Source organism: Salvelinus alpinus, chromosome 7, assembly GCF_045679555.1.
Source record: "Salvelinus alpinus chromosome 7, SLU_Salpinus.1, whole genome shotgun sequence".
Lineage (NCBI taxonomy): Eukaryota > Metazoa > Chordata > Actinopteri > Salmoniformes > Salmonidae > Salvelinus > Salvelinus alpinus.
In genome coordinates this window covers 26,375,545-26,436,492 of record NC_092092.1, presented here as the reverse complement: position 1 = coordinate 26,436,492, position 60,948 = coordinate 26,375,545, and the positions used below count along the sequence as shown (strand labels likewise).

Genomic DNA, 60,948 nt, shown 5'->3' with positions numbered 1-60,948 from the left:
TGTGGCCGTGGATAGAATAATTACTGTGCTCCTCTGCAAGACTTTTCTTCTGAAGCTCTGAAATGATCGATTTTTGTCTTATTCTGTCACCTACGAGGATGTCTGGACCAGGTACCGAAATGAGGGATTATTAATGCACACACTTCATGTTAAATTCCACCTGTCGCAGGATAGGACAGTTCATTGACTTTATTTAGATTATGAACTCTCACTCTGCATCGTAACAGTCTTTAAACATCCAAGGCTGTGGTCATTATCTGAGGAACAACATGCTGCTCCACTATGAGTGTCCCAGTCGTAGGTGAGTGTCCCAGTCTTAGGGGTGAGTCCCAAATCGCACCATATTCCCTACAAAGTGCACTACATTTGACCAGGCCCTGGTCAAAAGTAGTGCAGTATGTCTGAGCGCTAGATAGCCCTGAGTGTACAAAACATTAAGAACACCTACTCTTCCCATGACATAGACTGACCAGGTGAATCCAGGTGAAAGCTTTGATGTCATTTGTTAAATCTTCTTCAATCAGTCTAGATGAAGGTGAATGTGTACCACTCAGAGGATGAATGGGCAATACAAAAAATTGTAAGTGCATTTGAACAGGGTATGGTAGCCAACTTGACACACCAAGGGGGAGGGGGGTGCAACTCGCTATTAGAAAGGTGATCCTAATGTTCGTATAATAATAATAACCATTTGTATCCAAAGCAACTAACAGTCGTGTGCATACATCTTATCACTCTCACTCATAGCATCTGTACTGAACCTCAAAGGAACACACACGCTGCCAAAGCATCCATACTAACTTCAAAGGCAGAGAAAGACCTATGACCTACTTAATTTATTGTGACAGATGGTCCTTATAGTTGGCTGCTGTGTGACTTTCTACTGGTACCTTCTATATGACACAAACACATTACCATTTGGAGATACAGTATGTCTAATTGCATAAGGAATGTAGGGTCAGTTATATACAGGGATTAACATGAAGGTGTGAAAGGCCAGGAGTATTTTACGATTGCCTGAAGATGGTCAGTTGAATAAGCTATGGAGACCACTTGCAGAGAACTTTCAGGACCTGTTGTAGTTGCCTCAATAAGTTTACATAGAAACCAGACAGACACTGAGGCAGGATGTTAGTGATAGCTCTTTATTTGGACTAATACAATAAATACTGGGAAAAACAAACTAGAAAAGGAACACATTGTCAATTCCCTCCTTTTTACTGCAGCCAATCACCATGCTCAAATTAAAGCCACCTGACTCTTCATAGACCTGATTAGAAGTCTCAGAGGTCAGGTCAGTCTGGTGCATTCTGCGATTGGACCCCTGATCTTGAAGGACCTTCAGGGGTCAGCAAAGGTCATGGGAGTCAAAAACAGCTAAAGGTAGATAGTTGCCTCGTAACCACAGTTCTAGGATCAGATTATCCTGCTCACAGTCCAAACATGAACCATTAGGTGGACAGTAAAATATATGTTCCTGGACCAGTGGTTAGAGGTAAATTCTACCTACTCCTCAACAAGGCCGTTCTTCAGGTCAATGATTCCACACCCAACGGCACCTGCATTCTGACATGACATCACAAACAAAATGGAAGCTTGGACAAACTACTACTTTTTCAGTGAGACAGTGAATCGGATCGTATTCAGTGGGCACTAAATGGGAGAAAATGTTTCGGAACACGAAGATACGAGCTGAATTTATCCAATAAAGAACCCTCATTTTAGTTTGCAAAGCCTTTTACTCCATTGTGCCCTCCTGAACACCATAGATTTCACATAACAGTATTTGGGTAGTGCCATAGCAATGAAACATCATTTGTCTATTTCCTTTCAAACAAGTGCCAAAGCGTTTTGAAGCATTGCATGTGGACAGCAGTAATATTCAAAACATTAGTCTTATGTAACAATATTTCAGGAATGTTAGAACGTTTTGAAGGAACATTGAAGGAAATTAAAAACAAGGTTAATTGTATGATTAGTAATCCATTGTAGCCAGTTACATAGAACAGCATACATTTTTAAAACAGCAGCAATTTAAATGACTTTTTTGTCAAAGAAGCCAAGATCATAGAAATGTGACCTGTAGATATCCAATCAGTCCTCTTAAAAGGTGTACTCACACAGGAAAGGCAACACACCCAGATCTAAACCCAGAAGAATACTGTTGTTTTCAAAAAGTATTTCAGTTCTTAAATGGAAAGACAGATACAGGGAGTCTTATTTCCAGTAAACAGCTGAATAGTTCAAAAGTTATTAACTTGATCAAATATGGTGTCAGATACTTTTAGCCATTTTCCTGCGTGTTGCTACAGTAACCCCTTTAGTTCTCATGTTGGGAAGTCTAATGCATTTCTCTGTGTGAACCTACCTTAAGATCAGTGTAACAATACTACAGTCACTGCAAACAACATTGAAATCAACAAAAATAGGGATCATAACTTATGACCAATGCTGGTAAACAAACCCTTTTATACAAAACAACCCCCAAACAAAGACAACCATGTAACAATGGTTTCCTCCTAAGCCAATGTCACTTGGTAACAGGTACAAAGCTTGAACAGGTGTTAGACAGGTGAGACAGGAGGCTATGTACACATGGAATAGTCTGCATCATTAGGGCACTGCTAGGGTTTGGCATAAGATAAAACATGCACGCATGTGCATAGGTAGAGGGTCCGAGTCCACACACACACACCTTTATTACCAAGTTCACGAAACACCCTTTAGCAGACTGGTGGGTTGAACAGTATCATAACAACAGCTAGGTAGGTTATCTAGGGCTAGGCTACAGTCAGTGGGCAACACAGCCAGGCTCACATGCTAGGCTAGCTATAGGGTTGAGCCAGCACATTTACAGTTGTAGCAGGATTGATTACCAGTACAGAGTTGAGCATCTAACTTTATTCTACCATTCCAAACATGATAAAGACACAAGATTTAAAAAAAATTACAAATAAAAGAGAGCGAGGACCTTATTGGTAGAGCACAAACATACAGCACGTTGTTTGTTCCCATGGGAACATACCCTGTGGCAGCGAGCTAAGAGCTTTGGGATAGGAGAAGTTGGTGCTATTGGGGGAGAGGGCTGGGAAGGGCGGGACTGGTCTAACCCTCCCGGGCACTGACGCGTGGCTCGGCCAATGAGCTATGGATGATGCTACTAATAGACTCCACCCCCTCTCCTTCTAGGAAGCTGCGGTGGTCTCCCTCGATGACGTGGACCGACACCTTACCATCACACACCTGAAGAGGAACAAAGCCTGTTATTATAGCAGTGTGTGCGTGCGCGTGTTCATGCGTGTTGGTGTATACCCACCTCGCTCAGTTTGTAGTCAGCCCCCAGGTTGTCTCCGTAGTCGCTGCTGGCCTTGGCGCGGAGCAGGGTGACGTTGCCGTGGTATTTGGTTGCCGGGACGTAACCGTCGGCAGCCTTGAGTTTGTAGTAGAAGGTGGCGGCAGCGAATCGCAGGGAGTCTTTACTGACGTTCTTATGGCTGGAGGTGATGAGGTCCACCGCCATGTTGACACGGGCCTTCAGATCAGACAGAGGGAGGAGGGTCTCCAACAACTAGACAGAGAGCGAGCGAGAGAGGAGAGGTAAAAGAGGCAGAACAAGAAATGTGAGAATTATACATTGAACCAGACTCAAGTATAATGTTAGTTTAATATTATGCCATAGCCAGTGAGTACAGGCCATTATCTGCGGTTGTGAAGTGTTGTACCTTGTTGTACTCGATGCCAGTGAACTGCTGGATGAAAGCACACAGCGCTTCAGTCTCTGCCTCAGACTCTTTACCAGGGGTCAGCTTGGATTTGTAGCTCTGAAAGGCAAATAGAACACAAACATCAGGTTAACGCTACACATGACCCTACGGTTAGTTCTGAGTTGACTGACTCTTTTCAAGTAGAGTTCACTGTGAAGGAACTGAGTACGAGGATGTGTGTATGTGTCAGAGTACATGTGCATTCCTGCGTAACCTCTCATCTGTGTGTGTGTGTGTGTGTGTGTGTCAGTATGTACAGACACATGCGTATCACCGGTGTGTGTGTGAGTATCAATATGCCTGCATAAGGTCTCACCTGTGTGTAAGCGGCGACGTAGGAGTGTGATCCGTCGAAGAGGAAGAGGTAGTCTACGGTTCTACCCTGGGCCTGCAGCTGAGAACACATCTCAAACGCCACGCAGGCCCCAAAGGAGTAGCCGGCAATCCGGTACGGACCCTCCGATTGCACCTACACAAATAAAACATAAGCACAGACCGTTATTTATAAAATCACTGTAATTATCTATCATGTATGTAAATACAAATGAAGTTGTTAGTATCTTTTTTACCTGACGTATACACTCCACATAGTATGTAGCCAGAGACTGTATACTGTCCAAAGGAGCAGCTAGAGAGATGGGGGGGATAGTTTCAGTCATTAAGATCAAGTTTACAACTTTAGAGAGAGTGTGGGACTGTATCAGTATGATTGCGAGAGAGAGAGAGCGGAGGGAGTTTGTTCCTGTGTGTGTACCTTTAGTGCACTGCAGGCCGTAGCAGGGCACACTGAGCTTGGCGGTGAGTGTGTGGAAGGCAGCGATGGAGCCCTCTATAGGGTGGACCAGAAACAGCGGGCGCTCAGCACTCTGCACCTCATTGAGACGTGAGACCGTGGGACCGTCTGGGTTGACCAGCATCAAACTGAGGTCCGACTCCAACAGAGAACGCACACCTCCCTTCTTCACTGGAGACTGACAGGACTCTGGAGAGAGGGAGAGAAAGCGCGAGAGAGAGAGAGGGAAAGAAAGAAGAGAGGGAAAGAAAGAAGAGAGAGAAAGGAGAGAGGGAAAGAAAGGAGAGGGAAAGAAAGGAGAGAAAGGAGAGAGGGAAAGAAAGCAGAGAGAGAGGGAAAGAAAGCATAGAGAGAGAGAGGGAAAGGAGAGAGAGGGAAAGGAGAGAGAGGGAAAGAAAGAAGAGAGGGAAAGGAGAGAGAGGAGAGAGAGGGAAAGGAGAGAGAAAGAGTACACGTAAGTCCATAACACACATACGCTTCCTAACTATACAAAGTCATTATTGCGTACAATGTTTGTGTATACACACACCTGCTGTTCCCGCTGGTTGGCTGGACAGCTCTCGGAGCTTGTTGATGGTGAGCTGTCGGATCTCCCTCATTGCCATGACGATGTCATAATCGCGCTCCAGTGTCTGACGCACCTCCACGCCCATCAGAGAGTCCAGACCCAGATCAGCCAATGAGGCGTCAGCATTTAGGCTGCTGACATCACGCACACCTGAAAAGGTTAGAGGGGACAGGGAAGAAATAACCAGGGAGTCACACATGGAATGAAAACACCCAAACCAGCTTCAAATCTATTGATATAAACTGTGATGGGGTAACATCAGGAAGAATCTAGAGCGGGTTACATGGTGATGGAGGTATGGGTGATGAGGGACATCTCTCTCTTCCTCTAGTCTTATCCAGTATGTGAGCCACAGCCTCCACTAGGGGGATATACTACAAAGCAGGATCTATCAGTTAGCCAGCTACCTTGGATAAACAACCAGAAAAAACGACATATTTTCTGGTTCATTAACAAAGCTAAACTGACATACAAATGTGTTTTTGTTGTTCAGTCAATTAGATCATGCTCATTTTAAGCTAATCAAGGTTAGCTGGCATACTCCTTGATCCTGCTTTCTAGTACACCCCTCAGGTCTCTGTCTGGGGTTTGTTATAGGGTTAGTTGTATGGAGGTGTATGGGTGATGAGGGGTCTACCTAGTATATGAGCGACAGCCTCCACCAAGTCTCTCTGTCCTGTTCCTTCGCTCTTCACCACGCTCCTCTCTGCCAGCACGAAGCTCGACATCACCGGACGCCGCTCGCACAAGAAGCGGTCCAGCACCTCCAGACAGGAAGTGATGCGCTGCGGGAGAGTCCCGCCCACCACCACGTCGTTGCCGCCCATGGTCTCCAGGACAACGCCCACGTCGCCGATGGCGCCCCACTGGACGGCCAATCCGGGCAGGCCGTCGTGGCGTCGCTGCTCGCACACGCGCTCCATGGCGGAATTGGCGTAACCGTAGTTACTCTGGCCGGCGTTGCCGCGGCCGCAGCTCACAGAGGAGAAGGCTACAAAGTAGCTGAGGTCTGGACACAGCTTTCTGGTCACCCTGAGAAAGAGGAAGGAAAACCTTTGATTACCTCAGACTGCTTTTGGATTTTCTGTTCCTCCAAAACATTGGATATTGACAGATCCTTATAATGGAAAGACTGGTAAATCTCAGCAGAACTACAGAAATCACCAGGAGGAGTGATCTCTAAGCTAACTGCTACACCTGTGTGTATCGTCTTACCTGTCCAGGTGGAGGGTTCCGTTGTATTTGGGTTTGTTGACATCCAGGAACAGCTGAGGAGTCAGATTTTCCAGCATGCCATCCTTCAACACCTGGTACACATACAGACAGGAGAAAAAGACAGGTGAGAGACGCAGGTGAGAAAGAGAAAGCGAGAGAGAGGTGGGAGACGCAGGAGAGAGAGAGAGGTGAAAATAAAAAGCAACAGTGTACAGGTGGGTGGGGGGCATTACCATGGCGAGGTGGAAGACTCCTCCCACAGGCCCCAGCCTGCAGGCCTCGTTGATGAGTCGCTCCGCCCCCTCCTGGGTGCTGACATCACTGGTGGACACCAGCACCTGCACACCCATCCCCTGCCACTCACGCACGCGCTTCGCCTGGTAACCTAGCAACGTGAACCGACATTAACAAAAGTGACTGGACTGTCACAAACAACAAGTGTGCAGCTAATGTAACACCACAATGGCTTTGCTGGTGTGCTACAATACAGCACATGTAAAAATGTGCAAGTACAAGTCAAAGTTCTGAGTTCTTGTCTCTTACCGTTGCGGATGCCCGATCTGGAGGTGAGCACCAGTTTGCGGGCGCCTCGCTCCGTCAGCCAATGAGCGAGTTCCAAGCCGAAGCCGCCCAGTCCCCCGGTGATGATATAAGAGTGGGAAGCAGGGCAGAAGGTACGGCAGATGGCGGGGAGGGAGAGGGGTGAGCCCACCGCCTGAGTACCACCACCCTTCTCCTCTGAACGCACCTAGAGATACACATTTACATTTTAGTGATTTAGCAGACAATTAGAGGTTAAGTGCCTTGCCTAGATTTTTCAACCAGCAAGCTTTCGGTTACTTGCCCAACGCTCTTAACCGCTAGGCTACCTGCCACCACGTCAGACAAAACACACACCGAGTGAATTGTAATAAACCGTCATGTATCAAGAGTATAATAAGTGGCAATAACAGTGTTATAATAAATGATGAACCGGTCTAAAAGAGAGAGTTGAGGAGATAGTAAAAGCTGTGTTTTGTGAGGGAGAAAAAGAAAGCGTGAACGAAGAGGGGGAGTTGTTGAGTAAGTGACCTGTAGCAGGACTTTGCCGATGTGTTTTCCCTGGGCCATGTATCTGAAAGCCTCCTCCACCTGGTCTCTCTCAAACACCGTAGTCCTCAGTGGCTTGACTACACCTCCCACAATGCCCCCCTTCAGCAGCTGGGACACCTCCTCCCACTCCCTGTTCCCCTCCTCAAACAGGGCGTCCAATAGGATCCCATGGAACGCCACATTCTTCAGGAAGACAGCCATACCTAAGGGTAACAGGGACTCATGTCAGACATTAGAACAGCTGCAGTGGCACAGTGAGTCGGACACAAAATGGCTCCCATGGAGAGCAGTTGCAGTGCTGTGTACTGACCCAGAGGGGAGTTGTTGGACAGGTCGTATTTGCCGATCTCCAGGAAGCGTCCGTGTCGAGCCAGACAGCGAAGACTGGCCTGCAGCTTCTCCTCAGCCAGGGAGTTCAACACCATATCCACTCCTACAGACAGGGTACATAAGAACATGTGAGTTAGTGTGAGAGGTGTATCATGCTGTATAGTTATTTCGTGTGTTTGAGTGAGGCAAGTTTGGATAGGAGCTGATATTTAAAGTGTGTCTGACCTTTTCCCTGTGTGTGTAGCAGGACGTGCTGTTCGAAGGTGGCATCTCTAGAGTTGGCAAAGGACTCAGAGGTGAGCTGGGGGAAACGCTCCTGTAGGTAGGCACGCTTCTCTGCTGAACCTGAGACAAAGAACACAAAAGACGGGTTACAGAGAAACATCTACGGCTAAATGCACTGACAATTCTGACATTAACAGGCCGAGTGTGTGTGTACCTACAGGTCTCTGGTACTCACCAACAGTAGTGAAGACCCTACAGCGCTGGCTGAGTGCAATGGCGATGGCAGCCTGGCCGACGCCCCCTGATCCTGAGTGGATGAGAACACTCTCCCCTGGGCGGAGCCTGCCTCGGACCACCAGGGAATAGTAGGCTGTGGCGTAGACCACCGGTACCGACGCTGCCTGCTCCAGGGTCCTAGAGAGAGGGATGGAGAGAGCGAGAGAGAACATAAGTTACTTACAACAATAACTAAGTCATAAAGCTAGACGTCAACAAAGGGGAATACTACAAACCAGGATCTAACTTACAGAAATATATCTTTACTTTTCCCCCCCGAAGTATACACTTGAAATGGGCATGGTCTAATCGACAACAACCAAACACACATAAATAAGTTTAGCTTTAATAGTTATTTCTGGTTGTTTATAAAAGTTAGCCGGCAAACTCATTTATCCTGGTTTGTAGTACGCTCCTCAGTGGACATACCCCTCAGTCTGTTAGTCAAGATCCCAAAACAGTCTCCCTACGAGGTCGTTTGTGGCTCTGGGCCTGTATTCACAAAATATAGGAATGCTGATCTAGGATCAGTTCCCCCCTTTTATTCATTATTATTTTGAAAGGCAAAACTGATCGTAGATAAGTACTTTTACTCAAATGCACTACATAATGTAGGGAATAGGGTGTGATTTGGGGTAGTCGCATTGTTTTACCAGCCATCTGGGATGTCCCAGAGGAAGCGTGTGTCAGCGTCAACGCAGGTGGCCAGGCCTTTAGCAGGCAGCAGCCCCATCACACGCCGACCGCTGGGGTCACGACCCGAGAACTCCATACCCAACATGCACTGCTGTAGGGCCAGGTCACCTACAGAGGGAAATCAGATGTGTGTGTAAAAGAGAGAGAGTGCATGAGTGTTCATTACTGGTATAGCTTCAGAGGCAGTTTCCTAGAGGACATGTCTGTGTGCGTCTCTGTGTGTGTGCGTCTCTGTGTCTCTGTGTGTGTGTGTGTGTGTGTGTGTCTCTGTGTGTGTGTGTGTGTGTGTGTCTCTGTGTGTGTGTGTGTGTGTGTGTGTCTCTGTGTGTGTGTGTGTGTGTCTCTGTGTGTCTCTGTGTGTGTGTCTCTGTGTCTCTGTGTGTGTGTGTGTCTCTGTGTGTGTGTGTGTGTGTGTGTCTCTGTGTGTGTGTGTGTGTGTGTGTGTCTCTGTGTGTGTGTGTGTGTGTCTCTGTGTGTGTGTGTGTGTGTGTCTGTGTATGTCTGTGTGTGTGTATGTCTCTGTGTGTGTGTGTGTGTGTGTGTATGTCTCTGTGTGTGTGTGTGTGTGTGTGTCTGTGTATGTCTGTGTGTGTGTATGTCTCTGTGTGTGTGTGTGTGTGTGTGTGTGTCTGTGTGTGTGTGTGTGTGTGTCTCTGTGTGTGTGTGTGTGTGTGTCTCTGTGTGTGTGTGTGTCTCTGTGTGTGTGTGTGTGTGTGTGTGTGTGTGTGTCTGTGTGTGTGTGTGTGTGTGTGTGTGTGTGTCTCTGTGTGTGTGTGTGTGTCTCTGTGTGTGTGTGTGTGTGTGTGTCTGTGTGTGTGTCTCTGTGTGTGTGTGTGTGTGTCTCTGTGTGTGTGTGTGTGTGTCTCTGTGTGTGTGTGTGTGTCTCTGTGTGTGTGTGTTCTTTACCTGGGATGGCGTCCGGTGGCAGTTTCCCGGTGGCCAGCATGATGTCTCTGAAGTTGAGGGAGCTGTAGTAGACGCGACACAGCTGCACATGGGGGCTGCTCGCCACAAAATGGCGGAGGGGCGAGGCGATCCAACGCAGCGAGGAGAGGTCACCCCGGGTCAACACGTTAACGTAAGCCTGCTCTGTCAACTCCTCACTCAGATCTGAGGAGAGAGCGAGAAAGGAGAGAGAGAGAGAGAGAGGTATTAAGCTTTGCAGCATGATCAACAGAAGATTAGGAATCCATTATTGTCCAAGATGAACGTTTTAAATCAGCATATTCTTGACCCTGGGGCTAGTCTGTGACTATCAGCTATTTTAGTGTTTATCATTAGGGAAGCACTTTCTTTTCACTGCAATTTTATCATCAAACTGAATGTGTGAAAGTTCTCTCAAGATTTCACATTGGGTGTAACTTTTGAGATCTTGCTAAGGCAAGAACAAGAGAGGGAAGATGGTGGTGTGGTTGTCGTACCCTGAGAGATGAGCTGGTGTCTGAACACTCCCCAGTGTCCATCCCTGAACACGTTCATACACAGGTCTCCCTCCAGCACAGACCGCATGGAATTATGGGCAGGCTGCAGGGTGGGCGCCGCAGAAGACTCACACAGGTTGGATACAAATGCACACCTGGAGAGAGAGAATAGAGAAGTACAGCATTAGTCTGATTCACAGCCTATCCGAGAGCAAGATGGAGCGATTACCTTACTAATATATACTACTGTGCTTTTAAAACTGCTAATACCAATCCAATCCTTTCAGATCAAGTGTCAAGGGGAAGAGGAAGGGCCATGGTTTTTTTTTCAGACCAGGCTTTAGTCTCACCGTATGCGGCTGCCCCCGGGCTCCTGGCGTAGACAGTTGACCATGCCCACCACCCCAGAGTGGCCCTGGGTAGCAGTCAGCCAGACCGGAGAGTCGGAGGGCTCGGCCAAAGTCGCCTGGGGGGGGGGGGAGAAAGTTATAAGGGCTTATAAGCACTTATTAAGGAGTTATTAACACAGACAGACGTTTCCCTCACCTTGAGTGTGTCCACCCACTGGTAGTCCATGCTGTCCACAGGCAGGAAGATGGGCAGTTTGCTGGGTAACCGACGGCGACACAAGAATAAGGCAGAGCCATAAAAGGACTTCCTGACAGCCACCAAGTTGAGAGATGCATCAGAGAAGGCTTTCTCCCACTCAGTCTAGAGAAGAGAACAATGACAGGATTAGACATCATAGGTAATAAAATGTTGTCACAAATGAGACTATATGTATGGGCAGTTTATGTATCCTCACTCACTAAACACTGACTGAAGCTAATAGTGTAATGTGTGGCCCTGCTTTAATATCTGAAGGGAAGCTGGGGGCTAAGGATTCATCTGGGTATCAGTTTTCCACTGCAGTGTAACTGACCTGGGAGAGCAGTCTCTGCTGGTTGTTCTGGCTGTCCTTGTAGGTGAGGAATGCCACCATCTCCCCCAGCGTCTCTCCCTTCAGCAGGGTGTGGAGCATCACAAAGCCCCCCTCCTTGGCCCCTGAGGCCAGGTTCCCCACCACCACCTCAGCCCCAGCTCCCAGGGGACCCCAGGCGTGGTTACACACCACCAGGTCGGCTCCACCGACTGCACCCCCGGGCACAGGGCCCTGCTGGGGGTCCCACTGGGCTGAGGTGACCCCCATGGCATCCAGGATGGTCTGGTGGGGGGTCAGGAGGTCGAGGGTAGTGGCAGTGGCGACGTAGTCGAGGCGGAGCATGGGCTGGATGTTAAGGAGGGGCACGGCACGGGAGAAGAGATGGCCGTCGTTGGAGAGGGCCTAAGGTGGGGCGAGACAGAGCAGGGGTTAGAGAGGAGGGCGAGAGAGCGCTCATGACCACTGATGTATCACATCTTTGTTCTCACCTCCAGGACTTTGATCTTCCCGGGGGTAGTGTTCTCCAGGGCTGTGTCCAGGCAGTGTCTGAGGGCTGGGCCATCCAGTAGGCCATGTAGCAGGGGGTCCTGGAGGAGACAACCCCTCTCCTTCTCAACAGTCTGCTCCAGCTCTGACCGCAGGTTACCGTTCAGCTCTAGACCACAAAGCAGGGACAGCAGCCGCAGCAAGCCAGGCTCAGCGGGCTCAGGGCTGGGGACAGCAGGGCTAGACACCCCCCCTAGACCAGGGATGGAGAGCTTAACGCCATGAGGAGCCAGCTTCTTCTGCAGCTTGTGGATCAGACCTGGAGAGATGCATGAACCAAGGGTCAGACAGAGGGTAATCAATTTAGTACTATGGCCTTTTAGACTAACAAAATGTGAAGTAAGATCTGCCTTTCTTTGACATTAGATTTGCAACTTTTCTGTTTACATTGTCCTTACATGTCGTGACACCGTCATTCCTTTGAATGTGTTGTAGAAAGAGAGAATACAAAGAGATTGCTACCTATTATTAAAAAATGTTAACTGATTTTAAACATTGAATCTGAAAGCAAAATTACTTCCCACTGTCTGGATGATAAAGGTAGCCAACAAACATGAACTCTAACCTTTGCAGTTCTTGAGCTGGTCTCCCAGCTTCTCATTGGCTGACAGGCATTCTGTCTCTAGGTAGGGCACAAACAAAAACTCCTCCAGGGTGGGCGGGCTCTGTTGCTGTTGGCGACGCGGTGCCACCGTGGCGTGGAGACCACAGATCTGCACTCCTCCAGCAACAATGTTGTCAAGGCAACGGTTGACATGGACGGCCACGGCTAGGTGATGGAGAAAAGGTAGAAAAACAGTTAAAAAAATTAAACCGCATCCTTAAGTGAGTCAAGTGTGTGTTTGTGGTGGGCCTGTGTACATGTTTTATTTCAATACCTTTCTCACCCTCTCCGTATTCAGTGACCCTCTCCTGGTGGACGGTGGGGTCGACACACACAGAGCGGATCCGCGTTGGCAGGCGAAGGCTGCGTCCTGATAGGCCAACCACGATCATCTGCAGCATGGTGTCCAGGAAGGTCACCCAGTTACCAGTCCACTGCAGCTTCCCACTGTCACCTACAGCCAGAGACAAGGATGGAGCAGGGTCAGAGGGAAACCAGTCAACCAATAACTGAGGAAAATAACTTATAGTACAATCTACAACTAGCCACCTTAGTTGCTACCCAGTATTAAGAGGCTATTTCATAAAGAGGTTCACAATGGTTTAACTTTTTCTCACACACACCTGCATTGTTGGACTCCAGGATGCCCTGGAAAGTCTTGCCGTAGTCGTAACCGCGGAGACGGAGCTCCTTGTAGATGTCATGGGCTGTCAGCCGCAGTTTGGGGTCACCATCATCCCCGGTGACAGGCTTACCAATCTCAGAGTGGAATGAGTCCAGAGCAGCGTCCTCCAGAATGCTCACCTTGCCTGCACAGACAGAGAGAAGTATGGGATAGGTGACTGACTGAGGAGGACCAAGGAGAAAGCATGTAGAGTTTATAGTCTGTATTACTACGTCATAGACCTTGAATGGTTGTATATACTAGTTGCTATTTAAGCATTAAGGCCAGAGGGGGTGTGGTATATGACCAATATACCACGGCTAAGGGCTGTTCTGATGCGCGAAGCAACGCGGAGTGCCTGGACACAGCCCTTAGCCGTGGTATATTGGCAATATACCACAAACGCCCGAGGTGGCTTATTGCGATTATAAACCGGTTACCAACGTAATTAGAGCAGTAAAAAATAAAATAATAATTGTCATACCCATGGTACAGTCTGATATACCACGGCTGTCAGCCAATCAGCACTCAGGGCTCTAACCACCCAGTTTATAATATGTAACAGATTGAATGAGTCTATATACACTAGCTATTACCATGTAACAGAGCACATAGAAACCATCCTTTACATATCAAACATTTATCTCGGATGCTTATAGGAGAGTATACAATATGCGTACCACTGACAGCCAGGCTGCCATTCTCAGAGACCTCAAATCGACTGGTGGCGGGCATGAGACGCACCTCCAACTGGACTGAACCTGACAGCGAGGGGAAGGAGTAAGAGAGAAAAGGGAGCGAGACAAAGCACATTGAAGAAAGGTCATAAATGAACCACAGTAAAAGATTGTCAACCCAAATAGACACCCTTGATGTGACAGACAACCAATGATCAAACTCTTCCCCTCCCTTCACCGTTCGTCCCTCCCTCACCGGTCTTGGGTAAGATGGTGGCCCTGTGGATGGTGACGTCCTCGAAGGTGACAGGGGTGGTTTCCATGACAACGCCGAGGCTCCTCATCAGGGTCCTCCAGGCCAGTACCAGATAACCCGTCGCCGGGTACAGGACACGCCCGTCGATGCAGTGGCCAATCATATAGTAGTCTGGAGAGTCTGGGTTGATGTCTGGGGGGAGAGATCAACTATGTTATTGTCTGTGTGGGTGTGTGTATTCTGTGTCTATACTGTATCAGTGTGCCAAGAGTATGCAAAGCTTTCACCAAGGGAAAGTGTGGCTACATTGAAGAATCTCAAATGTAAAATATATTTTGATTTGTTTAACACTTTTTGGTTACTACATGATTCCATATGCGTTATGTCATAGTTTTGATATCTCCACTATTATTCTACAATGTAGAAAATAGTAAAAATAAAGAAAAACCCTTGAATGAGTAGGTGTGTCCAAACTTTTGACTGGTACTGTATGTCTCTCACCAATGTTATAGATGGTAGCTGAGGTGGACCCTCCAGAACCAGCAGGGAAGTCCTCAGCCTTGGGTACATCCCAGGTCTGGGTGTGGTCCCACTGCACCAGGGGGGAGATCAGAGGGGTGCCCACAGGCACCGGGTACTCCACACATGGGTACAGCTGCTTATTGTCCACGTTGATCCTGGACACAAAGGAGAGATGCTTGGTATTGAGACATCTGACCCAAATATAGCTTTTTGACATGCATGTTTTAGCTTGTACTAGGGGCTAACAAAGATCATAAGAGTAAAAGAATGGCAAAGTAAGGTGTGAAGGCCATTTTGCAGTATTGGGAAAATAATATGCACAACACCAGTTAAAGCTGTGTGTTTAAGCTAAAGTAGGTTGAGAATAGAATCAGTTGCATAATGATGACATCATCAGAGGCGTGGCGTGTCAGCAGCAGGTACTGACCCGTTCATGTAGACCTTGCCAATGTGAGAGAGGAAGAACTCCAGGTTGTTGGCATGGCCTCTCCTCATCAGGGGCAGGATGGAACACGTGGGCTTCAGGCTGCGCTTCAGGATCGCCTGCAGGGGGAGACAGAGCAAGGTTACACACAGTAATGATGACAAGTATGCTGCATTTTTGTCAGAGGTTGGTGTGTGTGTGTTTCTAAGAGGAGAAAATTGTCACAGTGGCACTGTGTGTTTGTGTATTCACAGCAGTAGTGTGTGTGTGTGTGTTTCTTGCGGCTCCCGAGTGGCGCAGCGGTCTCTTAAATAAGAATTTGTTCTTAACTGACTTGCCTAGTAAAATAAAGGTAAAAACAAATAGCCTGTGTGAGCAGTGTGTGGTGCGGTCTTGAACCCCACAGTCTTATCAGGCCATCCTATGTTTGTGTGTGTTTCTACATTCTGTGTATACTAACCTGCAGCAGTGCATGTGGTGCTATCTCTACCACCACAGCGTTATCAGGCACCAGGCTCAGGCCCTCCTGGAAGAGGACAGGGCTGACCAGGTTATTACAATGGTAATCTGCTGAGGAGTACAGAGCCAGCGGGCTGTCCCAGTCCTTCTGGGGGATAGATGTACTGATCCACCTGGCAGATCTCTGCTTAGGCTCCTTGATCACCTACAAAGAGAGTGGAGATGGAGATTCAGTATATTTGGCAGATGACTTGAAATTCAAATTCCCAGGCAGGTGGAAAGCAGTCTGTTTTTTCAATTCATGCATTTAGTTTCAATTCCCTATCTGAATTGAAAAGTTTTTAAAAAGTGTTAGGTTTTGGACTGAGCCACGCAGTCATAAACGTCGTCTTACCCTCTTGAGAGCGGCCAGCAGGGCGGGAGCGATGGAGGCCATGTAGTAAGAATGGAAGGCTACACCAGCACTACGAACCTCCTTGGCAAACACACCACTCTCCTTCAGCTCTGATACAAACTTACTCACTGCCTCCTGCATACAGAAAACAAGTGCACCGTGTCAGGCTTTTACAGGACAAAATGTAGCTTACAGACAGAATTGGTCTCAATAATATAAAAAAAGCGTATTTCAAAATAGCGCATAAAGCTATTGATAGATGCAAGGATTTGAACCAAAATGTGTTACCGCAGGGCCAGAGATGGTGACGGTGTCTTCAGCATTGTGACAGGCTGGAACCACACCCTGAGGACACTGAGCCTTACACTCTGCCCATGTCAGCCCTGAGACAGAGGAGGGTGGGGAGACAGAGGAGGGTGGGGAGACAGAGGGAGAGAGAAAAAAGTGGATCAGCGAGCACAACACAAATGAATCCAAATCAAAGTTTATTGGTGGATACACAGATGTTATCTCAGGTGCAGCAAAATGCTTGAGTTTCTAGCTCCAACAGTGCAGTAATACCTAGCAATAAAAATGAACAGTTATAAATACAAAAAGTTATATAGGCTGAGCCATGACTAGAATACAGTATATACATATAAAGTGTGTGAAATGTAAACATGATTAAAGCAACCAGTGTTCAATGGCTGTATGTACATAGGGTAACAGTCTAAGGTGCAGGGTAGATTACCGGGTGGTAGCTGGCAATTCAAAACAAACACCCTCTCTTTTTGGTCCTTACCGACTGCAGCCATGCCCCCGGGGGGCAGGTTAGCCTCCTTGATGGACCTCCCTCTCCAGTAGGCTGCCAGGATAGCCTCACTGTGACTGAGGGATCCGTCTGCGTAGCCACAGGCCAGCTCTCCCACACTGTGGCCCACAATGCCGTCTGGCTGCAGACCCAGCTTCTGGAGCAGGTCAATCTGGGCGATCTGAGAGGGGGACAGACAGACAGCGGTTACTTTTATGAGCATACTAAAATAATATAAATATTATATGCCTTTTAGCAGATTTTATCCCAAGCGACTTACAGTCATGCGTGCATACATTTTTACACATGCTCTACCAACTGAGCCATACAGGACCATCTTAAATGGTTATCTTCATGATTGCCTTTGATATGGCAGAGGCATTGTGTGCTTAATTGTCTGTGCAAATAACAGACAATACAGTCCTATTTCCAAAGCCTTTTTGGTTTCAGTTCCACCCTCTAAAAATTGTGATTTGCCCTTAGTTAAGATGGCTGCTCTGCTGTACCTGTATGGCGGCAAGGCCTACGAAGGCTTGGACGGTGTCCTCGAAGGTGCTCTCGTCTGCCTCCATGAGCAGACTGGACACACACATCCCCGTGTCCTTCAATGCTATGTCCGAACGCAAGATGGACTCCCTGAACTCTGGCAGCTGCATCAGACTGCGGCCCATCCCACCCCATTGGGTGCCCATACCTGAGAGATACACAAGTGTTAACACACACCTTTCTCCTAAACCACTGCTTTCATCATTCGAGGTAGAAGTTACCCTTAACCACAGATCCTGGATCACATTAACCTGCCCCCAATCCTAACACTAACCATTAGGCTGAGGCTTGAAGAAACTCGTCTCCTGACCCCTGTCCTCTCTCTTACCTGAGCAAATGTACCACAACGGTCTGGGCGTGGCCTCAGTCTTCTGGACCTCTGTGACATCCTCCTTGGAGCCAATCAGAGTGTAGCCCCTGTAGGGCATCCCCGCCGTGGGTACCCCGGACACCTCGTTCAGCAGACACAGGAAGTTGTCGTCGCCCGAGTGTTCCTTCCCCTTGTTGAGGAGGGCGGAGACAGCCTCCTCTGTGCGGCCGCAGGCCTGGAGGAGCCTGGGTACTTGAGAGGACACAGAGGGGGTCTTGGGGGGCACTTTAAAGCTTTTTGGTGTGTTGAAACCAGGGGGGCGGAGGATCACGTGAACGTTAGAGCCGCCAAATCCGAAAGAGTTGATGCCAACAATGCCGCCGCGGACTGGTATGGGCTCGTTGACGACGCGGAGGCGGCCGTCACTAAGGGCAGGGATGTCGGTGTTGGGGCTGTTGTAGTGGATGTTGGGAGCCCACACACCTCGCTCCAGAGACAACACAACCTGGGAGAGAGAGAGAGAGACAGGGAGAAAAATATGGAGGGAGAGGAGCGAGACGGATGGAAAAGTGTGTTAGTGCTGGGCTTGCCTGCACATATTGGGACTTTAGAACACTTTTTTGTCCTGTACAGAGGTTAGCCCAGACCATTCCAGTTCTTACCTTGGCCAGCGCAGCCAGGCCAGAGGCAGGCTCTGGATGGCCCATGTTGGACTTGGTGGAGCCAATGAGCAGTGGGTCACGCTTTGAATGACAGAACACACTGACAATGCCATTCACTTCCTGCGGGTCGCCGACCTGGGAGAAAAGACGGAAGTCACCAGGGGAAAACATACTGAGGGAACCAGATGTATCAGGGGGAGGAATGTGACAAAACACCTTCCACAGAACATTACATTATTGGGTGTGGTGGTGATATGATCCAACAACAATGAATCAAGTGTTGTGTGTGTATATAGATAGATAGGAGTGTGTGTGTGTGTTCACCTTGGTCCCGGTGCCGTGGGCCTCAATGTACTCCACCTGGTCAGGTGTGATGTTGACCTCCTGGTAGAGAGAACGTACCAGCCGCTGCTGCATCTCACCTGAGGGGAACGTCACACCTGGGAAGAACACACCAATCAATACATCACTTTATTTGGTATAACAAATGTCACCGACGTGCAGTACCACGAGTGGCTAAGAGCGGTGAAGGGTAAGGTTGCCCTTGGACGCTGATCTCGAGTCAGTTTAGCATTTTCCACACTAATGGTAAAGGCTAGGGGTGATGGAGGGAAAGCTGATCCTAGACCTGTACCTTGGGAAACGTCACCCCGGAGTGGCTAAGAGCTATGTCACTGTTTACAGGGCCATTAGCTCATGGTGCCCTTGTACCCTAATCATCCAAGAGTCATCCACTTCAAATTGACTGGTAAATACTGCAGGCTGGTATGCTGTGACTGGATCACCAGTCTGGGAGTGTGTTTATTGTTGTGTGTGACAGAAAGACAGACAAACTGGGCAGAGCAGAGGGAGGGGGCATGGGAGCATGGGGGTGAAGTGTGGTATTGAACATCCTAAAATGTTGAGCGTGTGTGTTCCAGTGTTACACTCCAGAGAATGTGTCTCCTCTTCAGCCAGGTCGTATATAAACACATGCCTGCAGTGCTAAGTGTGTGAGGAGTGATTGGGGGAAAGGTTAGTGTGTGTGTGTGTCGATTACACCACATTAATAGGTCTATATTTCAAAAAGAGTTGGAGCTGGCACTGCTCGGGTATTAGCTAGATTACACCACAAAACACAGATTACAGGGGAGCTCCACTGGGGCGTCAGGAAAACACTAGGTTTTTAGCCGCCACACTGGTCGTGGAACTTTTTGCCAGTGTGAGCAAAGCCACTAATTTATCAAGTGTTCTCGGGCGTGAGTCACGCGTCAAATTCTTGAAAATAGAACCAGAGTGTAATTTTACGCTGAGTAACACAAGCCTCTCATGGAGCCATGCTGCATATGCCCAGGTTTCGTTTAAATTAATAGGAGTGTCTCACGTTAGATAAAAGTCACGCATCTAGTGTAGCGGGCCTGTTACATTGAATAGAGACTTCAAACGTGGTGTTATTTCTCCAAGAGGTACGTCATAGTGGGTCAGTGAGGCCTCACAACCTATTGGGCAATAGGCCAAAAGATATTATGGGAAATGCAACTGAATTGTTTCTCCACAAAAATAAAGTTTCTACTGAGCTACTGCTTGGCATTTACAGTACAGGACACTTACGTAAGCCAGGCCACACGTTGGTGTGAGAAATATAGTGGAAACCGTACGTAACCTTCCAGAGGGTTATGCAGAAATATGACCATGTTGCTTACAGTCATCAAATCCTTATAGATCTGGGGAAAGTTAAGGGGTAGGGGCTGGAGATGTATATCAGACCAGGAAACAATCCTAGGTTTGTGAGGTCTGCCTCAGTGCCTTGGGGATAGGGGCTATGCCTAGAGATCCATTCCAGACAGGGCAGGTACCCTCCGTGGTGTGTTATAATTGGGTGTAGGCTCACCCTGCTCCTTGTATCCGTCAGTGTTGTTACCAGCGTTGAGTATCGTGGCATAAACCCTCTTAGCCATGGAACGTCTTGTCAACAGTACCGCCACCGCAGCCTCCGAACGGCAGTACCCGTTCCCTGAGGGAACACAGAGAGGAGCGCACCAGGAAGTAACGTTAATGTGCTTTCAGGGTCAGACCAGGAAATAGTGCTGCTGTATGTGGGTGTGCTTTCAGCATGAGAAGCATTTTATCTTCAACATTTAGTTCTGTACATTGTGATTTTCTGAACACGATCCAGGTCTCTCCCTCTCTTACCCGAGGAGTCAAAGGACTTGCAGGTTCCTTCCGGACTGAGCATGCCCAGCTTCATGAACTGCACAGAGGTGTTTGGCTTGAGCAGCAGGTTGACCCCGCCCACCAGGGCGGCCTCACAGTGGCCGTGGCGAATGGCGTTGAAGGCATTCTCCAGAGCCAGTAGGCTGGAGGAGCAGGCGGTGTCGATGGCTGTGCTGGGGCCTAGAGGGACAGAGAGAGGAGACAAAACACAGGAGACTGTAGAGTTAGGGATAGATTAAGACAATTGATACCATGTGACAAAACTGCTTGAGAGAACCCACTGCCGTGTTAGATGAGATCGTACCGTTGAAGTCAAAGAAATAGGAGAGTCGGTTGGCGAACATGGCACGCTGGCAGCCCGTCATGCTGTATCCTAGCAACTCCTCAGGGTCTCTGCTGAAAGCCTCGCCCGCCTCCGAGCCGCTCACCCCGATGTAGACGCCTGTCCTGCTGCCACGCAGCTCCGTCGGATTCAGACCTGTACACACACACACATTACACCAATGAATCTCACCCACAGGTCTATAAAAGTTAAAACATTAACTTTGTGACATGTGGGTAATCTAATCTAAATGTGTGGACGACAGGAAGAGTAGCTGTTGTGATAGGAAGAGCTAATTGGGATCCAAATAAACAAATACATTTGACTTGGTATCTTTACACAGTTTTCCCAAATAAAATCTACTCATCCATCCAACCCTCATCACCCCTCTCCTCACCTCCGTCTACAATGGCTTCGTAGGCGATCTCCAGCATGAGGCGTAGCTGGGGGTCCATGGTGTGGGCCTGTTTGGGGTGGACCCCGAAGAACGCAGCATCGAACCGACTGATGTCCTTCAGCTTGCCGTTCCTCTTTGGAAGACCGTACAGACCTGGGAATGAATGGGAATGACACGTGGAGCATTGAGGGATAAAGAACCGGATAACTAGGTTTACCCAGACAACGTGTTCTACCTGTAGTCACTGACTGACTGGATAACCTGAATAATTCCCCTATGAATGTAATAGTGAACATATTAATTAATGTAATCATTTTACACACAAGCTAAAGCAGGACTATTCCTTCCTCTCAGTAATTCTATGCAGACAGCAAACAAGGGCCTTTCCTCTCCTCCCTTATTTTCTCCACTCCTTTCCTATCCCCTTGCCCTCTTCTTTTCCTCTCCTCCCTCCCCCTATCCCTGCTTTTCCCACCTCTCCTGTGGTGTGGTCTTAGGGGCGCCGTTCACCCAGAGCCTTTTAGTACATGAATGCGAGCTTTAGCTGGTTGCCAGGCACTGACTGATGAGAGGTGCTATTCACAGAGAGAGGAAACAGAAAAGAGAGAGAAACCAAGCTAATGAGGGAGTAAGAGAGCGAGACAGCTAGGAAGGTGAGACGGCGCTAAGAAGAAAAATATGGGGAGAAAGGCAGAAGAAGAGAGACCGAGCAAGAAAGAAAAACGGAGTGAATTAGGCAGAGCCAGAATGAGTACGAGAAATAAAAAGAGGAAGGAGAAAGAGAAGCTAAGCAAGACAAGCCAAGGAGTAACAGTGCCAACAGCCCAGCTCCTCAGCTAGGTGGTGAAAAGCAACGGCAAGCAGAGCAGCGCAGAGCAGACTGACAAGTCACCTTCAGCGACTACAGAGCACCTCTTACACATCAGAGGCTCATCGTACAGCTAACGGCTACCAGCGCTCGTTTGGGTTCATGTGGGTTACTTCATGTGGGTAGTGATCAATGATGTGTATAGCATCAGGATTGCTGATGCTATGTATGGGCCATTGAGAGGCTTTGAAGCCACCGGTCAGCCATATTGGCACTCCACAGTAGGAGCAGTCCTCCATAGGAATGAATGGAGTTCTACAGTGTTTCAAATAAATTGACAATATTAAATGTATTTAAGTATGTTTTTGTTGTAGTGGGGACAAGAACATTAGTTATAAAAAATATATATACATACATTTTTTGTTTAGCTCACATAATCAAAAATTATACACCGAGTATAGAAAACATTAAGAACACCTGCTCTTTCCATGACAAGATGAATCCATGTGAAAGCTATGATCCCCTATTGATGTCACTTGTTAAATCCACTTCAATATCAGTGTAGATGAAGGGGAGGAGACGAGTTTAAGAAGGATTTTTAAGCCTTGAGACATGGATTGTGTGCTATTCAGAGGGTGAATGGGCAAGAGAAAAGATTTAAGTGCCTTTGAACAGGGTATGGTTCCAGGTGCACCGGTTTATGTCAAGAACTGCAACGCTGCTGGGTTTTTCATGCTCAACAGTTTCCTGTGTGTATCAAGAAAGGTCCACCAACCAAAGGACATCCAGCCAACTTGACAACTGTGGGAAGCATTAGACTCAACATGGGCCAGCATCCCTGTGGTACATGCCCCGATGAACTGAGGCTGTTCGGAGGGCAAAAGGGGGGGTGGGGGGTGCAACTCAATATTAGGAACGGGTTCCTATTGTTTTGATGAATGCCAAGATGGCAGCATGGTGGCTTCAACACAGCGCTCCCATCAACCATCTAGGTGTATATAACTCAGCATAAAAAGACACATCCTCTCACTGTCAACTGCGTTCATTTCCAGCAAACTTAACATGTGTAAATATTTGTATGAACATAACAAGATTCAACAACTGAGACATAAACTGAACAAGTTCCACAGACATGTGACTAACAGAAATTGAATAATGTGTCCCTGAACAAAGGGAGGGGGGGATCAAAATCAAAAGTAACAGTCAGTATCTGGTGTGGCCACCAGCTGCATTAAGTACTGCAGTGCATCTCCTCATGGACTGCACCAGATTTGCCAGTTCTTGCTGTGAGATGTTACTCCACTCTTCCACCAAGGCACCTGCACGTTCCCGGACATTTCTGGGGGAAAGGCCCTATCCCTCACCCTCCGATCCAACAGGTCCCAGATGTGCTCAATGGGATTGAGATCCGGGCTCATCGCTGGCCATGGCAGAACACTGACATTCCTGTCTTGAAGGAAATCACGCACAGAACGAGCAGTATGGCTGGTGGTATTGTCATGCTGGAGGGTCATGTCAGGATGAGCCTGCAGGAAGGGTACCACATGAGGGAGGAGGTCTTCCCTGTAACGCACAGCGTTGAGATTGCCTGCAATGACAACAAGCTCAGTCCGATGATGCTGTGACACACCGCCCCAGACCATGACGGACCCTCCACCTCCAAATCGATCCCGCTCCAGAGTACAGGCCTCAGTGTAACGCTCATTCCTTCGACGATAAACACGAATCCGACCATCACCCCTGGTGAGACAAAACCGCGACTCCTCAAAGAGGAGCACTTTTTGCCAGTCCTGTCTGGTCTAGCGATGGTGGGTTTGTGCCCATAGGCGAACTTGTTACAGGTGAGGCCCTGCCTTACAACACGCCTACAAGCCCTCAGTCCAGCCTCTCTCAGCCAATTGCAGACAGTCTGAGCACTGATGGAGGGATTGTGTGTTCCTGGTAGAACTTGGGCAGTTGTTGTTGCCATCCTGTACCTGTCCCGCAGGTGTGATGTTTGGATGTACCGATCCTGTGCAGGTGTTGTTACACGTGGTCTGCCACTGCGAGGACGATCCACTGTCCGTCCTGTCTCCCTGTAGCGCTGTCTTGGGCGTCTCACATTGCAATTTATTGCCCTGGCCACATCTGCAGTCCTCATGCCTCCTTGCAGCATGCCTAAGGCACGTTTACGCACATGAGCAGGGACCCTGGGCATCTTTCTTTTGGTGTTTAGAGTCAGTAGAAAGGCCTCTTTAGTGTCCTAAGTTTTCATAACTGTGACCTTAATTGCCTACCGTCTGTAAGCTGTTAGTGTCTTAACGACCATTCCACAGGTGCATGTTCTTTAATTGTTTATGGTTCATTGAACAAGCATGGGAAACCGTGTTTAAACCCTTTAGAATGACGATCTGTGAAGTTATTTGGATTTTTACGAATTATCTTTGAAGGACATTGTCCTGAAAAAGGGGCGTTTCTTTTTTTTGCTGAGTGTATATATATATATATGACTGACAAACGGGTCAGTAAAGACTGGAGGAAGCATTCTACTCATTAACCTGCCCACATTGATGGTGATGCAAAAGAAAAGTACAACTAACCAGGTCTTTGGTCAAGGGGAGATATTTCCTATCATGTGGTTGATGTAACATTCTATGACTAGGCAGTACACCCACATCATTTGTGGCAGATGTTCGAATGAAATATTGGTCTACAATGTATGTTTTGGTTCAAATCTGCAACCCAATTTATGATACGAGCTACTCATCAGTTTACGGTGTAGTTTACACTGTGATGCAAGGTAGCTTGTGTGTCAGTCAGATTTTCAAAGCTTGTTGTGAGTCCTTTCAGAGTTCAAAGAAACAAATAAAAACAGCAACAACATGTCTGATGTTTATGGGTCATAATCACATCCAGGTCATGGAAAGGTCACGGGGTCTCACCTGGCTTCCACCTTCGGTCATCTTCTGTTACCATGTCAACCCCATTGAAGAGGTTCTCCCAGAATTCCTCGAGGTTGTTTGACTCAGGAAGCCGTCCCGATATCCCGGCAACAACAATCTCCTCCATCCTGGGAATAAAAGGGCTACTGTGGGAGGAGAGAGGAGACGAGTAAGAGATTGGGTTAGATGTAGGGTTGAGAAGATACCAGTATCACCATACTTAGAAGCAGGGATTGACATAAAGGGTTGTCCTATTGCTTAGTTCACTTGCCCCAGGCAGTCACGCAAGTTGAGCATGCTCTGAGGTTTCCCAATTGGGCAGGTTCATTTTATTTATTTAAATGAAACTACCAAGATTTCCAGTAGTCTATAACTGATATTTCTGGTTCCTCCCCATTGTTTAATGTGAAGACTATGGCAGTCAGGCTAGATGAGCCTTCTATGAGAATGTATTTGACTGACAGCAACAAAAATACAAATTAGTCCAGTGCTGATCTTTCTGATTCCTTGCCTATGTGCAGGCAATATATAACACTTCTGCATGTAAATAGTGAATTTGCATTTTCGGGCAACCAAAAACAATACTGTCACCCAGTCACGTGTTTATTTTCCAAGCTATAGCACACAATATTTGAAAAAGATTTGTCTGCTTCGTGTTTTTTTTGTTGCCATGAAAAAAATAATCGGATATAGGCTACTGGTATTGTCACAATCCTAGTTAGAGGTTAATTTCATTTAACCTTTTTTATGCACATTACTGTAGTTTCTTAAACAATAACTGGTGCACGATGGCAGCAGTGTCACAAATGATCAGAAAACTACAGCCTGAGAAAATTGTGAACTCTAAGTAGGGGAGAGAAAAGGAGACCGAAAGAATTCGGCGAAATTAAGAAAGAGACAGAGAGGAGGCGACATAAAAGTCTAGACAAAACGACCCTATGGGAGAATTCCCATTCCCCACAGAAACATTTCATTGCTTGCAGCCACGCTCTGACAGAGTTGCTTGCGACTGTAAACTCCCTCACCCCCTGCAAGGAGTCTTACACTGACAATAGATTTTGACTGCTTGACCAGGCAGCACTGAGTGGGTCTGTGGAAACGAGCCCTGAAAGCCTCTTTAGCACAAAGTCATGTTCAGCGCAGCATTATAAAAAGGTGCTTTCTAGGTCAACAAGCCAGTTCACCTCAGGCGACAGCAGACTGGGCTGGGAAACAGATATCTGCATCTGCTTAAGAAGAGAAGCAGAGGAGATACTCAGTGTGTGTTCATGTTTGTGTGTAGTCGCAGTGCATGAACAGTAGTGTGAGAGTGAACTCATCATCCAGCCCAGAACCTTCGTTCCTGGGCGAGGCCATTCCGTGCAGGCCAGCCAACCAATGACACGGCAGGGGCCAATCAGTTTATCCCAGTTCACTGAGCGATGCAGTGAAGCGTTCTACTCCAAGTTGTAGCTAACGGTTCCCTAGTTGAACACACAGCAGCCTACTGTTAGCGCCCTCACGCAGGGCAGGGGCACCAACACAATACAGCTGGTGGAACCAAGCACCTACAGTACTGATGACCCCCTAATAGGAGTGTTACAGCACTCCTCGGTCTTCAATCCTGGAAAGCTACAGGGCTTTTGTTCTGGTCCGCATGAATTCAAATTACCACGCACTTCATAGGCTAGAAGGCTATAGGTTTGTTACCTGGGATAGAACAAAGCCTGCACAGTGCACACCCTGTGGGAGCATAGGACCAACATTGAAGAACACCTTACAGATTTAAAGTTAGCCCATCGGACAGTGAGCCAGTGTGGGCCTACATCATCACCACTCTTAATTGGTTAACTACGTTAACTCTCACTGTCCGATGGGCCAACTTTAAATGTGTACAGAGACACTAAAGCAAACTAGGGACAGCACGCTCCGTTCCTCTGTAATGATAACATCAAGCGATTGGTTACTGTGATTGCAGCATATTTTCATAACTCCAGATGACTGGCAGCTGTGTGTGTAGCATCTGAACACAGGGCCCAGTGTGTTCTTTAGCCAGTGTGTGAGTGTGTCCATCCACTGAAGCATAGCTACATTCCCTGATAACTCAACAAAATATATTTGAATGGAACTGAGAGTCCCCCATCTTCCCAATAACACAGCGTACCATATAACATACAGTAGGGTCATTCCATGTCATTCCCCCACCATCTCAGATTGTTCTGAAATTGTTTTTGTAGTTAGAAAACAGATAAAATTAGCATTCCTGAAACATTACTTTGCTGAAATATAATTTGATGCACCCAAATTGGCCCTTTATTTTATACGATTCATATAATCTTCAATAAATATAATACATAACAATCGAATTTGGGCCATAAATCTTCGTAACAATGAGTAAGACATGAGGAATCCAATAAAATGATCGGACCCCCCCCCCCCCACACCAATTCCACCGCAAAAACCAGTATACAGCATCAGTTCTCTATGTCTGACTAGGGGGGGGGGGTTCCCTGTTCAGAGAAATTAGCCTTTGAAGTTGCACATCTGGTACTGTTATTGGCTGAGAAGTCAGCTTCCTGTGAGCAGTGGCCATGCATCTGTAAGAGTACCAGGATGTCATAACACACAACCATCAATTGTTTAAGAGGAAATAAAATTAAAACAACTAGGCCTAGCCTAAGCCATTCTCTCTAGAAAATAGTTGACCGGTTAAAATCCTCATCTTGGTTTTCAAAGGGCAGCCAAAATGGACACACATAGGGCTGAGAACTACATTGCACTGGAACCTATACAGCTCTTGCCAAAGCACTGCGTCCTAAACTCTCACACCTCAGAGAGACTGAAAAGTGACAACAGATGCTGCAACAGTTTTAGACTTTTATTGCCTGTATTACAGAGACATAAAACCATCATAAAATCAGCCAAGTCAGGGCCACTAAGTGCTAGTTAGCCATCACTGGCTGTACTAGGACCAAAAGTGTCCTAACAGTTTCTACCCAAGCCATAAGAATGCTGAACAATTAATCAAATGGCCACCCAGACTATTTACATTGACCCCCCCCCCCCTTTGTTTTGTACACTGCTGCTACTCACTGTTTATTATCTATGCATAGTCACTTTACCCCTATCTACATGTACAAATTACCTCGACGAACCTGTACCCCCCACATTGACTCGGTACCCCCTGTATATAGCCTCGTTATTGTTATTATGTTACTTTTACTTTAGTTTATTTCAAAAATATTTTCTTAACCATTTCTTGAACTGCATTGTTGGTTAAGGGCTTGTAACTAAGCATTTCACGGTAAGGTCCACACCTGTGCTATTCGGCGCATGTGGCAAAATTAGATTTGATTAGCCAGTCATTATCCAACAGAGGAGAGAAGGCTAAACAGAAGCTGTAGATAAACAGTCGCTTGAAGAAAACAGGACAGTTGAACTAGTGAGAGAAGTTCAGAGATGCAACCTTCTCACTAATAGGCTGCAACCTAAATAACAGTCACAGTGATACTACAGTAACAAGTGATTTCATCAAAGCAGTTATTTTTTTAACCATAGCAGTAGCAAATTGAGTTAGATAACCATGATGCACCTGCAACAATCAAGTATCAATCTGAAGACTAAGATGCCTCGTTTATGGCACAGTGTCTTATTTTTTAAATAAAATTTCCACCTGAATTTTGTACATTTTCACACTAAATTCTCATTACCAAAATGTGTCCGGATTAAATTCTCAGGTCAATTTATACAATTTTACTTTAGAAAAGCCGAACTTATATGAATATTTTTTTTTAAATGTATATATTAAGATATGTTGCTGTACTGTTAATAAAATCATACAAATTGTATACTAGTTGAAGTTTACATTAAACAATACTTATTACGCAAAAACACCGTCTGTGAAAATGTTTTTTCATTACCCTAACACTAAGTTGCTGTAAAAAAAATTAAAAGTTGAATTCACATGATGCATCATCTAGATCATCATTGTCCTTAGACGAGCACAAGTTAATTTAATTTCTTCACTTATATGCCTTCAGAATGAGGATCTCATTCTCAAACACCCTCTTTACGACACTTGACCTTCTCATAACCAAAATTACAAAAAAGCTCAAGTTGGAAAAAACGTAGAGAACCATTACCGTACCAACTTGGAGGCATGAATGGGCTTTTGCGATGTGGTCAATTGTTTGCTGTCTCCTATTACTTGCAGATTGCGTTAAGGGGCTCTCATTATCAAAACACACATTTGTCGTTACGACATCATTTTTAGGTCAGTTTTGGTAATGAGAACCTTCATTTCGGTAATGATAATAAGTTAATTCTAATGTATAGTCGATGGGTATGCTGGTAACTAATTATTTACTAGAACCACTGCTCACACCTATTGTATAGATTTTTTGTAAAACATCAGTTATGTGATTAAGTAGGAGTAGTCAAGAAATATGGGTGTATAAACCACACTCAATGTACTTAAAGCATAAAGAAAAAAAGGCACTATCAGATTAAGCCAAAATTGCTAAAGTATAAATTAAATTTTTCTTAATATTTCTGAAATATTGGTGGATTACGGTAAGAATAAGCAGGTTTCGGAGATGAAAAATAAACATTTATGAAATAGAAAAATACAGATCTAATCTTAGTGATCCAAAAGGAATTATTTGGCTCAAGCGCCAGTTTCATGAGAATCACCCTGCACTCCTCCGCCTATAGAGTATCACCCTGCCTGGCCATAGAGGGCTGGGTAGGAGCAGGTTAGTAAAGTAGCCTAGTAAACCTACAGGGATTAAGGTGGATTATCATCTACCTGACCTGAATCTCATCACTGTAAGGCAGAGCCTTGATTGATTACATGTGTTGGATATCTACTTATGCAACACAATGACAACTACTGTACAGTAACACCATGCCATGGATGACAAAGCACACAGCCTTCCTGTGTGTGTTTCTCTCTCCGTCTCTTGGTGCATCGGTCTCACCCCCACTCACTCAGTCTGTCTGTCTGTCATTTTTTCTGTTTGTCCTCCCATCTCCCGCTGTCCTCCACAGCCATTTTGTGTAATATAATAACTCAACCTATGAGGGAGTGACACAGACCAACATCTGTACAGGAAGAGAATAATGGTGTTCTTGTACAGATTACAATTGATTATCCTCTTAGTATTGATTATTGACAATCTATAAAAAAAAAATATATATATTTTTTTTTACATCTGTTCAAATCTAAGCCATACACCAGGGTAGCATAGTTTCACCTGCCTCAAATAGAACATACTGGTAATTGACTTGGCTCAACTTGTCACATAGATACTAAAACACCTGAAAAGTACCTGGAGTTGTTATACAAAGCAATAACATGATGTATGACAAATTCCGCTGAAGTTAAAGACTACATCCATCTCTAGGAGCCAGGACATTTCATCCTGTGCCTCGATTACATGCCTGTCAAGTAAGCAAAACAAACACCAGCCCGTTCACTCAGGGAGACTATACCTTGTTCCTGTAGAGCTAACCTCCTGTAGGTTTTCAATCTAACTCCAGTTGTAACTAACCTGATTCAGCTTATCAACCAGCTAATTATTAGAATCAAGTGTGCTAGATTAGGGTTGCAGTGAAAATCTACAGGATGGTAGCTCTCTAGCAACAAGGTTGGAGAGTGCTGGTATAAAGAGAGCTAGGGTCCTGGCTGGTGCTGGGATGGGTAGGCTCACCAAACATTGATGTCCATTTCTAATGCGATACTAGTCTGGGTAAGCAAGGGGTATTCAACTCTTACCCTGAGCCCACAAGGTCCAGAGACTGCTGGTTAGATTAGGTGCTCTCTTTTCCAAGTCTTAGGCACAAAACCTCAGATTCATGCTAAACCTTTTGGACTAGCCAAGGCCTATTTGAAATATAAGGCCTATTTGAAATATTCAAGGAAAATACCACTCAAACTATATTTTGGTATTTGTGGTTTCATTAGTCCACTGTTGACACAGTCCTAAAATGCTTTGCAATTCAGCAATCAAGTTTAAGGTAAGGACTAATTAAACAAATACCAAAAGATACTTCCACTCAAAGTTTCCTTTAAGTGAAGTTCAGAAGGTGACAGTGGCTGAATGACAGTGAAAGTGATTGTTTTCAGAGACACGGATACAGGCATGAGTTCTACAATATGACTCATCAAATTACTGTCTTGCAATTAGATTAAGAGGATGCGCAAAATGCATCATGCTCACCTCCTACTAGCCATGCAGAAAATGTAACCAAAAATATATCAGAAAGAGCAGCACCAGAAAAAAGGCTCTCAAAAGGAGAGGCATCCAATTCAATATTATCCCAGGCATCAACACCCCAAAAAACTAAATTAATTGAATTATTAATGACCCTTTGATGTAGGCATAGCTAATCAAACAATTGTTACTGGGCCCTATAGGTCAATACTTATAAACTACGCTCGATTATCTCCTGCTACTCCCAAATTTAGACCAGGGACACAAGCATGCCACACACGGATAACTAGCCAGCATAATAGAGGTGTCCCAAGCATAATCAACCATAGATGCCAGGGCATCAGTGAATAGTAGTTGATTAAAACGTGTTGGCATCCAGGTAGTGATGACCATATAGTAACTCAACTGCTAGCCTTAGCAGTGGCAGGCATCACTATTGAAATTGCGCCTGAGCCTATGAGCGCGTTCCTCTGCCCAGGCCTAGCTGACGCCTGCCAGATTTTAAGACGCTTGGTTAGGTATTTCACGTAGCAGCTAACCACAACATGTTATAGCAGTCTTTCAGTCGATACACGACCGATGACGTTGCACGCAACCATTGGTTAGAGGAAGCAACATCTAAGCAGGGGAAGGCGACCAAAATCTTTACCTGGCCTAGCTAAATGTCACTATTTCTGAGAATAAGTCAACTAGCTGATGTAACTCTTAAAATGTATGAACATTGTAACGAGAAAGTGTAGTAATTGATAAAAACAAGCCAGATGATATCGAGGAAATCCATTTGGAGTTCGTTTGTTTATTGCTACGACGCCGGTCATCACGATAAGGGAACATGTCACCGGCTAACTTGATGAAGAAGCTATAACATTGCTAGTCTAGCAATATCAGAACAACTTACCTGTATTTATGTGTTTTAATATCTGTAGAACCCACCAAAATCAGATAAATATTAGTAAAGAAACGGTTAACGTTAGCAAAAAATCCCTCGATAATCCCTTATCTTCCGTCGGTGAGAGCGCGCTTGCCTGTGATGTGTCTGTGCTAGTTGTTCGGGAGGAATCGTGAGCTCTTCCCGTTCCCTGCCTAGCCCTTCCAATTTCTCTCGCTTCTTTGATTCCCTTTCTCTATTTAATTTAAATGTCTGACATGCTCTCCCCAGCCACGCCACATGGGCTGACAGCTTGGATAGGCTGTCCAGTCCAATGAGAAAAGAGGCAGGGCTCACAGTCTCAGCCAGTGATGGGGTGATTCGCTGAACGCTGTAGTTTCGGAAAAAAACGGAAGAAAGCGATGGAAAGGTTACTGTAGTACATTCGGATAGCATTGGATGTATCCTATGTGCTAGTACAATGTGCGAGTGCACCGGGAGCCTAGCTCAGTTTCCCCCGCCCCGTTATATTGATAAAGCCTATAGCCAAGTCCAAGTTCATCACTCAAGTTCAAAGCGCAGAACCATCACTTACAGGTCTGAGCTGTGTTCAGATTTCACACTGATTGAACAATAACTAATTTCGAAATCTTGCAGAAAGGAGGACACATGCAATAGTCCATGGACTTTGGGAAACACATTTGACAATCTTGATTAATTCGATTTTTCCCCTTTTTATTCACAAATGTATGATTTTTGACAATGCAATTTATTGGAGATGGATATACCATTAAATCATGGTGGATTTAGCCTACACAAGGTAAATATTTCCCCCTAACCTATTAATAATGAATGAATTCTTTACAGCATGTGTAATGCATTTGGAAATCTACTAGTGCAGATTAGGCCAATACTATGTTGAATATCATTTCTATGCACTGCATGGTCACCTGTGGTTGACGTTGTGGAAATGATATATCCATCAATGCATGTGTTCTATCACCTGTACGAATTGAAGGAGTCATCTATAACTTCAGATTTTTTAAATCATTGAAATATTTTATATCCATTGTTTTGCATGTATAGAAAGATAATAATGTATTTTATTGCACCCAAGTATTCAGTCTTTTGTATTGTTTAACAAGAGGTTTGGTAATACTTTATAATAACTTCCACCAATAAGTCATTATAAAATGTTTATAATTACTTAGAAATGCTTTATACATAAAACATGTAAATGTTCATGAATTGTAATGCTTATGAGTATAAATGTTAATAAATAACTAAATACTTATTTTATAGTTTATAAAATAGTTTGTGCTTATTCACATGTTTTTATATTATTAATGGATATTTTACCGAAACTCAGTCAGTAGGCATTTCTTCTGTAGGTTGAACTTGAGGAGCAACCATATCAACCCACCTGAAATAGGTTATTATGGCAAATGTACAGTCAGGCTGACAAACCAGGTAGCACACACCCAAATCCCAGCTGTGATCATAGTTGTGATATTTTACAAACGTGAAAATTAACCAATCACAGAGCAGGGGTGTGTGGGCACCTCCAATCAGCGTGGATGTGAGGGTGTTGCTAGGAGATAGGGTGATGTGATGACAGTGAGGGGAGGAGCTTGTTGCCAGGGCAGCAAGGATGGTGATGTAATCAGAAATGCTGCCGGACTGTTGGGGTTACTAGAGTTCAATGGTGAAGATGGCATGTGGAGGATGGCATGATGTCGAGAAAAACTACTACTTACTTTGTACTGTTCTGTCAGTATCTTGGACTGTACTTATTTACTAACCTAACTTCTAATCAAGATAACCTGTAGAAAACATGTGGAAATATGTACATAATGTGTGTGTTAACATTCATATTTCATAAGATCCCTTTTCAAGGTAAATTTGTAACAATTCTGGTTTGGTGTAACACTTTTTCAATAAAGGAACGATTCTAAAAATAAAAAAATGGAATTAATGTTTTATTGGAAAAATCACAACTTCATGATTGGGTATAAAATCAACACAGATATCAAGGCCTGTTCAGGACCCGTACAACAAGAGCACCTAACAGTTGATTTGTCATGATGAGAGAAAAACATGAGAAGGTACAAAATTGTGCTTTCCAGTGTGAGCATCAGTAAAAGAAAGCACAGTACGAACTTCAATGAATCCTCTCTTTCCTGAGGTGTAAGACCAAGTGGTTCCGCCTGGCCTGAGCAGATAGTTACTATCTACCTAATCTGGGTGCCAGACTGGATCTGCTGTCAGCACCACTCCCCTGGTGGCCATGCCAAGACAAACTAGCCTGGCTACAGCAGAACCAGCCTGGCACCACCCACGCAATATCGATTACCTTCTGCACCAGCCTCTGATATTATAGTAACACTCTAGTTTACAGTACAGAAATGACTAGGTATTTACTTGTCATTTCTACCTACTAAGTATGTTGGTATTCGTTAAATCAAGCACCACAAGGCAACATTTGGTACCAGGTACCAACAGTTACCAATTGTGTTGAATTCTGTTAGCCTACCAGAAAGTCTCCATCACTCTTTGATATTGTAGTTCCTGATCTTGGCCCCCCTCGCACTAGTCTTGGTCTTCCTGGCGGTGGCAGACGGCCTGGCAGGTTTCATCCTCTCCAGGACAGGTGCTCTGCACCCCCCCACCCCCCCCACCTGGGCCCCAGGGCTGGGCTCATTCAGCTCACCATCACCTGGGTGCAGATGTGTAGAAATTCATTTCCAGCCTTGTAAAAGGTTGTTTCATGGGCAGAATGAGACAGTGAGTGAGACTGTGTGTTGCAGTACAGTGCCTGTCTCCCTCAGTTCCAAACAGACAGTGAATGAGGGCTTATTCCCACAGAGAAACACAGACACACTCACTCAGTGCTGCCTGGTCAAGGAAATTATTTCCAACCTGAGACGCCTTTCAAAATGTTAGCAGTGAAAAGCCTGCTGGCTGTGAAATCCAACCCCCTGCAAGGTATTTGAGGTTGAATACAATGTACCGGGCAGCACTGAAAGCATCTGCGAGGATGAGGCCTAAGGGACTGCCACCGAAAGTGACTGCAGTGCAGAGCGCCTGCATGGCTGCCTAGAGACAGAGCTCACATTGTGCCTATCTGAATCTCTCTCCACCGCACAGAGAGGCAGAGGCTTATTGCACCAACATCTCCATTATCTATACTACTGTACAACACCATGGTTACCATTATCCCCTCTCCTGACAGAGTACTAAATATTAAGTAAGTATGTGTTCGTAATAAAATTAAACTTGGACACCTTAATGGGCATTGCTTATCTTCACCAATGCGTCTAAAGATTGTCTATCTATACCAATGCGTCTAAAGATTGCTTTCCTCTATCATTTACCCAGCAATTATGCTATTGGTATATACCACAACCCTCTTTGTTGAAGTCTCTGATGGTATACACTTGTTGCATGCCCACCCCAGCTCCATTCTCCTCACACGTGAGAGCCCTGTGTGTGTGTGTTCTTCTCAACGTTTACTCAGCATAATGTGGAAACCCTTGGCAGTCTACTGCTGGGACAACTGTGAGGCAATGCCTCTGTTCTAATTCTAATCTGAAAGATGGACACTGTGTTGGATGACCTTCACTACGGTCTGTGACCTGTTGCAGTGGCTGCTGCTGAGGCAAGACACATACGAACACGCAGCAATAGATCCAGGCTATCAGTCAGCACTTCTACTAGCAGGCGGTGGCTGTGTTGGTGCAAGCCAGGCCTGGCCAGTGCCCTGGGCTCTGCAAACAACACCAGTGTCAACAGAGCCAGACATAACCCATGAGTGGCTCCCCTGTCCACTGATTGAGAAACTGTTCCCAGTGCAGAACAGAGTCCCTGGTCAGAGCCTTCACCCTGTCACCGCTGTGTTCTGGCCCCAGACTCAAGGGTGTATCCCAAATGGCACCCTATTCCCCATGTAGTGCACTCATTTTGTCCAGGGCCCATAGGACTCTGGTCAAAAGTAGTGCACTAGGAAAAAGGGTGCTATTTAGGACCAATACAAGGACACCAGTTGGGCAACCTCCCTCCTCCTCTGTGGCCAGACTGCAACTCTGTCTTTACTTAAACCTCAGCCAGGTGAAATGATAAACATTATTATCATCATCTCATACAAATAGCCTTTCGGTCTGAGGCCTAGTTAATACATTCTGATGTACTGTAGCGACTTGGCAAATGTCGCTAACCTTGGTGTGTGTCATGAAAGAGTGATGCTGGTCTTCCTGTACCAGATACTCTGCTAAGTGCTAAATGGCAAATAGAATGCAGACACACCAGTTGGTTTATAATGGTGTGACTCACAGAGGGGGGGGGGGGGGGGAAGAAAGAAAGAGAGGAGAGCACTGACAAGTAATTAGACAAATACCTTCACCTCACTGTCTCCAGGTAAACTCTCACCTCTCTCAGAACAGCTCTCCCGGGGTGTGAGTATGGAGGGGCTGAGACCTCTGTCCAGTATCTGCCACACCTCCCTTAGTGAACCCTCTGTCGCCACCGACGACAGCAGTAGAGGACCTGACGGGCTGGAAGCGGTTCGTGACCCGAGGTTCAGCTGCAGGGAGCTCTGAGATTGACTGATAGGAGGGCTGTTCTCTTTAGTCCTAGGACACTGAGGAGAAGGTAGAAGATGAAGAAGTGAAGACACTGTCTTTGTTTTACTTAACAACTTCTTACTCAGGTGTAAATAATATTACATTTTGCACAGAATTTTTAAACTGAGTATGATATCAGTGCTATGTTTTCTCTGTTGCTATAGTTAATAATGCAATATGTAACTTTTTGGGGATGGACCAAATTCACATTGACAGATCTATAACACATGTCTTTCTCATTGAAAGCAAGTCTAAGAAGCAGCAGATATGTTCTATGTGACTATTTCTATGCGTCCCGTTCTTAAGTTTAATTTTTGTGTCTTTTACTATCAAGCAGCTGAAAATACAACATTTTTGGTTATTGAAAATATATTTCACAGCAGTTTAGATGGTACAATGATTCTCTACACTATACTTGCTTGTTTAGTCACATAAACTGAAATTAGGCGAACTATTAGAATTTTAGCAACCAGAAAATGGCAGAGGGATAAGCCTTTATGGCCAGACATCAACTCTGTATATTGAAGTGAGTTGAGAAGCCAAGCTCTTGCAGTATTGGTCCTAAGGTCAGGTGGTATCTGACACTGTAGACAGACATTACTGTTACCTCATGTCTGTCTGTGTCCTTGTGCCCCTGGCCCCAGGGGTTGGTGACCCTGTCTCTGTCTCCACTCTTGCTCTCTGAGAGGAGAGGCCTCACCATGATAGGAGTCCCCTTCCTCTGCTCTCTCTGGGCATACTGCAGCTCCTGAAGAGAATCATGGTTTACTCTGGTGCTCCCTCTGATGGTCACACAGAGTACTGATCTTTTTTTTTTCACCTTTATTTAACCAGGCAGGCCAGTTGAGAACAAGTTCTCATTTACAACTGCGACCTGGCCAAGATAGAGCAAAGCAGTGCGACACAAACAACACAGAGTTACACATGGGATAAACATGTGTAACAACAATAACACAATAGAAAAATCTATATACAGTGTGTGCAAATGTAGTAAGATTAGAGAGGTAAGGCAATAAATAGGCCATAGTGGCGAAATAATTACAATTTAGCAATTAAACACTGGAGTGATAGATGTGCAGAAGATGAATGTGCAAGTAGAGATACTGGGGTGCAAAGGAGCAAAACAAATAGGGGGGATGAGGTAGTTGGGTGGGCTATTTACAGATGGGCTATGTACAGGTGCAATGATCAGTAAACTGCTCTGACAGCTGATGCTTAAAGTTAGTGAGGGAGATATAAGTCTCCAGCTTCAGTGATATTTGCAATTCATTCCAGTCATTTGCAGCAGAGAACTGGAAGGAAAGGCAGCCAAAGGAGGAATTGGCTTTGGGGGTGACCAGTGAAATATACCTGCTGGAGCGTGTGCTATGGGTGTAGGCTGCTATGGTGACCAGTGAGCTGAGATAAGGAGGGGCTTTACCTAGCAAAGACTTATAGATGACGTGGAGCCAGTGGGTGCTTAATGTGAGTCTGGAAGGAGAGTTGACAGTCTAACCAGACAACAAGATAATTGTAGTTGTCCACATATTCTAAGTCAGAACCGTCCAGAGTAGTGATGCTAGACGGGCGGGCAGGTATGGGCAGCGATCGGTTGAAAAGCATGCATTTAGTTTTGCTTGAATTTAAGAGCAGTTGGAGGATCTACATTGCAGTCCTAACCTGAGATATGACAATGTAGCTTTCACACTACTGTCTCATTGACATCAAGGGGTAAGCGGTCAGACCTGTGTGGTGAGCTGGTACTGCAGTTGTTCTAGGGCAGAAAGCCGACCCTGCTGGTGCTGGGTGTCTCTGGATGGGTCTCTCTCTGGCTCCATAGACACTGGGGCTAGAGAGGTTTTGGGAGCAGACTGGTGAACTGAAAGAGAGAGAGAAATAACAAGAGAGAGTTATAAGTGTGAGAAAACAGCAAGGAGAGAAGTGTGTATACGTATGTGTGTGTCAGTGGAGGCTGCTGGGGGAGGACGGCTCATAATAATGAGTGTAATGTAGTGTAATGGCTGGAATGGTGTGAATGTGTTTGCTACCATTCCATTTACTCCATTCCAGCCATTATTATGAGCCGTCCTCCCATCAGCAGCCTCCATTGGTGTGTGTGTGAGCGAGAGAGCAGAGGTATCCAGGGTGTTTGTGTTTTTCCTCTGGCCCCTGGGGCTGCGTGTGATCTCTGCTGAATCACCCATAATCCCGCGGGGCAGCAGGGATCAGGGTGACCGGTGGGGTGGAAGATCAACACGGCAGAGAATACTTCCTGTCCCTGTCAACACTACCACACCACTGGACCAATCACAACACAGCCGGACCAATCACAACACAGCTGGACTTCCTGTTTACACTTTCCCTGCAAAGCCAATTCGAATGAGTTTACATTATACTGTTATCATAACATGGCCAATCAAATGAGTGTACATTAGACTGTTATCATGGACTAGTTAAAAATAGGTTCATAGTCTGGGGGATTAAGCTGTCATCATGCAGTATTGGTTATGTGTTATCTGGTCTATATAGCCTAGCTGCCATTTGCAATATGATTGGCTTTAATATTGCTGATAGATTGTAGGTTCTATCAATTTAATTCCCTACCCTCCCCTCCCTACCATCCCTACCCATCCCTACCGTAACCATCCCTACCCTACCCAATCTACCCTAACCATCCCTACCCTAACCATCCCTACCCTAACCATCCTACCCTACCCTCCCTCCCTCCTCTAACCATCCTACCCTACTTACCCTAATTGGAGTAAAATAAAGTGTTGTATCTTTTAATTCTCTGGTATGGTATTGTGAATGGCAATGCTGTTAGTATGCGTTTCTACACTAGCGTCAGTCCAGAGGAGGTTGGTGGCACCTTAATTGGGGAGGACGGGCGTGTGGTAATGGCTGGAGTGGAATAAGTGGAATGGTATCAAATACATCAAACACATGGTTTCCATGTGTTTGATTCCATTCCATTATCTCTGTTCCGGACATTACTATGAGCCGTTCTCCCCTCAGCAGCCTCCTGTGCGTCAGTCCTACCCTCCAGTTCAGCGTCGGTCAGTTGTGCCCGGAGCCTGTTGCCCATCTCAATCAGTTGCTGTTTGTCTCTGGTCAGATGGGCGATACACTGCACTGCTTGCTTCAGTTTGGACTGAAGGAGATGGGCATTGAGAGGGGCACTGAGCTTACCCCCCTGTACCCCCCCACACCCTGGCCCGTACCCGCCTGCCCCACCAGGCCTCAGGCCCAGGGACAGCTGCTGTTGCCTCAAACACAGGTTTTCCTCCTGGAGCTGCCTCACCATTTCACTCTGGAGGGAGGATGGGAGGGAGAGAGGGATAGGGAGAAAGATAGGTGGATATGGACCAGGGTTGTCATGATACCATTATCACGATAATACAGTACCATATTTTCCATGGCAAAAAGAAAAACATGAAGCACACTAAACTCTTTAGTCCTTTAAAAACCTGCTTTATGTGAAATATTGTGTTCTATAGTTTGAAAAATAAACAAATGTGATTCTGGGTGAAAACATAGGGCTGCTTGTTTCCAACATTAATATGGACAAGTGGACACAACAGACACAGCAAAACCATGGAACATAGACTCACTGCAACGGTCAAGTTAAATCAAATAAAAATACAAGTGCATCCCTTTCCCATGATCTAAGGGTGCTCTCTGGTTGAATTGTATCTTTTAGATTTTAATAATTTTCATTTAGATTTTTAAGGTTAATCACATAACAATGATTTCGAGATACAAAAACGATACGATTATACATTTTGTTTTATTCAAAATTATACATATATTTTTCTTCAGGATTTAAAAAAATTATCAGGCAATGCCACATGGGGTCATAACCCCTAGTTTGGGAACCACTGCTCTATGTCTTGTCATTCATTCTGAGACGGTTTACCTCTTCACAGACGATGGGATCTCTTCTGCTGGCGATGTCAATCTTCAGTGCAGACACCTGGTCACAACAAAAGTTTGTGTAATGGCAGTGCAAAGTCTGTTATAATAAGCTGACAAATACCCTGACCACAAATGTCATTGTTACGAAAGTGTTTTGTGGGCTATCTGACAGAGGATTCCAGTAAAGTTGAACTAAAACACCCAATTTTTGTTGTTGTTGCCATTTACATTCATTGTCTCCTGTCTTTGTTTGTTTAGGGTTGATTAAAAGTCTTAGGTTTGAGGCAAGCTGTCACTCGGCATTACCTGGTTGCCTAGGGCAACAGTTTCCAGGTTGTTGAGGATGCTTCCTTTCTGGTACTCCTCTTTCTCCCGCCTCACTTCCTCCAGCTCCATCTCCACGGCAACCAAACGCTGACGTAGTCCTCTCTCCTCAGACGACCAGCTCCTCTTCTGATTGGCTAGCTCCAGACGCAGCGCCTCCCCCTCCATCTGTTTGGTGTGGCACTGTGGGGAGAGAGAGCGAAAGTGAGAGAGAGAGAAATCCACCAACCATTGCCTGAATACAACAGTGCCTGCAGTTTAAATGACAGAAGGGCTGGATTTGGGATGGAGAGAGTCAGTACCTGTTTGGTGAGCGAGGCCAGGGCAGCCTCCAGGTGAGCTACCCTGACCTCCTGTTTCCTCAGAGCTGCTGTGTTGGCCACCTTCTCTACTCGCTGGCCACCTGCAGTAAACATTACATAGACAATGGCTATGAGTTTTATGTTGTTGTCGCTTTTTATATTTCAACACCAAGTCAAATTCCTATCATCATTGTTGAATGGAAAATAAAACTTATTTTGCTCATTTTAATTCTCAGCATAGCAGTAGACTGAAACACAAGTAACCACCACTCTCAGATCTCTGGTCAGAACTTGGTGTGACAAGTAATACCATTATCTTTGTTCCAGTACCATTATATTGTATATTATTGAAATGTCGTCCTACCGATGGTCTCGTTGAGAGAGCGGATGTGGTTCTGGAGGTATGCGTTGTCGGGGGCGATGGGGACGAGTGTGGTTGCCGGGGTAACCGTGGCGGTGTTCTGGGGTCTGGTGGAGCACTCTAGCTGGTCCTCTAAGCGCCTACACCTGGCCTTCAGTTCTGCTACCTCCTCTTCTAGAGCCTGGGTGTACTCTGGGGTACCTACCACTGACAAACAAACACACACACACACACACAGGCATTTGTGTGACTGAGTTGTGATTATATTACTACCCTTCTCCATTTCCTAAAGGTTGAGGGTTATGCCTCCACAGCCAGTCCATTACTAGCTAGCTGTAACCATAAAAACTCATATTACACTTTAACTTTATGTTGACATTAATACACTACTTACAGGTCTGCACTCGGCTGTGTGACGGGTTAGTGTCTACACCTGTTGACAGCTGTTGGTCTGGGCTTTGAGCTAGTTAGGGGCCAGCAGGATGATGGGGGTAGTGATGGTGATAGGGTGCTTTTAGGGTTAGGGATGCACGGATAGTAGATTTGTTTGTGGTGCAGGTGGGAAGGGGTGTCGGTGTGAGCCAACACAGAGTAAGCAGTGAGACATGCTGGTGCTGACACTTGTTGGCCTGGTGCTTTAGGGAGCTGTCAACAGGTTGGGGTTGAGGTGTGGGTGGATCCAGGACTGTCTGGGGCTTCTAGGGGTTGTGAGTAAATAGTGTTTATACCTGCCAGGCTGGGCTGTGCAGCGCTGTCCGTTGGCTTGGCTGAGCTCTGTGTTGGAAGCTGGGGTAGAGGTCCTTTAGGGATCTGGGTGGAGGTGTCAGGGGGTCCTGGAGGATGAGAAGGCTGGCTGAGATCCTCCATGTCCCTCCTCATCTGGGCTATGACAGCCCTCAGACTGCTGTTCTGCTGCTGCAGCCGATGGATCTCGTCAGACGGCAGCTCTCCTACAGAGACACCACCACCAGATCTGTGGCCCTGCAGTGCAGATAGCTAGACAGACATAGAGAAATAAATACACACGCACACACACAGAGACATGAACGCACACATGCGCGGACACAAACACTCATATATGCACATACACACGCACGCACACTCACTCACATAAATAAACACAGATGCATACACAATAATATCTGGCTGTGAGCAGTTTCAACCAATGACCACTAGATGGAGGTAAGGTTCTGATTGTAGTTGTTGGGTGATGGCGGGCAAACATTTGAACCATCATATATATCAATCATAGTTTTTTATCTTCAAAACATACTTCAGCGCACACACTATTAACTCAAAACCTGTGACCATGCCAACAGATGCCTCACAAGTCCTCAACTGGCAGCTTCATAAAATAGTACCTGCAAAACACCAGTCTTAACGTCAACAGTGAAGAGGCGACTCCGGGATGCTGGCCTTCTAGGCAGAATTCCTCTGTCCAGTGTATGTGTTCTTTTACCCATCTTAGTCTTTTATTTTTTCCCCTCTTTCTATTCTGGTTAGGGCCAGTTTGCCCTGTTCTGTGAAGGGAGTAGTACACAGCGTTGTACGAGATCTTCAGTTTCTTGGCAATTTCTTGCATGGAATAGCCTTCATCTCTCAGAACAAGAATAAACTGACGAGTTTCAGAAGAAAGGTCTTTGATTCTGGTCATTTTGAACCTGTAATCGAACCCACAAATGCTGATGCTCCAGATACTCAACTAGTCTAAAGAAGGCCAGTTTTATAGCTTCTTTAAATCAGCACAACAGTTTTCAGCTGTGCTAACATAATTGCAAAAGGGTTTTCTAATGATCATTTAGCCTTTTAAAATGATAAACTTGGATTAGCTAACACAACGGGCCATTGGAACACAGGAGTAATGATTTCTGATAATGGGCCTCTGTGTAGAATATGTAGATATTCCTTTTATTTTAAATCAGCCGTTTCCAGCTACAATAGTCATTTACAACATTAACAATGTTTACACTGTATTTCTGATCAATTTAATGGACATTTTTTTGTTGCTTTCTTTCAAAAACAAGGACATTTCTAAGTGACCCCAAAATGTTGAATTGTAGTGTATATAACCAATACCTTCAAATGAAGATCAATTATGAGACTAGCCCAGGACTACTGTATTGTATATTATGGTTGATGGTATTACGTTTCCCTCTAAAAGGGAAAGTGCCCTTGATAAAACACCAAAATAAAGTACACCACTTTGACAGATGATACGACCGGTACGACTGAGTGAAAAACGATACTCAGATTCTGCTTATTAACAATTCAAAATGGGGTAGCAACCTTTTCAGGACGCCATAAACACCAGACCTTTGGCCCTGGGCCAATAGGGTGTCCCGTTTCAGACACTCTATATACACAGTCGGTAGGAATCGTCTCTAACTATTGATCCAGAGTCAGATACTGTTTCATAATCTTGATGGTTAAGTCTCGGATAGAAAATGAGTTACGGATAGGATGGACTGATCCTAGATCTCTCATTAGTGAGTTACGGATAGAATGGACTGATCCTAGATCTGTCATTAGAGACAACTTCTACCTACTCTGGCTCCCTCTGCAGAAACACCCAACAAGCATGCGGCACAGTCTTCAGTCTACATGGCTACCAAAGATTAACAGAGTGACATTATGTCAGTACTAAAATGCGCAGGTGGCATTTATTGAGATGACTCATGTACTGGAGGCAGCTCTGCAGGGTAGTCACTAGCTAGCACAGCCACAAAGTCCTCAAATCTGATTTTAAACCTAACCCTAACAACACTGCTAAACGTATGCCTAACCCCATCTAGTGGAAATCGCTCAGCTCTGCCTACAGGGCAAGATTCATACCAATAAACGTCAACCTGCCTAAAATGCAGCGATTAGAGCGATTAAATTTGTCTTCCGTGATCAAAATGTGAAATGGGATTTAGTCGAGGAGGCCTGAAATTAGATAATCTGTGGCTGTAGTAGGTTTTCAACAAACAACAAACTATCAGTTTGACAAAAAGTTAACTTTGTCACAGTCTCCCCCTACATCCATGTATCTGACAACACTACTGTACATTAGATGGGTCTCTTTTCCACCACCATCAAGTTGATAGATATAGGAGATCCTTGAAGGCTGGTATGTGAGGATGACATGGTCACGTTGATGTAATTTACAGGGCGTATGGATGTCAGATTTATATAACGCAGTAGTGCGGAACACGGTAGCGGTTAGCTTCATAAACTCAGCAACATTCCTCTGTGGGTTCTATGGCTGGAATGGAATCAATGGAACAGAGTCAAACATGTTGTTTGCATGCGTTTGATGTGTTTGGTACCATTCCATTGATTCCATTCCAGCCATTACAATGACCCGTCCTCTTATCGCTACTCCCACCAGCCTCCACTGATGTGTACTTATACTGTAACTGTCTGCAAACTCAGTGACGTTTGTGAAAGGCCCTTTGAAAAGGCATTTCTCCCTCAGATATCTAGGTCCAATAAGCTGACAAAGGATAGCCACTCTTGGGAACTAAATGAAAGTTCAAGTTCATACCCAACACATTTTGGCATTTATGCCTTGCACAGGGTGCAGGGTAAGTGCCATAGAGCACACAAAGACAGGCATGTTCATCAGGCAGACAGCCAATATGAAAGGGCATCAGACCACTTGGGCTGCTCAAGGAAAGGGCACCTCCTAAAAAAGGCTGTGGACGGGACCAGATCCCCCCTCTAGGAATGGAGGGGCATCATAAGGGTAGAGATAACACTCAAGTGTGTGTGTGTGTGTGTGTGTGTGTGTGTGTGTGTGTGTGTGTGTGTGTGTGTGTGTGTGTGTGTGTGTGTGTGTGTGTGTGTTGTTGTGAGCAAGAGTTCATATGATGGAATGGGAAAAGTCGCTTTAGATAAGAGAGGAATCTGGGCTTTGAAGAAAGCCAAGTAACTCCAATGAAGAATGGAAAACAGAACAGTAGAACCTTTGAATAAAGGAACAATAAACTATTGAATGGAGAACAGAGGAAGTATTGACTGATAGAATACAGAAAATAATGAATGAAAGAAATCCGTGAAACAATGTTTTCTGAGGTCAAAATTAGGGTACTATTTCTGGAGTACACCCTGAAAAAGGGCCCCTTTGAAGAAGAGGAAGAGTAGGACAAATAAGTGAGAAGAGGGTCCAGTATCTGATTAAGTTCAGACCAGGAAGCTCAGTAGCACCAGGCCAGGGGGAGGAAGAGGATGAAGAGGATGAAGAGGAAGGTATAAACCAGATAAGACGAATAACTTTGGCAATTAATCAAATGGATAGAGTCCAGTGTCAACAGCCACATGCTTTGGTAATAGAGGTGGTGTTGACAGGAGCCGAGGACTGTTTAAAGGCTACCACTCCTGGCCTGGTAACAGCTTATTTTCTCTGTCTCTATTTCTCTGTGTCTGTCTCCCATAGTCTATCACTCCCCCCCACTCCCGGCAGTCTGCCCTTATGATTAGTGGTTTGGCTGTTGTCTGTTAGCTTGGTCAGAATGTGGAAGCGTAAGGGTGGCTGTAGTCTGTTGGAATGGTATAAGGGCTGTCAGAATGTGAGAGAGAGGGTGCAGCCATTCTGTCAGAAGGCTGCACTATTTAAAGACCTTTACATGCTCAAGACTAACCACCAGCCTGGAGACAGGGGTGAGGGGATACCGTATCAGTCATGCCCCCCCCAAAATCCATCTCTCACACCCAAACTCCACTCCTCCCCATGCTTCCGCCTATCGCCCTACTCCCTTTCTCTCACTATCCAGGACACATGTGGGGCTCCTGCTGTTCTTCAGAATAGCTGTGGTAACATCACTCAAGGGCTAGGGTTTCTTAGGCAAAGTCAGTCCCCCCCCCTCCCACACACACTCTGGTCCCCCACTGTACTGTAGTCTAACACCCTACTCCGATTCCCACTTCAAGTGGGACTCAAGTGCTATTTTTAGAATAGCTGTTGTAACAACACTGGTTTGTGGGGTGAAGGGGTTAGTAACACAGAACATTTCTCTTTTGCACACAGAAATAGATCCGCAGTAGGACATCTAGGTATTATTATCTCTTTCTGTCTCTCTCATAACAGACCAGTCATGTTACTGTAATCCATCACTCTCACCTTTAACTCTGTGGCAAGTAGTTACAGCTCCAACATGATTGGACGACATCCCTCCCCTGTGTTTTAGTTGGTCTCTTACCTGTTCTCTGATTGGCAGACCCAGGGCCTGGTCTCTCTCCTTGGTAACAGTGTGCAGTAGTACCGCCATATCCTGTAGTTCTCTCTCCTTCTCTCTCAGCTCCGCACTAGCCTGAGGTCAACAGGAAATACAGAATCACAATGAACTGATGATGAGGAGAGGCCTCTACCGATCTTGACCATATCTTTCCACCTCGACTTGCACTGGTATATGGGCTCACTAGTATTATTCAGTGGTGAAAAGTACTTAAGTAAAAAATACTTTAAAGTACTACTTAAGTAGTTTTTTTGAGTATCTGTACTTTACTATTTATATTTTTGACAACTTTTACTTTTACTTTTTTTACTACATTCCTAAAGAAAATGATGTACTTTTTACTCTACATTTTCCCTGACACCCAAAAGTACTCGTTACATTTTGAATGGCTAGCAGGACAGGATAATGCTCAAATTCAAGCACTTAAGAGAACATCCCTAGTCATCCCTATTGCCTCTGATCTGACAGACTCACTAAACACAAATGCTTTGTTTGTAAATTATGTCTGAGTGTTGGAGGGTGGCCCTGGCTATCCGTACATTTAAAAAAACAAGAACATTGTGCCGTCTTGTTTGAAAAATATAAGGAATTTGAAATGATTTATACTTTTAATACTTATATTAGCAATTACATTTACTTTTGATACTTAAGTATATTTAAAAGAAAATACCTTTTAGACTTTTACTCAAGTAGTATTTTACTGGGTGACTCACTTTTACTTGAGTAATTTTGTATTAAGGTATCTTTACTTTTACTCAAGTATGACATTTGGGTACTTTTTCCACCATTGGTACTATATACAGTTGAAGTCGGAAGTTTACATACACTTAGGTTGGAGTCATTAAAACTCGTTTTTCAACCACTCCATAAATGTCTTGTTAACAATATAGTTTTGGCAAGTCAGTTAGGACTTCTACTTTGTGCATGACACAAGTACATTTTCCAACAATTGTTTACGGACAGATTATTTCACTTCACTGTATCACAATTCCAGTGGGTCAGAAGTTTACATACACTAAGTTGACTGTGTCTTTAAACAGCTTGGAAAATTCCAGAAAATTATCTCATGGCTTTAGAAGCTTCTGAGGCCTACCTTCAAACTCAGTGCATCTTTGCTTGACATCATTGTAAAATCAAAAGAAATCAGCCAAGACCTCAGAAAGAAAATTGGAGACCTCCACAAGCCTGGTTCATCCTTGGGAGCAATTTCCAAATGCCTGAAGGCAACACGTTCATCTGTACAAACAATAGTACGCAAGTATAAATACCATGGGACCACACAGCCGTCATGCCGCTCAGGAAGGAGCGGCAGTTCTGTCTCCTAGAGATTAACGTACTTTGGTGTGAAAAGTGTAAATCAATCCCAGAACAACAGCAAAGGACCTTGTGAAGATGCTGGAGGAAACAGGTACAAAAGTATCTATATCCACAGTAAAACGAGTCCTATATCGACATAACCTGAAAGGCCGCTCAGCAAGGAAGAAGCCACTGCTCCAAAACCGCCATAAAAAAGCCAGACTACGGGTTGCAACTGCACATGGCGAAAAAGATCGTACTTTTTGGAGAAATGTCCTCTGGCCGGATGAAACAAAAATAGAACTGTTTGGCCATAATGACCATCATTATGTTTGGAGGAAAAAGGGGAGGCTTGCAACCCGAAGAACACCATCCCAACTGTGAAGCACGGGGGTGGCAGCATCATGTTGTGGGGGTGCTTTGCTGCAGGAGGGACTGGTGCACTTCACAAAATAGATGGCATCATGAGAGAGGAAAATTATGTGGATATATTGAAGCAACATCTCAAGACATCAGTCAGGAAGTTGGGTCTTCCAAATGGACAATGACCCCAAGCATACTTCAAAAGTTGTGGAAAAATGGCTTAAGGACAACAAAGTCAAGGTATTGGAGTGGCCATCACAAAGCCCTGACCTCAATCCTATAGAAAATTTGTGGGCAGAACTGAAAAAGCATGTGCGAGCAAGGAGGCCTACAAACCTGACTCAGTTACACCAGCTCTGTCAGGAGGAATCAGCCAAAATTCACCCAACTTATTGTGGGAAGGTTGTGGAAGGCTACCTTAAACATTTGACCGAAGTTAAACAATTTAAAGGCAACGCTACCAAATACTAACTGAGTGCATGTAAACTTCTGACCCACTGGGAATGTGATGAAAGAAATAAAAGCTGAAATAAATCATTCTCTCTACTTTTATTCTGACATTTCACATTCTTAAAATAAAGTGGTGATCCTATCTGACCTAAGACAGGGAATTTTTACTAGGATTAACTGTCAGGAATTGTGAAAAACTGAGTTTAAATGTATTTGGCTAAGGTGTATGTAAACTTCCGACTTCAACTGTACCTGTATATGAGTACACCTGTATGAGGAATGGAGAGTCTCACCTGGTCTCTGGCCTGTGTCAGGCCCTGTATTAACTCTTCACTGTGCAAGTAGTGTTCAGTCTTGTTGTCTTCGCAGCGTCTCTGCCACTCCAGCTCCACCTGGATTCTTCTCTGCTCTAGAGCCTTCTCTCGCTCCACACCCACAAACAGCTGCTGCTTGTACCTGGGATACACACGCATACAAGCAAGCAAGCAAGCACGCTCTCACACACGCGCACACACACACACACACACACACACACACACACACACACACACACACACACACACACACACACACACACACACACACACACACACACACACACACACACACACACACACACACACACACACTGTGTTAACACCTGAGACATACACACATATACAAATAACCTTTTTACCTGCAAAAAATACACACAAACCAACCTTTCCGTCTCCCCCCTGCTCCGATCAAGTTCGGTCCGTAATTTGCTTTCTATCTCCTGCAGGGCTAGCAGTTCTGTGTCCTTAAAAACCGTCTCCTTAGAGACCTGAGTGATGTACGTGTCCCAGCCACTACGAGTCGTCTCCAGCTCCATACGAAGCCTTCACAACACAATAACACACAGGTTGAAGTTGTCGTACCGAAACAACACTAAAATGTTCACCTCCTTTTATTAAGAATACCTTTAACATCCTGGATGTGAGCCATGAATCTATTCAGTGTTGTGTTACAAAATGGTAACTGTGTTTTGCAGCAAAAGGAAAGGTAAATTATTACGTGGATTATAATGAATGTACATTTTTGTAGGGGTTGATTTCAAAGTGGAAATTACAGACTTCAGAAGCCTTTTTAAACCTCAAATACACTACAAGTTTAGAATTTAATCTAGTCCTAATCTAGTCCTAATCTAGTCCTAAATATATATATATATATATATATATATATATATATATATATAAAAAACTAGGAAAGTTGCAGGAAAGTTCTCCTGCAACAGGGTGATCAAATTAAGATCCTACACCTGTATATTTTCACTGTATATTGTAAAGAGTCATTTATGAACAAAGTGTGATGATGTGATGATTGCTGAATGTTCTGTGTGTTTCATCCCCTTAAAAGAGCACCTTGGAGGCTCCTTTTCCTTTCACACATTGTTACATAATCACTGCTTCCTGACAGACAGCTTCAGAGTAAAGTATGCCCACACACTGTCTCACACACTCCCTCTCACTCACTGAGCATGTGCAAACACTGTAATCATCCAGGGCTTAAATAAAGCACATACACACTCACCCATAAAAAACAGACAGTTAATGCAGAACGTGCACACACACACACACACACACACACACACACACACACACACACACACACACACACACACACACACACACACACACACACACACACACACACACACACACACACACACACACACACACACACACAGTGTTTCACCTGTCTATCTGTTGACCTCTCTCTCGCAGTGTGTCCTCGTGGTCTCTCTGGGTCCTGTGTGTGTGTGTTGCCATGGCTTCCAGTTTTGACTGTAGCTGACCTGTATGTGTCTCCGCCTGTCGTAGCTGTTCTCTGTGAGCGTCCCTTAACGCATCCAGCTGAGCCTCTCTCTCACGCACTCCCCGGTCCAATTGCTCATGCCTATAGATGGGAACATCAAAAGACTCACCATTAGACTACCATTAGTCTAGGACTACTGCTGATATGCTGGTAGTTTGACTTTGCGGTCTTATGTTGAATTTGTATAGTAGGACGCACTTCTTGTTGTAGACTTCCTCCTCTCTCTTCCTCTTGGTCTGTAGCGCTTTTAGTTTGTCCACCAGCTCCTTTATCCTGAGAAATGACAATCACATTTTATCTAAGACATGGGAAATTATGGGAAATAACGTTGGCATGAATAATTCTAAGTCAACGTGGTAGGACACACACACACACCTTGCGTCCTTGACGGCAGTGATGTCCTTTATTTCCCAGTGTCTGTGCTGTAGCTGTGTGTGTGTGTGCTGACAGAGATCCTCTGAGGCCTTCAGGGCCTCCACAGCCTGAGCCTGAGCCTGGGAGTGGACCTCTGTTTCCTTAGAGAGCAGCTTCACCTGGGGAGAGGCACGCACACACACACACGCACGCACATAAAGTATCAGCACATATCTTCCCATCTTACTCAGCAGTTTTACCTGGAGGTAGGTAAACACACACCTGCTCCTTACCCTGAGTTCGTGAGACAGGACCACGGCTCTCATCTCATCCATCCTCAGGTTGAACTCATGCTCTCTCTGCCTCATCTCATTATCAAAGTCTGTCATCATCTCCTGAACATGTGAGGGATAGAGAGGATGATGAATTCCTGATGAAGTTTCCAAATATCCCAGACAGACATCCCTGAAAGGTATATTTCCAGCTGACCTATTCCAGGCGCCATACACAGAGCCAAAACTAGCAGACAAGCCAGCCTCATTCATCACAGCAGGTGTTAATACCTTCTCTCCTTACGTTACAGATTTGGGTGGGGCTGTGGGTGTAATCACACACAAACACACATTCGCACACACACACAGTCAGACTAACACACACACACACACACAGTGCTGCTCAAAGGGGGGTATTCTCTCTAGAGATCGAGTGACACAGCAAAGAGCCAGGACAACAGCCAGCAGCAGGACACGCTGCATGCCACAGAGTTTAGACTGAAATACCACACTCACACAAGTATGCTCAAACACAAACCCGCACATGTACACATAAAAACACACACAGAGGTTTAGCAGGCAGTTGGTATAGTATTAGTATTTTATTAGGATCCCCAAGGCAGCAGATGCTCTTCCTGGGGTCCAAACAGAGATTAAACATCACATCAAACAAAACATTGTGCATTATACAAATTTACATTGCTCCATTATTACATAATAATCATGTGTGAGTGAGTGTGGAGTGTGTGTGTCTCTTCACAGTCCGATGTGTGAGTGAGTGTGGAGTGTGTGTGTCTCTTCACAGTCCGATGTGTGAGTGAGTGTGGAGTGTGTGTGTCTCTTCACAGTCCGATGTGTGAGTGAGTGTGGAGTGTGTGTGTCTCTTCACAGTCCGATGTGTGAGTGAGTGTGGAGTGTGTGTGTCTCTTCACAGTCCGATGTGTGAGTGAGTGTGGAGTGTGTGTGTCTCTTCACAGTCCGATGTGTGAGTGAGTGTGGAGTGTGTGTGTCTCTTCACAGTCCGATGTGTGAGTGAGTGTGGAGTGTGTGTGTCTCTTCACAGTCCGATGTGTGAGTGAGTGTGGAGTGTGTGTGTCTCTTCACAGTCCGATGTGTGAGTGAGTGTGGAGTGTGTGTGTCTCTTCACAGTCCGATGTGTGAGTGAGTGTGGAGTGTGTGTGTCTCTTCACAGTCCGCGTTGTGCCGTGAGGTGTTGTTTGATCTAAAACATTTTTACTGCTAGCTTGAGGTTAAAGAGTTCCATGTAGTCATGGCTCTATATAGTACTGTGCATTTCCTAGCCTCTGTTTTGGACTTAGGGACTGTGAAGAGACCTCTGGTGGCATGTCTCGTGGGGCATGTATGAGTGACAGCTGTGTGTTAACCGATTGAACAGACGGTTTGGTATTTTTAACACGTCAATACCTATCAAAAAGACCAGTAGTGATGCAGTCAATCTCTCCTCTACTTTGAGTCAGGAGAGATTGATATGCATGCTGTATAAATTAGCCCTCCGTATACATTGCTCTGACGTTGCTCTGTTCTGAGCCAACTGTAATTTGCCTATATACTTCATTGCAGCATTTGACAATGTCAGCTTACAATCTAGGGTTACACCAAGCAGTTTAGTTTCGTCAACTTGGTCAATCGCCACATTATTCATTACTAGATTTAGATGAGGTTTAGGGTTTCACGAATGATTTGTCCCAAATACAATGCTTTTAGTTTATATATATATATACACACAGTGGGGAGAACAAGTATTTGATACACTGCCGATTTTGCAGGTTTTCCTACTTACAAAGCATGTAGAGGTCTGTAATTTTTATCATAGGTACGCTTCAACTGTGAGAGACGGAATCTAAAACAAAAATCCAGAAAATCACAATGTATGATTTTTAAGTAATTCATTTGCATTTTATTGCATGACATAAGTATTTGATCTCTCAGAAATGCAGAACTTAATATTTGGTACAGAAACCTTTGTTTGCAATTACAGAGATCATACGTTTCCTGTAGTTCTTGACCAGGTTTGCACACACTGCAGCAGGGATTTTGGCCCACTCCTCCATACAGACCTTCTCCAGATCCTTCAGGTTTCGGGGCTGTCGCTGGGCAATACGGACTTTCAGCTCCCTCCAAAGATTTGCTATTGGGTTCAGGTCTGGAGACTGGCTAGGCCACTCCAGGACCTTGAGATGCTTCTTACGGAGCCACTCCTTAGTTGCCCTGGCTGTGTGTTTCGGGTCGTTGTCATGCTGGAAGACCCAGCCACGACCCATCTTCAATGCTCTTACTGAGGGAAGGAGGTTGTTGGCCAAGATCTCGCGATACATGGTCCCATCCATCCTCCCCTCAATACGGTGCAGTCGTCCGGTCCCCTTTGCAGAAAAGCATCCCCAAAGAATGATGTTTCCACCTCCATGCTTTACGGTTGGGATGGTGTTCTTGGGGTTGTCCTCATCCTTCTTCTTCCTCCAAACACGGCGAGTGGAGTTTAGACCCAAAAGCTCTATTCTTGTCTCATCAGACCACATGACCTTCTCCCATTCCTCCTCTGGATCATCCAGATGGTCATTGGCAAACTTCAGACGGGCCTGGACATGCGCTAGCTTGAGCAGGGGGACCTTGCGTGCGCTGCAGGATTTTAATCCATGACGGCGTAGTGTGTTACTAATGGTTTTCTTTGAGACTGTGGTCCCAGCTCTCTTCAGGTCATTGACCAGGTCCTGCCATGTAGTTCTGGGCTGATCCCTCACCTTCCTCATGATCATTGATGCCCCACGAGGTGAGATCTTGCATGGAGCCCCAGACTGAGGGTGATTGACCGTCATCTTGAACTTCTTCCATTTTCTAATAATTGCGCCAACAGTTGTTGCCTTCTCACCAAGCTGCTTGCCTATTGTCCTGTAGCCCATCCCAGCCTTGTGCAGGTCTACAATTTTATCCCTGATGTCCTTACACAGCTCTCTGGTCTTGGCCATTGTGGAGAGGTTGGAGTCTGTTTGATTTAGTGTGTGGACAGGTGTCTTTTATACAGGTAACGAGTTCAAACAGGTGCAGTTAATACAGGTAATGAGTGGAGAACAGGAGGGCTTCTTAAAGAAAAACTAACAGGTCTGTGAGAGCCGGAATTCTTACTGGTTGGTAGGTGATCAAATACTTATGTCATGCAATAAAATGTAAATTAATTACTTAAAAATCATACAATGTGATTTTCTGGATTTTTGGACCTCTACATGCTTTGTAAGTAGGAAAACCTGCAAAACCGGCAGTGTATCAAATACTTGTTCTCCCCACTGTATATATATATTTAGGACTAGATTATTACTAGCAACACATTCTAAAACTGACTACAGCTATTTGTTAAGGGTTGCAGTGATTTCACTTCCTGTGGAAGCTGACGTGTATAATGTTTAGTCATCTGCGTACATAGATACACACAGGCTTTATTCAACGCTAACAGGTCAATAGTAAAAAAAATCTAGAACAGTTGAGCGCCGAGACGGCTGCCTTGAGGAACACCACACTCTATCTGGTTTATGTTAGAGGCTTCCATTAAAGAAAACACTGACTGTGTTCTATTAGTAGCTCTCAATCCACAATATGGCAGAGGATGTAAAGCCATAACAGGAAAAAAAATTCTGCAACAGATTATGATCGATAATATCAAGTCTAGCAATACAGCTCCCACAATCTTCTTATTATCAATTTCCAATCATCAGTCATTTGTCTCAGTGCTGTACATGTTGAGTGCCCTTCCCTATAAGAATGCTGAAAGTCTGTTGTTAATCTGTTTACAGTGAAATAAAATCTAGTCAAAAACATTTTTTTCAAAAAGTTTACTACGGGCTGGTCTAATGGTGATTTACTATTTTAATCAGGGTAGATGAACTGCTTTTTTGTCCAGACTGTAATTGTAAAGATATCGCCCATCTGGCTGATCTGGTTTAAATGTCTTGTCTGCAAGTGGTTTCCACAGGGAAAGGCGACTCTTCTGTTAAAATTAGAGAAGAGCGGCCAACCACTGCACTCTCCCTCCCACTTACCTTATATTTTATTTAACCTTTATTTAACGTTAAGAACAAATTCTTATTTACAATGACGGCCTACCCCGGCCAAACCCTAACGACGCTGGGCCAACTGTGCCCCGCCCTATGGGACTCCCAATCACAGCCGGTTGTGATACAGACCCTGGTTAGATTCCAGGCTGTAGTGACGTCTCTAGCACTGAGATGCAGTGCTTTAGACCGCTGTGCCACTCGGGAGCACCATAAAAAAGCCCCTTGCCAAGTGTGTGTGTGTACCTGCTTCTGTAGAGCCAGCTGTCCCTCCACCTCCTGGACCCTGCGTTGGAGATCTCGTTTCATCCCGTCGTACTCCGCTCTCTGCTTCTGAAGGTCCCCAGCCTGACCGCTGAGTCACAGAAAGATGACACACACACCAGACCCTGAAGCCATCATGACATTGGCAAATACACACACACAGGATGCAAAAGCCATCATGGCATCAGGAAATACACAGACACCAGTCACTGAAACCACCACGACACTAGATTACCTCTCAAAGTTGAGAACACGGAGGAACCATGGAGAGGACTTTCATATATTTCAGGCTAAGTGTTTTGCCTGCTATGAGGCTAAGAGTTACACAGTTCAAATCACTTTTTTAGTCATTCAGCAGACACTCTTATCCAGAGCGACTTAAGAGTAGTGATTGCATACATTTTAATACTTATTTCGTACTGGTCCCCTGTGGGAATCGAACCCACAACCCTGATGTTGCAAGCGCCATGCTCTACCAACTGAGCTACACAATACCCAAAAATGTCAAAGTGGAATTATGTATTTTCAATTATTATTTTTTTTTTTACAAATAAATTACAAATGAAAAGCTGAAATGTCTTGAGTCCATAAGTATTCAACCCCTTTGTTATGGCAAGCCTAAATAAGTTCAGGAGTAAAAATGTGCTTAACAAGTCACATAATAAGTTGCATGGAATCACTCTGTATGCAATAATAGTGTTTAACATGATTTTTTAATGACTACCTCATCTCTCTACCCCACACATACAGATAAATGTATGGAGTTGCAGCGATGGGACAAGACTGTAACTACCAATTGGATATCATGAAAAAGGGGTAAAAAGTATAAATATTCCAAAACATGCATCCTGTTTGCAATAAGGCACTAAAGTAATACTTTGCTAAAAAATGAACTTTTTGTCCTGAATACAAAGTGTTATGTTTGGGGCAAATACAACACATCACTGAGTTCCACTCTTCATATTTTCAAGAATGGTGGTGGATGCATCATGTTATTGTCATCGGCAAGGAATAGGGAGTTTTTTTATGATAAAAATAAATGGAATAGAGCCAAGCACAGGCAAAACCACAGAGGAAAACCTGGTCGACTCGGCTTTCCAACAAACACTGGGAGACAAATTCACCTTTCAGCAAGACAATAATCTAAAACACAAGGCCAAATATACCAAGACGACATTGAATGTTCCTTAGTGGCCTAGTTACAGTTGTGACTTAAATCTGCTTGAAAATCTATGTTAGGACTTGAAAATGGCTGTCTAGCAATGATCAACTCCCAACTTGACAGAGCTTAAAAGGTGTGCAAAGCTTTTAGAGACTTACCCAGCAAGACTCACAGCTTTAATCACTGCCAAATGTGATTCTAACATGTATTGACTCAGGGTTGTGAATACTTATGTAATTTTGATATTTCTGTATTTAAATTTCAATAAATTTGCCAAATGTTCTTAAAACATGTTTTGCTTTGTCATTATGGGGTATTGTGTGTAGATGGGTGAGAAAAAACACACTTTAATCCAATTTGAATTCAGGCTGTAACACAACAAAATGTGGAATAAATCAAGGGGTATGAATACTTTCTGAAGGCACTGTAAATGGACCCCTACTGGGTCCTGTCTAAATATAACCCATACAGATGGGCCTGGTGAGTCACAGTGGGGCTAAATGTAGGGCTGGGGCATCATGTAATGTGTACAACAATCTAGGGTAATCATCAGCCTTAATAGACATCTTTGTTTGAGACCAGAGGCCGGCATTCTTCTCTCAGCATGTTCGTTAGGCTGTCCTCTAACTACAGTCAGTCAGTGACAATTACTGGGAAACAGTGAGGGAAAAGAGCCCCCCCCAAGAGCTTTGTTAGTGTGAGTCTTTTGAATTGGAATAAAATTGGGGCAACCATCCCACCTGTACCCCACTCCCCTGCCCTTAACCCCACCCCACTCACCTCTGGAGCCTCTCTAGCTGCAGCCTGTGTTCGGCAGCTCTCTGCTGGCTGTGTCTCACCTCCCTTGCCTCGCTCTCCCTGTCATCCTGCAGCTTGGCTATCTGGATATGTAACTGACTCAACTCCTCCTGCCTTCAATAAGGAAAGGCACATGTTATAAGCTAGAATAGTCCTCTCAGTGACAATAGTCAATGTATTCCAGTGGGTCATAGGATACATAACAAATAATACAACATTACTCTCTCTCTCTCACACACACACACACACACACACACACAATGTTAAAAGGGGTTTATAAAATACATTTGATTGAATGATTGACCTGGCAGTCTCTGTGGCCTGTGCACGGGCAGCAATGGCGTCATATCTCTCCAACTCTCTGTCTCTCTCCTCCAGCACGGCCAGGTTAAAGCAGAAGTCCTCCTTGAGCTGCTGGAAGCGTTGCCTGAGGAGAGAGAGCTGTTCCTGTGCGTCACGGAGGGACATATCCTGCTGCTGGACCCGTAGGGTCTGGAGCTCCTTCCACTCTTTCTCCTTACATGCCAACTGGGTGTCCAGGTCAGCTCCATCATTAGCCTGCATGGCTAGAGAACACACATCAAAGTCTAGAGGGTCAATGCACACACTGCATCGTGAAAACACATTACGCGCGCGCACACACACACACAAACACACAATATCCGAAATGAAAGCAGACGTTGCTCACTAGGTAACGCGTTAGCTCGTACGTAGCTTACGTTAGCTAACGTTACATTACCGTTAGGAGAGCTAAGCTAGCAGCTGGTTTTGTAACGCACCTCGACAGCATGCAACTAACTAATGTCGCTCTTAGATTAAAGAGTTGTTTAGCTATAGATGTATTACCGTTTGCATTCAACACTTTGTTAAAATGCTAATTTGAGTTCTCCCGCTCGGTTTCTATGGAAACCCCAGCGTTGTCCGTCTGTGTAATTCGTCCGTGTAGAAAATGTGTTTGTGAAAAACGAAAAGTATAGTACCGCCCACAATGATGAACAAAAAAACACTACTAAATGTTATAATAAAAATGTTTATATACAAACTTGTTTAGGTCTTTAATGGGTTCAGATGACTTTATCAAATAGCTGCTATGGCTCTCTTCTATGCAGGCACATGAGAAAACATGATGTTCATTGCTGTGTAATGTAATGTATTGTTATAGCAAATGTACGCAAAGCATTCACCATACTTGGATAGAGATAGAGACTGATTAAATGAGGTTCCTCATTGACAGCCAGCCAGAGAAGTTATGTGCTGCTGCCATGCAGAGGGACAAAGGACGCTGATGACAGAGGAAACCAATACGCCTGCCTGGAACTCACCGGACTCACCTGGCACCACTCACCTGACCTACTCTACCTGCCTGTGGTCACATGCTTCATCATGACTACACCTCTTCCTCCAAACAGAGGTCACTCTCATCAGCTATCTCTTTTCTCTCACTCACTCACTCACTCACACACTCACACACATAATACTAGAAAGTGCTGACTTAAAGTAAGAAACAGTGGGCTCTCAGTGGGCTCTCTCACACACACACTTACCCATCTGCTCAGTCTTTTGGTGGGTGTGCCCCACCTGTGGAAACATGTCTTCTGACAGAAATCAGAATTCAAGAGAAACATATCACTGGAAACTTTTTAATTTTATAAAACTGGTTACATTGTCCTGAGGGCAGGACTGTACTAAAGCTGATATCACATGCATGCAATCATACTAAACAATATGTTTTCTTCAAAAAGTACAAAAACATCATCCACTGCTGGCATACTACCAAGCAAGATGAAATGTAGTCCAGGAGATATCTGCACATTTTAGGTGCATTTCTTTACTTTTTCATAATAGCATGAAACTTGGTACACTTGTACAGTTTGGGGCCCTGAACATTTTCAGATAGGGAGCCAAAGATTATGTCTACACCTATGTTTTCATGGTCCATGATTATATAGTATATCAGTGATAAAACATAATGCAAGTCCTTTATACTGCAAAACTTTATGTTAATGCATTGTTTAAAGTACTTGGGGCAAGTAAATTGTCTTCTCCCAATAGTGATGAGTATGTAAAGGCCCAGTGCAATCAAAAATGTGACTGTAGTGTTTTTGCGGACTTTACTGTAGTATTTACTGTTTACTATAGTATGCATATTGTAGTTTAAAAAAGAGTAGTACACTGAGTGTACAAAACATTAGGAACACCTGCTCTTTCCATGACATAGACTGACCAGGGGAATCCAGGTGAAAGCTATGATCCCTTATTGATGTCAGTTGTTAAATCCACTTCAATCAGTTTAGATGAAGGGGAGGAGACAGGTTAAAGAAGGATTTTCATTTGGAAGGTGTTCCTAATGTTTTGTACACTAAGTGTAAATACTATAGTAGTTACTGTAGTGTTTTTGCTGATTGTAGTATACTGTAGTATTTACTGTAGTGTTTTTGCGGGCTGTAGTATACTTTAGTATTTAGTGTAGTCTTTTTGAGGACTGTAGTATAGTATACTGTAGTATTTACTGTAGGGTTTTTGGGGACATTACTGTATTATTTACTAAAGTGTTTTTTGTTGTTATCTTTGATATAGAAGTGGGGGGCTTTCTCCTTGAGGAAACCTACTGGAGAAATACTGATAGAGCACATTTTTCATAACCTGTAAGTAGGTAGGACTGGGTTCTGAATGGAGAGTTCAGAGCTTCTGCTCTTTTCTGTAAGTATAGGGAACACAGTATGGTCTATACATGGCATGTAGGTTTCTCACTTACAGGTGGCACAAATAGGTATATAGGGGAAGGGAATGGGCAGGGTATAGACAAATTAAATACTGTAGTATTTACTATAGTTCCCAAAAAATGTTTTTTGTAGACTAGTGTTTTGCGAACATTTCGGTAGTATTTACTACAGTGTTTTTTTGTGTATAATGCTGTAGTATTTACAATAGTATTCTACAGTATACTACCAAATTCAATACTAAGTACTACACATGATCAAGGGATACTACAGTACTATAGTATTCTACAGTTTAATACAAAATTATATAGTAAGTACTGTATTATTATATCATAAAGTGTAGTATTTATGTGGTTTATATATTCCCAAACAAAATATACAGTACCAGTCAATAATACAGTAGAAAAATAAGTCTATATACAATGTGAGCAAATGAGGTGAGATAAGGGAGGTAAAGGGGAAAAAAAGGCCATGGTGGCAAGGTAAATACAATAGAGCAAGTAAAACACTGGAATGGTAGATTTGCATTGGAAGAATGTGCAAAATATAAATAATGGGGTGCAAAGGAGCAAAATAAATAAATAAATACAGTAGGGGAAGAGGTAGTTGTTTGGGCTAAATTATAGATAGGCTATGTACAGGAGCAGTAACCTGTGAGCTGCTCTGGCAGCTGGTGCTTAAAGCTAGTGAGGGAGATAAGTGTTTCCAGCTTCAGAGATTCAAGGAAAAGGGTGGCTACTTTGAAGAATATAAAATATATTTTGATTTGTTTAACACTTTTCTGGTTACTACTTGAT

At 44.8% G+C, this 60,948-nt stretch overlaps 2 protein-coding genes and 1 non-coding gene across 4 annotated transcripts; all 3 read right to left on the bottom strand.

Moving 5' to 3' along the window:
* Positions 1 to 1,124: 1,124 nt before the first annotated feature.
* On the bottom strand, positions 1,125 to 32,165 carry LOC139580674 (fatty acid synthase-like). Of its 2 annotated transcripts, none has more exons than XM_071409571.1 (43): positions 31,890 to 32,165; positions 24,798 to 24,943; positions 21,069 to 21,221; positions 20,654 to 20,827; positions 20,329 to 20,529; positions 20,027 to 20,149; positions 18,481 to 18,596; positions 18,157 to 18,291; positions 17,513 to 17,999; positions 17,145 to 17,332; positions 16,630 to 16,819; positions 16,137 to 16,231; positions 15,849 to 15,983; positions 15,456 to 15,659; positions 14,999 to 15,114; positions 14,551 to 14,726; positions 14,050 to 14,241; positions 13,797 to 13,877; positions 13,076 to 13,261; positions 12,736 to 12,906; positions 12,414 to 12,617; positions 11,791 to 12,107; positions 11,303 to 11,704; positions 10,927 to 11,091; positions 10,731 to 10,846; positions 10,381 to 10,535; positions 9,866 to 10,069; positions 8,917 to 9,067; positions 8,223 to 8,401; positions 7,988 to 8,107; positions 7,743 to 7,865; positions 7,412 to 7,635; positions 6,884 to 7,088; positions 6,574 to 6,725; positions 6,341 to 6,432; positions 5,763 to 6,157; positions 5,087 to 5,275; positions 4,519 to 4,746; positions 4,334 to 4,392; positions 4,081 to 4,233; positions 3,723 to 3,821; positions 3,317 to 3,568; positions 1,125 to 3,243 (listed from the first exon to the last, which is right to left on the bottom strand). In XM_071409571.1, the coding sequence occupies exons 2-43, from the start codon at positions 24,922 to 24,924 to the stop codon at positions 3,106 to 3,108; spliced, it is 7,572 nt and encodes a 2,523-aa protein (XP_071265672.1). In that variant the 5' UTR covers positions 24,925 to 24,943; positions 31,890 to 32,165; the 3' UTR covers positions 1,125 to 3,105. The 2 variants fall into 2 exon arrangements, with proteins under 2 accessions (XP_071265672.1, XP_071265671.1); XM_071409570.1 differs by having other exon boundaries at positions 12,727 to 12,906; positions 31,890 to 32,164.
* A 1,654-nt stretch (positions 32,166 to 33,819) lies between these two features.
* On the bottom strand, positions 33,820 to 58,420 carry ccdc57 (coiled-coil domain containing 57). Its single transcript, XM_071409572.1, has 21 exons — positions 58,278 to 58,420; positions 57,736 to 57,997; positions 57,414 to 57,545; positions 55,454 to 55,562; positions 51,168 to 51,269; positions 50,896 to 51,053; positions 50,719 to 50,793; positions 50,401 to 50,601; positions 49,386 to 49,544; positions 48,978 to 49,140; positions 46,540 to 46,650; positions 42,088 to 42,355; positions 41,363 to 41,566; positions 40,999 to 41,099; positions 40,679 to 40,879; positions 40,374 to 40,430; positions 39,497 to 39,767; positions 38,203 to 38,336; positions 37,086 to 37,226; positions 36,285 to 36,495; positions 33,820 to 34,575 (listed from the first exon to the last, which is right to left on the bottom strand). Exons 2-21 carry the CDS (start codon positions 57,993 to 57,995, stop codon positions 34,406 to 34,408), a joined length of 3,228 nt encoding a protein of 1,075 aa, XP_071265673.1. The 5' UTR covers positions 57,996 to 57,997; positions 58,278 to 58,420; the 3' UTR covers positions 33,820 to 34,405.
* A 1,593-nt stretch (positions 58,421 to 60,013) lies between these two features.
* Positions 60,014 to 60,066, bottom strand: LOC139581976 (U7 small nuclear RNA). Its single transcript, XR_011676303.1, has one exon. It is a non-coding gene; the product is annotated as a U7 small nuclear RNA (small nuclear RNA).
* Positions 60,067 to 60,948: the final 882 nt, after the last annotated feature.

Excerpts from the sequence above, each read along its gene's own strand:
- LOC139580674 (XM_071409570.1), bottom strand. The coding sequence starts at position 24,924 with ATGGAGGAGATTGTTGTTGCCGGGATATCGGGACGGCTTCCTGAGTCA. Across the intron at positions 18,000-18,156 it reads GCCTGGCTGCGCTGGCCAAG|GTTGTGTTGTCTCTGGAGCG; the intron begins GTAAGAACTGGA and ends TCTCTCTCCCAG. Across the intron at positions 10,847-10,926 it reads AGTGGGTGGACACACTCAAG|GCGACTTTGGCCGAGCCCTC; the intron begins GTGAGGGAAACG and ends CCCCCCCCCCAG.
- ccdc57 (XM_071409572.1), bottom strand. The coding sequence starts at position 57,995 with ATGCAGGCTAATGATGGAGCTGACCTGGACACCCAGTTGGCATGTAAG. Across the intron at positions 57,546-57,735 it reads CAGGCCACAGAGACTGCCAG|GCAGGAGGAGTTGAGTCAGT; the intron begins GTCAATCATTCA and ends TCCTTATTGAAG. Across the intron at positions 49,545-50,400 it reads AGAGGTCAACAGATAGACAG|GCTTCGTATGGAGCTGGAGA; the intron begins GTGAAACACTGT and ends TGTGTTGTGAAG.